At 43.5% G+C, this 71,312-nt stretch overlaps 3 protein-coding genes and 1 non-coding gene across 11 annotated transcripts in view; 1 reads left to right on the top strand and 3 right to left on the bottom strand.

The window, feature by feature from the left end:
• The window catches only part of C12H8orf89 (chromosome 12 C8orf89 homolog), a 25,764-nt gene extending 9,714 nt beyond the window's left edge, over positions 1–16,050 (bottom strand). For 4 of the 8 annotated variants that reach the window (XR_010658678.1, XR_010658681.1, XR_010658682.1 and 1 more), the window contains exons 1-4: positions 15,834–16,050; positions 6,523–6,689; positions 3,952–4,105; positions 1–1,758 (exon numbers count right to left, since the gene is read on the bottom strand). The exon at positions 1–1,758 is cut by the window's left edge. Coding sequence is in view for 1 of the 8 variants with exons in the window: in XM_065903320.1 (XP_065759392.1) it covers positions 3,952–4,105; positions 6,523–6,649 (281 nt within the window). In the remaining 7 variants the exon portion in view is untranslated. Of the gene's footprint in view, positions 1,759–3,951; positions 4,106–6,522; positions 6,690–14,419; positions 14,555–15,833 lie in introns of all 8 variants that reach the window. The other 4 variants (XR_010658679.1, XR_010658684.1, XR_010658680.1 and 1 more) reach the window with 4 other exon arrangements.
• On the bottom strand, positions 11,127–11,199 carry TRNAK-CUU (transfer RNA lysine (anticodon CUU)). The gene has a single exon. It is a non-coding gene; the product is annotated as a tRNA-Lys (tRNA).
• Positions 16,051–20,987: 4,937 nt separating the features above from the next.
• RPL7 (ribosomal protein L7) lies at positions 20,988–23,205 on the bottom strand. The gene is made up of 6 exons (XM_065903340.1): positions 23,060–23,205; positions 22,630–22,796; positions 22,034–22,171; positions 21,806–21,915; positions 21,321–21,530; positions 20,988–21,043 (listed from the first exon to the last, which is right to left on the bottom strand). Exons 1-5 carry the CDS (start codon positions 23,060–23,062, stop codon positions 21,322–21,324), a joined length of 627 nt encoding a protein of 208 aa, XP_065759412.1. The 5' UTR covers positions 23,063–23,205; the 3' UTR covers positions 20,988–21,043; position 21,321.
• Positions 23,206–25,501: 2,296 nt separating this feature from the next.
• Positions 25,502–55,540, top strand: RDH10 (retinol dehydrogenase 10). The gene is made up of 6 exons (XM_065902878.1): positions 25,502–25,798; positions 27,415–27,650; positions 49,434–49,532; positions 50,723–50,868; positions 52,973–53,104; positions 53,212–55,540. Exons 1-6 carry the CDS (start codon positions 25,510–25,512, stop codon positions 53,333–53,335), a joined length of 1,026 nt encoding a protein of 341 aa, XP_065758950.1. The 5' UTR covers positions 25,502–25,509; the 3' UTR covers positions 53,336–55,540.
• The last annotated feature ends 15,772 nt before the right edge of the window (positions 55,541–71,312 follow it).

Raw genomic sequence — 71,312 nt, 5'->3', positions numbered from 1 at the left:
CAATGAATATTCAGGACTGATTTCCTTTAGGATGGACTGGTTTGATCTCCTTGCAGTCCAAGGGACTCTCAAAAGTCTTCTCCAACACCATAGTTCAAAAGCATCAATTCTTCAGCACTCAGCTTACTTCATGGTCCAACTCTCACATCCATACATGACTACTGGAAAAACCATAGCTTTGACTAGACAGACCTTGGTCAGCAAAGTAATGTCTCTGCTTTTTAATATGCTGTCTAGGTTGGTCATAGCTTTTCTCCCAAGGAACAAGCGTCTTTTAATTATATGGCTGCAGTCACCATTTGCAGTGATTTTGGAGCCCAAGAAAATAAAGTTTCTCACTGTTTCCATTGTTTCTCCATCTATTTGCCATGAAGTGATGGGACTGGATGCCATGCTTTTTGAATGCTGAGTTTTAAGACAGCCTTTTCACTCTTTTTAAGCCAGATACCAACTATCAGTTATTTGTGCTCTTTTTACCTATTAATGACCACAATCGGAATTTTGTCATAATCAACTTCTGTTCCTACTGGAATAAACCTAAATAATGAGTAAGTTATTAGAGGAAATACATCATGATCAAATTGGCTCTAGGTAAGATAACCCATAAGCATTCTAAATTTCTTGTAAGTACACTAAACTTACAAATCAGCTATAACTTTTTTTTCCTTCTATCCAATCAAAAAATATATTCATTCTTAATCCAGGTAATACACTAAACAAAGTCAGCTTACATGACTGCTTGGAGGTATCCTAGCAACTTATTACCATGGCAACATCACCCCTCCTAGACATCAAATATGGGTACAGTTGAGATAAGAATACCTAGTATTTACACTGAGGTTGGCACTCAAGACCAGCCTTTCTGATTGTTATGTAATAAGCTTTTAGTGGTCCCTAGCAGCAGCAGCAAGAATACTCCTCAGATTCTCTTGCACCTACTGAGAGATAATTGAAATTCTATGATTAACCTTTTTAGTGTGAAGGGCTTTGTGCATGCGTGTGCTAATTCGCTTAAGTTGTGTCCAACTCTTTGCGACCCTAAGGACTATATAGCCCACCAGGCTTCTCTGTCCATGGGATTCTCCAGGCAAGAATACTGTAGGCATGGAGTGGGTTGCCATGCCCTTCTCCAGCGGATCTTCCTGACCTAGGGATCGAACCTGCATCTCCTACATTTCCTGCCTTGGCAGACGGGTTCTTTACCACTAGCGCCACATCCTCAGAAAACATGGAACATCCATTAAAAAAAAATAGTATCCAGTATCAGAACAAATATCTTGTGCTTGGCTGCAAGGAACTTTTAAAGATAACACTGGTGAGTTGAGAGGTCATATTGTGTCAGTTTCATAATATTAATTTAATGGAACTAAACTCACAAATCATTGCTTCAGGTCTGCTAGCATGACAGCTGGTGGCAGTTTATCATATCATACGCAGAAGAGTCAAGTGTAACTTTTAAATGCACTTCACCTCTAGGACTATTTTCAATTACATTACCAAAATACATCACCTTGCAATTCACTGCAAAATTTTATCATTAAAGAAACTTAAAAACATATTAAATTTTTATCAGAATATAAAATCAAATATCCATATATACAGAAATTTTTTTTTTTTAAGGGTAAGGGATTGTATACAAGACAGACAAAAATGAGTACTTTCCTGCTTTGCCAAGACTGTCCTTTCACAGGGCGTTGTGCAATATGTAGAGGAGAATAAAATACTTGTAGGCAACTTGACATGTTCTCAGGAGAATGGCTAAAATAAAGACACAGGAAAAAGAAATAATATTTACGTCCGCCAAGTACTTCGTAAACAGCATGGTTCTAAGCCACCACTCTTCTATTCTGTGTCTGAAGAACACTTGTCATAACATAAATATAATATATTCAGATTATTCTTGATTAAAGTAAGTAAATTCACACTCAAATCAATGTAAAATATTAAGAAATAATTTCACATATGGCCAAATTGTAAATGAAAAAAATAATGAACTGAAATCTGATGAAAAAAGTAGGAAGCCAAATGAAGACTTAAAATCTAAAGATCAAATGGGTTAATTCAGGGGATGCTTTCTAGATTTGCAGTTTCTTTAAGATGGTCATGTGATTGAAAGAAGGGTAGTAAGACTGGTCTGTACTGAGACAAAGCCATGGCCATAGGCAGCCCTACACACCTTTACTCAAAGACAAGAGTGAGCTGAGTGTTGGGGAAACAGGTATCTTGATAATAAAAGAAACTCACTGTCCTTAAGTAGCTTTCACATGCATGTTTTCAATGGTCTCTCTTCTTTCTACATCCCCGCCATGCATCCTCTTTAGCTGCTACCGTCTGCTTCACTAACAACTCACTGTCTCTCCTATACCATCTCTGATTCCGCACTTGTTCAGTTGCTAAGTCACATCCAACTCTTGGCGACCCCATGGACTACAGCATGCCAGGCTTCCCTGTCCTTCACTATCTGCCTTATTTCATTATAATCTCACTTCAGAAAGAATGATTTTGGTTTTTATATTTTATAGCTTGACAGTCTGTCCTCGGATGATATTAAAAATAATGGCAAAAGCTTTACGTGTGTTATTGTTCATTATGGTGTCATTTACAAAGTGAAAAAAGTCAAAGCAATGACAGGAAAATTAAATAAAATTAAATAAACTATGAATCTAACAACAAAATATTTTATAATGTGGCCAGTAAGGACTGTTTGAAGATTATGTAGTAACAGGGAAAACCTGTACACATGTAATATTAAGCAAAAAGTGGCAGAATGAAAAATGAAAATTATACTAAAATCACAACTCAAATAAAAATCCATGAAAATAGAGGATGATAGAAGAGAAGCTCTAAGAATAAAAATGGGTATGTTAGGATGGGTAAGCTATCAAATAATTGTTTTTATTTTTTTCTCCAGATTTTCTACAAAATTCAAATTATTTATTTTCATAATTTAGATATAAACTACCTACAACTTTTCATTTTTAGTATATTCATATTTAGTATATTAATAAATAATAAAAAATTTATTTCAAGAGTAATTAACAAGACCAATAACACTAGTTGAAAACTCAAGAGATACATATTCTAAAATTCCAATTATGTGTGTGCTATGTATAACTAGATGTCTTCAAAGCTCACTACAGCAGGAAAAAATATGAAAATCTACATCTTCCACTAAAGAGAGTAACTGGCAAGAAAGAATTAGATTCATTAGCCAGAAAAACCTCTACATTCAGCAGTGTTACTACAAATAAATATTCAACAAAAGAAAATCCTTCTTCTTTTTTAGGCTGGAAAGTGAATGAGTACTACACATTCAACACATACTTCATGAAAAAATAAATAAAAGCAGGAACCAAATGGGGTATGAGACTATCTTACTAATTTATAGGGCCCTTTGGAGAAAGAAGTTTTCTTTTAATGCTATCTGATTTGTAGAAGGAAAGGTATTCAAAATAATGTTTTTAAATGCCAGAATTCAAAATCAGTGGGACTTTTCTGATTGACAAACTCATTTCATCTGATAGCAATACAAGGTCTTCATTAGACTGAATTCTCACTCAGAATTTCCTCTCACATCACTTCAATCAAACTAGAAATGAAACAAGGTTCTCTATTCAGGGTACAGAAATCGGTTACTATTGTAGAGAGCTTGTTTATTTATATTGCTAAAACTTTCAATATTCTCATGAGCAATCTATGCTAGAGCAATAAAGTTTTTTTTTAGGTTAGTTCTTAAATTCTTTCTGGCAATATTACTTGAAAACAGAAAAAAGTACCTACTGGTCACTGAATAAAATTGCTGATTGAGATTTTAAAAAATTAAATCCTTATGCAAAAACAAAAAAAGTTGGCAAGAAAGAATTAGATTCACTAGCCAGAAAAATCTCTATATTCAGTAGTGTTACTTCAAATAAATATTCAACAAAAGAAAATCAAGTAGAAATGACCGACCTGACAGGAGGCATCTCAGTATCAGCACGCAGGAGTTTTCTATGAAACTCTAGTGGAGTGGAACTTATGCTTTTTTGGCAATTTTGCAATCCTGGTAAATACGGCATTTTGACACATCCTTTGAATTCTTCTAGACCAAATGCTGCGGTGTATTCTAATTTAAAATAGTATTATAACCATCTGTATTATTTCTTGATTAAATGTATATAACTTCTTTTACTATAAATGAAAGTACATAATACATATACTAAATCAGTCATTAAGAAAATAAAATTAAGCTACTGTAATTGAGCTAGCATCTTTCCCAAGAGAATATCTTTCAATTCTTAGGATAGGGACAGTAGAGAAGAGCTCATTATGGGGCTAAATACTAGAAGAAGGAAGGAGAGCTTCACAGATCTCCCAGAGTCATCACTGTCCCCTGCCTTCATTATTTTGGTCAATCAGAATTCCCAGAACATTAGATACCTTCAGATGGAAAAATAGCTTATTCTCCAAAGAAGACCTACAGATGGCCAACAAACACATGAGTAGATGCTCAACACCATTAATTATTAGAGAAATGCAAATCAGAACTACAACGAGGAATCACCTCACAGTGGTCAGAATGGCCATCAAAAAATCTACAAACAAAAAATGCTGGAGAAGTGTTGGTGAAAGTATAAACTGATACAGCCTCTATGGAAAACAGTATGGAGCTCCCTTAAAAAACTTAAAAAAGGACCCAGCAATCCCCCTACTGGGCACATAACCAGAGAAAACCATAATTCAAAAAGATACATGAACCCCAATATTCATAGCAGTATATAGTCGGGACATTAAAGCAACCTAAATGTCCATCAACAGCAGAATATTTAAAGATGTGGTATGTGTATACAATGGAATATTACTCAGCCATGAAAAGGAACAAAACAGTCATTTGTAGAGATGTGGATGGACCTAGAGACTCTATACAGAGTGAAGTCAGAAAGAGAAAAATATCATATATTAACATGTATATGTGGAATCTAGAAAAGGGACATAGAGGATCTTATTTGCAAAACAGAGACACAGACACAGAGAACAAATCTATGGATACCAAGGGGGAACGTGGGGGTGGGAGCAAGTGGGAGATTGGGATTGACACATATACACTGTTGATACTACGTATAGAATAAATAACAATGAAAACATACTGTGTGGCACAGGGAACTCTACTTAATGCACTGTGGTACCTGGAATGGGGAGGGGGTCCAAAAGGGAGAGATGTATGGATATGTACAGCTGATTCACTTTTCTGTACAGTAGAAGATAATACAAAATTATAAAGCAAATTAAGGTATTTAAATTTATGAAATTATTAACTTTATTTATTTAATAAAAGTTAATTTTTAAAAAGAGTTTAAAAGCACTTTCGAGAGTCTTACAGTATCTGCTACTTTAAATCTTTCCATCTTCCTACTTTTGTGTGATAATTAAGAGGTACAAATATAGGATTATCTGAGCTAGCAATGAGAGAGAAAAGAATTCCATTTCAGGCACTGAATTTAATTTTCTCTCTGCAAAATTCCACACCAATCTATAAAGGGCAACATCTGAAGTATCAAGATGGCTTCTTCTGCTGACCTCATGCATGGCTGGTAAAACAGGTTGTCAAAACGCTAACAACAACAAAAAAGTTCAAAATGATGATAGTGGAAAAAGCAGACTAAGAGATTAAAGGTTTGGATGATTTTTAAACATAGAGAATTATGTTTTAAGCTTTCTCTACTAAGTAAATCTAGCACAGAAATAGAAATAGTATTTAATGGGACTGGAGTTATATGCTCAAAATGCTATTTTGCAATCTTTGATTTTTTTCTTTTGGAAAAAAAATAGTTTCTCTTCATCAAAAATCATAGAGCCTTTTTTCAGCAATTAGATGTGGAGGTAGGAGAAAAGACAAACTGGTGTCTTCTGAGTACTTTTACTGGGACACTAGAGGAAACGTTGACAAATACAGCAACACACAAAAAATGTTTGAATTTTGCTATTTTCAAGAATTATATCTCCATTAATAAAGGGGAAGGCAGAATTCAGGGTAAATAGGAAATACAATTATATTTGAAATTAAGGGGGAAGCTTTACATTTGTATACAGGTTGAAAGTTCTCAGTTTAGTCTTTATTGAGCAACTGTAAGATATAAGATACTTTCCACATAACTCACTCAAAAAGTAAAATTTTGGTTAGAATTACTAATACAAAAAGCTTCTGCTAAAATTTTGGGTTTCTTAAAATATAAAAAACAACATGAGGTATTTAAAAATAAACACTGCTTATAAAAAGAAGTATGATCCAACAGAGATAGTAACTACACTGATAACCAAGCTTAGGTCTTCAGAATTTATTTCTATCATGATTTACAGAAATACCTTCAGTAAATTATCTCTAATCTGCTTCCATTTCTCTCTTCCATAGCCTAAGGTATTATCCTTCTTACATAAATGTTACAGAAATTATTTAACATCTCTTGACTGCTTAAAAAGGTATATGTAAATTCGAGGCATAACTTCTATATTTTACTAAGTAAAATAAGTAAACATGGAAGTTACCTTTCCGCATCTTTTGTGTTTCTAACACTGCTTTCCTCCAACTACTCTCAAAAAGAAAACAACCGTCAAGGGTATTTCTGGTGACTTTAGAAGGCTCAAATTTGATTTCAGGAGACAGCACTGGCATTATTTCTTCTTCTTTCAACAGTGCTGATGAAAGTGAGATACTGCATCAGATTCACAGCACAAAATACAAAAGAAAAAAAGGTATTTCAGAGATACACACTTTTCTAATTTGTTTTCCATCATACAAAGTAAATATTAATATAGATTTAAATGAAAAGTTTACTTATAACATGTAAATACAGACCCTTGGGATTTTAAAGCAAGAGGCCTTCAAGAATAAAGCTAAAATAAGTTGTAAGACTTTTTTTCTTCTAAAAATTTTAATGAATTCTTTCAAATTCAAGGTTACAGGTATTTGGCAACATAAAAAATTTAAAATCCAACAGTAAGTGTGTGTTGTCACTCAGTCACGTCCAACTCTTTGCAACCCCATGGACTGTAGCCCATCAGGCTCCTTTGTCCTAGAAATCTCCAGGCAAGAATACTGAAGTGGGTTGCCATTTCCTTCTCCATCAAGAGCAAGTAATTATCTACAAGACAATGTAATGCTTAGGATTCTCTCAAAAACATTACCATTATGCACCATGACCAAATGCAGTTTGTCTCTGAGATGCGAGGATGGTTTGATATACCAAAATTGACTCATATATCACATTACAAAATTAGAGATTTTTTAAAGATTACATGATCATCTCAATAGGTGCATGAAAACTTGATAAAATTCAACATCTTTTCATGATAAAAACTTTGAACAAACTAGAAACTGAGAGAAATTATCTCAACATTAAAAAAGGCTATACATGAAAAGTCCACAGTTAACATCGTAATCAAAGGTAAAAATTGAATGCTTTCCTCTAAGATCAGGAACAAGGTAGTGATGCCCAGTCTCACAACTTCCATTCAACATGGTACTGGCAGTCCTAACCTTAGCAATTAGAAAGAAAAGGCATGCAGATTTGAAAGAAGATAGTAAAACAGTAAAACTGTCCCTGTTTTCAGATGGCATGATCATATACAACTCTGAAGACTCTGCCACACTGGCTAAGGCAAAGTAACTATTTAAAAATGAGAATGTGTCATTACTTCCCTCCAAGTCTGGTAATATAATGAGGCTTCCCTGGTAGCTCAGATGGTAAAGAATCTGCTTGCACTGTGGGAGACAGGGGTTCGATCACTGGGTCGGGAAGATCCCCTGGAGAAGGAAATGGCTATCCACTCCAGTATTCTTCCCTGGAGAATCCCATGGACAGAGGAGCCTCATGGGCTTGCAAAGAGTTGGACACGATGGGGGAACACACACACAAGTCTGATAATATAACACAGAAACTATTCAGCAATGGTCCAGCAGAATATGAGCAGTATACTGCTTTAATTCTCAAACAAGAATCTCAGTACAGACTACAGGAAGGTATTATCACATGTAGAAACAGATGACAGCTGCTATTATCATAATCATCATGATTATTATTATTATTATTACAGGCCAAGAACCAATTAATACCTGGAGTCCAGGAGGCACTGCTTGACTCAGTGACTCTGCCTCTTTACCCTTCTGGCTAAGCGTGCAGTCTTAGACCTCTCCTGTTCTTATTCACACTGTCACATTCTTGCCTTACAGTTTTCATCCCTTCATCTCCTTAAATACTATAAAACTTTTTTCCAAGATGTGTATTATTTTCCGTTTTTCAGCACAGATCTCCCATTTGCTGCATCCACTGAGTCTCCTTCCTTGTGGTTCCACTTCCTTGTATGATTTATAACCTTTGACTGCAAGCTCATTTTTATTTTTTAAAAGTTTTGGGCTGCACTGGGCCTCCATTGTGGAGTGTAGGCGTCTCTAGTCGTGGCTTGCAGGCTTAGATGCATGTGGAATTCTGGTTCCCCTACCAGGGATTGAACCTGAGTTCCCTGCATTGGAAGGTGGGATTCTGGTTTTTCATTTTTTTGGCTGTGCTGGGTGGATTTTTCTCTAGTTGCAGTGAGCAAGGGTTACTCTCCAGTTGCAGTGCATGGGCTTTTCACTGTGGTGGCTTCTCTTGTTGTGGAGCATAGGCTTCAGAGCCGCCGGACTTCAGTAGTTGTGGCCTCTGGGCTCGAGAGCACAGGTTCAATGTGGCACAGCAGCTTAGCTGCTCCAACGTGTGTGGGATCTTCCCGGACCAGCGATTGAATACAAGTTTTCTGCACTGGCAGGTGACTACCACTGCGTCACCAGGGAAGTCCCTACAAGCTCATCTTTAGAGAGACTGCCGTCTACAGGGCACCAGTGCTCCTTGAGCTTGGAAACTGCTGTACATTTCTCTGTATGCTCTCAAATGGTCTCTGCCTGGCCATGGGTTTCAGAGGTATCAGATCAGTTAATACACCAACTTCTTCAACTGTGGTCCCTGAACCACGTGGTAATAGGACTGAAAAACAAAAACCATTTTCTGAGGAAGCTAAGTTACAGGGAGAGGCCACCACAGAAAGGTTCCATCTGATATCCACAGCTAAGGTCTCAGTCCACCGCCAGGATCAGCCGCCAGACGGAGGAGTGAGCCTGCCTGCAGGTGTTCCCAGACCCAAGCCTCCAGATCTTCCATCTGAGGCCCCAGACATGGTGAAGCAGAGGCAAGCTGTCGCTGCCATATCCAAATTCCGGCACGGTCCCACAGCATCCGTGAGCACAATAAAGGGCTGTTGTGTACCACTAAGTTTTGGAGAAGTTTGTGATGCAGTCATGGTAACTGGAACAGTACTCCTTTGTGACTCTCAGCTCCCAGCAGATGCTCAGCACTGCCTTCCTGTGTGAGCTTTCCTTCATTTCTGCCACCTGGGGATTTCCTCCTCTTGGTTCCTAGCTCAGCCACATGCCCATAAATTATCTTAATACACTTTACCCCACATTTGAAATATAGGGAAGCCAAGTGGAGTCTCTTCCATGTCAGCTTCCTCTGCCACACTGGCCAGAAATCCCCAGAAAAATGTTTCAAACAATGACATAAAGAACTGAAGAATTTAATTTCTTTTGTATGTAAAGATACTTAAAAGTCAATTATCAAGTGAAGCCCAAGACAGTGTGTTTATTAAAAAACAGATAACTTGCTACAGGAAAAAAGAAAAGAAAAACCCACACATGGCCAATAAAGGTTTGACCTCACTAATATTCAAATAAAAGCAAAATAACATAATGAGCTATGACTTCTGTCCTGAAAATAGTAAAGACTTTTTTCCTCTACTACTAGACAGTGTAAGATGGGGTTCAAGGAAGCAGGTACTCTCATAAGATTTCACTGGAAGTGTTAGTGTGATAATTCCAGAAAGCAACCTAGCAATACTTATATCTTTATAATTTTATATATTTTGGGCTTCCCAAGAGGCTCAGATGGTAAAGAATCTGCCTGCAATACAGGAGACCAGGTTCGATCCCTGGGTTGAAGATTCCCCTGGAATAGGAAATGCAACCCACTCCAGTATTCTTGCCTGGAGAATCCCATGGACAGAAGAGCCTGGCAGGCTACAGTTCATGGGGTCGAGTTTTTTAAAAAATATATACTTTGGACCCAGAAATGCCACTTCCAGTTTATCCTAAAGGAATGATCAATGATACAACCAAATATTTACCTTCAAGGATGTCAAATTCTACAATTTTTTTATAACAGAAAAGCAAAAAGACTGAAAACAGCCCAACATCAAAGAGCAGATGGTAATATTACCTTTATTTTTAGCTTTGATTAAACCAAAATAATCAAATGAACATAAAGAAAGGCAAGTTGTGGATTCATTGAGAAAGCTAGTTGTTTACGTATCCACAGTGCCAATCATTGTGTTAGGAGTTGAAATACAAAAATGAACATGATGCAAAAGCATACCCTCTACTCAGGGGAACAAAGTAAATGAACGATTACAGTTCCTTATGATACACACTGATGATAAATCTGTGTTTAGATTTTGTGGGACAACAGAGCTTTTGCTGACCTAACCAAATTAGGGCAGTAGCAGAGTTTTGCTTTGTTTCTCTTTTTAAATTATTTATTTGTTGTTGGCTGTGCTGGGTCTTCCTCGCTGTGCGGGCTTTCTCTAGTTACTGCTCACAGGCTTCCCTGTAGCGGCTTCTTGTTGCAGAGCACAGGCTCTGGGGCGTGTGGGCTTCCGCAGTTGTGGCACGTGGGCTCAGCGGTTTCCCTGCAGGGGCTTAGTTGTTCTGCAGCATGTGGGATCTTCTCAGACCAGGGATTGAACCCGTGTCTCCTAATTTGGCAAGCAGATTCTTTACCACTGAGCCACCAGGGAAGCCCAAGTTTGGTTTTGTTTTTGAGCAAGGTATCTGCAAGCAAAGCCCCACAGATCTTGATAAATAGAAATGAACTGTGGCAGAGAAGGCTGGATGCCCCAAGTTCTTTTTCCTCTGGAGAATAGAGTTGTTTCTAGAAAGTGGCCACCTCCCCTTGATTAGAATGCAGGTGAATGCAATGTATGACACTTTCTGCAAGAAGCTTACAGGAAGCAGGTCTGCTTTTTAATTTTTTTTTTAAGCCATTCAGCTTGTGGGATTTTAGTTCCCTGACCAGGGACTGAACCCGAGGCCTCTGCAGTAAGAGTGCAGCGCCCTAACCACTAGACCACCAGGGAATTCCCCTGGGTCTGCTTCCTCCATACTTCCTCCTTTCCCTCCCACAGGCTGCACTTAAACCAACAGTGAAGCCAATGAATGGAAAAGTCTTGATCCTAGTACCAATGGGAAGAAAGCTGCCTGCTGATCAGGAACATCTGCCTTGGAACTGTCCTGTAAGAAATGAATTTCTACGTTATATCAAAAATGTTTGGGACTATTTGTCATTATAGCTAGCAATACCCTAATACATAGGGCTTCTCTGGTGGCTCAGATGGTAAAGTATCTGCCTGCAATACAGGAGACATAAGAGACTTGGGTTAGATCCCTAGGTTGGGAAGATCCCCTGGAGGAAGGCTGCTGCTGCTGCTGCTGCTGCTAAGTCGCTTCAGTTGTGTCCAACTCTGTGCGACCCCATGGACTAAAGTCTACCAGGCTCCTCCGTCCATGGGATTTTCCAGACAAGAGTACTGGAGTGGGTTGCCATTGCCTTCTCCACTGGAGGAAGGCAATGGCAACCCAATCCAGTATCCTTGCCTGGAGAGTCTCACGGACAGAGGAACCTGGCAGGCTATATAGTCCATGTGGTCGAAAAGAGTCAGACATGACTTAAGTGTCTTAGCACTCACCCAAATGCATGCAATCTTTTATTCCCAAGGGTGAATATATTAGCTCTCTTACTCAAACATGTTCATTAAGCATATACTATCTACAAGTCTATGCATGACAAAAGTGCTATGTGCATGACAAATACAAAGGTGAACTAGAGATTCTGTCTTCACAGAATTTCCAGCCCAGAAGGAAAGACAGTAGCCACTCACACAACTATATTATAAGGCAAGGTGCCACATTCAGGTCTTAGGGAAGCAAGACAGATAGATATACAGTATCTCACAGTAGAAGAGTTCAAAGGAGGGAGATGTAATTGTCATGAGGGGGTTCACAAAAGACTTGAAATAAACTGGAAAATGACATTTAGATAGAATTTAGATCAGCTGAAATGCAGGTAGAGGCCCTGCTGGGGAAGATAAAAGATGTGAAAGGAGGGGGACTTCTCTGGTAGTTTGGTAGTTAAGACTTCACCTTCTAATGCAAGGGGTGAGGGTTCAATTCCCAGTCAGGGAGTTAAGATCTGACATGCCTCATGGACATAAAAATCAAAACATTAAGAAGAAGAAGAAGTAATATTGTAAGAAATTCAATAAATGCTTTAAAAATGGTCCACATTAAAAAAAAAAAAAGATGTGACTAGAGTCCTGGAGAGTGAAGACAGGGGTTCAGCACTAGGGCAAGTTCATAGACACACTTGAGTGCTACAAGACTGACAACCAATTGAATTTCAGAGGTTTAGCAAAGAAAAATAAAGAGAGTCTGGCTGAGCCTGTGAACTAGGGTGACCAAGAGAATTATGGAACCATGAATTCAATTCAGAGAAAGTACTAGTCTGCCTGGGGGCGGAGGGCAATGAGCAGCTCCGTTTTAGACAAAATGAGTATAGGACATTGGGGTGGAGATATGTAACGTGGATCTAAGCTACAGAAAATTGAGGGCTATAGGTTTGGCTTGGAGATGAAGTTCTGCTCTGTTTTTTAATATTCACTTGTCTGGTTGCACCGGGTCTTGGTTGCAGCACGTGGGGTCTTTGATCTTGGTTGTAGCCTGAGGGATCTCCCATGGTCATCTCACTATTTGAGATCTTTTACTTGTAGCATGCGGGATTTAGTTCCCTGACCAGGGAACAAACCCAGGCCCTCTGCATTGGGAGGGCAGACTCTAGCCACTGGACTACCAGGGAAGTCCTGGAGATGAGGTTTTTAAGATTTATCTATTTACTGGTGAGAACTGAGAACAAGATTGGATTAGATTTGCAATGGAGATTTTCGAGGGAGAAGAAAGCCAGACTCCCTTAAAATATATGCCGGTCAGGAAGATAAAGAGAATGCAGAAAAGTGACTAGAGAGGGAAATGATCCAGGGGAAACCAGAATCGTGGGAAAAACTGGATCATGTCCAATGCTACAGGAGTTAGTAGAGAAAGAAACTATATGTTAATAATACTGTAACACCAAACACATAATCTCATTGAATCCTCAAACCACCCAATGAAACACAGTTCCCTGTCAACTACTGACCAGGCATTCAGACCCAACAAAGAACACAAGCATTGCAGTTAAATGAACCTGGATTCTAATCTTGGCTCTGCTCTTCAAAAGCTGCATAATCATGGGGTCACGGAGAAATTAATAGTGCCTCTGACTCTCACAGAGTTAGTAAGGATTAAATTTTTAAACACATGCCAATTGCTCAGCACCGTGCTGGACATACAGTAAACACTCAATAAGTGGGAGCTATTGTTTTTTAAATACGAATAAACACAGGGTTTTTTTTGTTTGTTTGTTTGTTTTCTTACCACAGCCTGTTTATGGAAATGTAAATCAGTAAAGACATTTTGGAATGCAAGATTCCACCAACATCTTTTTAATTACATTTGACCCAGCAATTCTGCTTTAAGGAATTCACTTTATAAAACTGTTCCCATGTGTAAGACTGTTCACTATTGCATTGTTTGTGATAAGGAAAAATTGGAACCAAACTTAAGAATGTTTACATAAATTATGATATATCTATACCATATGGTCATACATCTATATGACACATCTATGAAATATTCAATGAAGATCTAAGTAAATTGATATGAGCAGCTTCCCAGGTGGTGCCAGTGGTAAAGAATCCACCTGACAATATAGAAGATGTAAGAGACGTAATGTGGGTTTGATCCCTGGGTCAGGAAGATCCCCTAGAGAAGGACATGGCAACCCACTCCAATATTCTTGCCTGGAGAATCCCCATGGATAGAGGAGCCTGGTGGGCTACAGTCCATGGGGATGCAAAGAGTTGGACATGATGGAAGCAACTTAGAATGCACGCAAATTGATATGAAAGGTATTCTCCATATCTTCTTAAAAAGGTAATTTCTCAAAAGAATCCATATGATTTCATTAATGATCAAAAACATAAATGTAAAAAGAATGAAAGAATAAATATGAAATTAACTCTATGAAGTGTTGGAAAGTAAAGGAGTAGAAACTAAGGGCTTTCACCTTTAAGTCCATATACTTTTGTGCTGTTTGAATGAGAGGTACAACTGTATTATAACACAATTTCAAAAATGTAAGAACTTGAAAAAAAAAGTCATAAGTATTTTAGAAGAAATGCCATATAATGTAAGATTTAAACTCACCATTAAAAATGCAGATGGGGTGAACTGTGGGACTAGGATTGAGATACACACACTATTAACACCATGTATGAAGTAGATAACGAATGAGAACCTACTGTGTATCTCAGGAAACTCTACTCAGTGCTCTGTAGCAACCTAAATGGGAAGGAAATCCAAAAAAAAAGAGGGAATATATGTGTACTTATAGCTGATTCACTTTGCTATACAGCTGAAACTAACACCACAAACACTGTCAAGCAACTATAGGCTCCTCTATCCATGCGATTCTCCAGGCAAAAATACTGGAGTGGGTAGCCATTCGCTTCTCCAGGGGATCTTCCTGACCCAGGAATCACACCTAGGTCTCCTGCATTGCAGGCAGATGCATTACTGTCTCACCCACCAGGGAAGCCCAAATGATTCAACAAAAATTAATTAAAAAAAACAATGTAGATAAAAAGTCAATAAAGATAACAAACAGGGATTCTTGCACTTCAGAAAGTATAATACCCTGAGTGAATGAAAGTTGCTCAGTCTTGTCTGGCTCTTTGCAACCCCATGGACTATACAGTCCATGGAATTCTCTAAGCCAGAATACTGGAATGGGTAGCCTTTTCCTTTCCCAGAGGATGTTCCCAAACCAGGGATCGAACCCAGGTCTCTCACACCGCAGGTGGATTCTTAACCAGCTGAGCCACAAGGGAAGCCCTGATAATGGTTGCAAATTTTCATTTACCTATGGAGAAGTTCCACGGTTTCCATGTCTATGACCCTAGGAAGGCTGTAGTATGAGAAGACCAGTACAATAGAACAGACTACCTGCATCGCACAAATCTTGTCTAGCATTTTAAATCCCTCGAGGGAAAAAAAGTAATAAATACACAAATTATATAGGTAAATCAGAAATGGGACGAGGAAAAAATGGCAATGAAAAGCGGGCCAGAGCTATGTGACTAATACTGTCAGCATCCCAAGTACTGTTGGGGAAGGAAGGGAGATGCCGAGGCAGTCAAAGAAGAAAACAGAAACACATTCCATCCCCTCTTCAGTTTAAGCCCTAGGAGGGTGGGAGGGTGAACCCGTAAGGGTGTGTCCACTGGAGGGGCCACTGAGTGTGCTGGCCCAGTGAGCGGGAGTGCGGGAAGGCCTCGATGCTGCAGGCAGGCCTCTTCGCCCGATCTTGCTCGCACGTCTCTGCACCGGTCCCGCCCGCAGCCTCCGTCAGGTCCTCAACCCCGGTTCTCCGCCAGCCCCTTTCCAAGAGCATCAGGAGATGCTTGGGGCGATCCACGTGTGTCAGGCTCCCTTGGATGGGAGGGGGCCGGACCAGCTGACCTCAGCGATCCACCTCTCTAGCAGGCCTAAATCTAGGCCACCCCCTACCCCCGGGACGTCCCTGGCGGAGGCTCCCGAGACCAAAACCGCTGGCACTCACTGTTCCCGCAGCTCGGCCGTGGACGGGAGGGGCTTCTTCGCCGGCCCGGCCCGCGGCGGCGGCGCCCAGGTCTGCGGTTCACGCAGCGGCTTCAGAGAACCGCGCTGGAGCCAGCGGCGGCCCGGCGCCGAGCCGAACCCCTGGCCGGGACGGGCCGAGCTGCGGGGCGGGCCGCGCGCGCGCTCGGGCGCCGCTATTGGGGCGAACGTGTTCGGCGGCCGGCAGCACGGCGACGCTCTTGAGGGCGGCGCGCCCGCCGCTCAGCCCCGCCCTGCTGGGCCGGGATGAGATGCGGCTGTCGCCCCACCCGCCCGCCCGCCGGCGAAGCGCGTCCGTTGCTAGGCGCCGGGAGCTTCCCAGGGGGCGGTCACCTGAGGGCGTGCCGCGGGGGTCAGGGTGCAGCGCCAGGATGGTGCTTGGGCGGCAGGAGGCCGCCAGGACTCACTGGACAACTACTCTAGGGTGCCGCCACCTGCGGGATCGCGGCTGCAGGGGGCGGGGTGGGAGGAGGCTGCGGAAACGAGGCTCAGACCGCAGGTCAGTGCGACATGAAAGTGGTGCCACGTACTATAGATGGGGTGGGTAGTGGGCACTTGGACTAGGTTGGTGAGGTGAGGTGAGGCGAGGCGAGGCGAGGCTCTCTGGGTTGCATTTTAAGAGTCAAACTAACCAGGCTCTCCAGAGTACTGACGAGTCTAGACCAGCAGTACCTGACTAGCCAATCTCTGTAAGTGACTCAGTCGTCGAGTTCCCGTTCCCCTCACCTGGCCCTCAAGAATTCTGCGTTCCACGCCTTTGTCGGTTCCTCGGCGAAGATTCGGCGGGGAGCCAGCGGCCTGACTCGCAGAGGGTCTCAGCCTGTGTGTGCTCTTGCAGAGTTCTACACCCTGTCACTTCTTGACCTCTCCACTAGCGTTGCAAGTTTAGCCCCGGTAAGAGGACTTCGGATTCCACAAAACTGAAACTGCTCTCAGGCACACCACTTTTCCGTTTTCATTAAGCTCGATACTAATCCTTCCTAGCTCCTCTGATTAAAACCAACTCACATTACACCTGGAACCTAAACCCTTCGTTGTGTGATCCCGGGGGTCAGGAAGGTTATTAGTCCGTTGACTAAAATATGGGGATAATGACAAACGTAGACAGCATATTAAAAAGCAGGGAAGTTACTTGGCCAACAAAGGTCTGTATAGTCAAAGCTATGGCTTTTCCAGTAGTCATATACAGACATGAGAGCCGGACAATAAAAAAGACTGCGCGCTGAAAAATTGATGCTTTCCAACTATAGTGCTGGAGAAGACTCTTCAGAGTCCCTTGGACAGCATGATCAAACCAGGCAATCCTAAAGGAAACCAACCCTGAATATTCATTAGAAGAACTGATGCTGAAGCGGAAGCTCCAATACTTTGGCCACCTGATGCTGGGAAAGAATGAAGGCAGAAGGGGACGATAAAGGATGAAATGATTGGAAGGCATCACTCAACGTGAATTTGAACAAACTCTGGGAGATGAAGGACAGGGAAGCCTAGCATGCTGCAGTCCAGAGATGCAGAGTTGGACACAACTGAGCCACTGAACAAAAAAGTGGTATACTTAAAAGGATGCACATTAAATGTACACTAATACTTAATATGTCAAATGCTTACTATTAAAAGGTGTTTTGAGTCTGCTATTGCCTACCTGCTACCCGCCCCGGCTATCATCAAATGGCAACTTAAAAGGCTTGAGTCAATCTAAAAACCAAAGGACTTGCAAGGCACCAGGCACTGTTCTAACTGCTAGAACAGAGACGGTTAAGACTCAAACCTGATTATACTCAAACATGGAAGTGGCTGGGTTAAGCAACAGGTAACAAGTAAATGGAAAATTTATTTCCGATGGTAACAGAAGCTATGAAATATAAAAAAGTTTATATATGAAGAGATGTGTCTGATATCTTTTTCCAAAATGAAAAAGCAGCCATGTATACAGATCTCATGGCTGAATGTTCCAGACATTAAGATTCCAAGTGCCAAGACTCTACATTAGAAGCTTGTCATTTGACCAACAAAAGAAAATATAGCCGAGTCATAAATTAAGGATCAAAGGAGTGTGTAAGTCACTCAGTCGTGTCTGATTCGTTGCGATTCCATGGACTCCCACCGGGCTCCTGTCCCTGGGATTCTCCAAGCAAGAATACTGGAGTGGATTGCCTTTCCCTTCTCCAGAGGATCTCCCCGACCCGGGAATTGTAACTAGGTCTCCCACATTGCAGGTAGACTGAGCTATCAGAGAAACCTAAGGATCAAGGAGAAATCGTCTCAAGTATCTCCCTGCCCTAATTTCTAGGACTTCTGAATAAGCTGCTTTATGTAGACTTTATAGATGTTATCTTCTACTGAGGGATTTGAGATGCGGAATTATCTCGCATATCCAGGTGGTTCAGCATTCGTCACAAGAGTCCACAGAAGAGGGAGGCAGGTTAGGGGCCAGAAATGACCGAAGCAGAGACTGTACTTTGAAGATGGAGGAAGAGGTCACAAGCCAAGAATTGTAAGCAGCTTCCAGAAATTGGAACAGATTCTCCCCTAGAGCCTTAAGGTAGGAAGGGGTGTTGACACCTTGATTTAGCCCAGTGAAACTGATTTTGAACTTCTGACAATTTGCGCTTTAAGTCACTTAAGTTTGTGGTAATTTTTTACAGTAACAGAAAACAAATACTTAGTGTCAACTATGTCAGGCACCGTGTAGGATTTAAAAAAACAAAAAAAGGCCCACCTTAAAAAGTTGACCGACTTAAAGGAGAGTAAGATTTTGGCTGGCTGGTAACATATCTGTCAAGGAAAACAGCAGGGGCACAGTTGTCCATCTTCCCCGGGAGGTCGTCTCCAAGGACACGAGAATCTGTCACATCTTGGGACATCCCTGTGGAGCACTTAGCTCGCCATCTTTACCCGTTAGACTAACACATGAAAGCAGAGCGATTTTCCTTTGTAGACCCCTCTCAATGCTGAAGTTACACAGCAAGTAGCATTTACTTAGCAGTTTGGGCCAGGCACTACCCCAAGCATTTTCCATGACCTGACTTACTTTAATCTTCACCAAAATTCTATTAGTTACCACTATTTCCCCTATTTTGCTAAGGAACAAGAGATGAAGTAATTTAACGACTCAAACTATTAAGTGGAAAAGTGAAAGTTGCTCAGTGGTGCCGTGTCTGACTCTGTGCAACCCTGTGGACTTTACAGTCCATGGAATTCTCCAGACCAGAATACTGGAATGGGTAGCCTTTCCCTCTTCCAGGGATCTTCCCAACCCAGGGATCGAACCCAGGTCTCCCACATTGCAGGCAGATTCTTTACCAGCTGAGCCACAAGGGAAGCCCAATTAAGTGGAAGCTGGATATGAATTCGAGCAGTTTGGCTCCAGAGCCAGCACTCTTAATCATTTACTACAAATGAACCCTCAAAGATAAGCCAAGGCCAGGGTAACACTGCTAAAAGCCAGTGAGTGCAACAGTTAAACTTTATGACTAGGGTAGCAAGGGGATGACCTAATAATAATAAAGCTGGAGCTTTGAAGGCTACAACTGGAATGTCCTTACATGAGATCAATCTTTGCATAAGTGGAACCTGGGTGCCCAGAGTTTCATCAATGAGGCTGGTTAGAGATTTTAAGTAAAATAAGACATTAAGTTGCATTTCAGCAGGTTCTAACAGTTCACAAAATATTCTCATGTTTTCAGTCCTTACACTCCTGTGAAGGCAGATGGTATCCTCCCCACTTACAAACTCTCATACATTTCCCTATCCTCTGGCCCCATTTGGAAACTATGTGGAGAGCTGAAATTCTAGGATTGATTGTCTGCAGAAGGAAAACCTGTACAGCCCAAACACTGTTTCTTTCCTCTCCATATATCTAGGATCTTCCTATCCTCACCAGCTTCAGAAACTTGGCTACTCTGGGAGATGTGTCAACATCCAAGGACTATAACACACGTGGCCGTCAGTGTTGAAAGAGGGGGAGACTGGGTATCGGGCACAGGAGGATACATGGGAACTTTGCTGTGAACCTCAAACTGCTCTTCAATAATTGTTTTATAAGAGGCATTGTTAAAAATACCATCCCACATATAGAATACCATTCCTATTACTGTTCCAAATCCTACATTGTTTCCCTCCACCCTCCCATGCCTAGGTAGTTAGCCAAACACCACTTGAACAACCGTCACAGTAACCAAACGTCTTCTGAGCCACTTCTACCTTTCAGGACACTGGGATGTGCAGACTGGGGACGATACTGTGTATTTACTTATCAAAGTACTAAAATCAAATAGGTAATTTCAAAGCTAAAGACTTTTAGGCTCCACCAAGAAATTAATCATTTTTAAACACAGATCCAACTGTTTACCAAGACATTAAATTTCTTGCAAAACACCTGATACTCAATTATGTAACACTGGTTACAAACAATCAATTTCCTCCAAGGATTCACTGAGCCTAAACTCACTAATCCAGATAAACAGCTTTCAAGACCCAAGACTGTATTTAAATATACTTAACAACTTTCAAATACTAAGAAGTTATGATTCTGGTACAGTATCATCAAAATTCTAGGGCCATCTATTTCATACTGCATCATACCCTTGGCTCAATCAGTAATGATAGTAAAACTTTTTACTTATATCTATTCCATGTTATGCAGAGTGTTACTTATAAATTACATTCACAGGCACAAATTTCCTTTCTTCTTGTTACACACAATACATAGTAGAAATACTAAAAACTCACTGAAGTATGGGTAGAAGATGCAAAGCAAAAATAAAGAATGAAATGCGAAAAGAAAATTGACATTAAGATTACTATTTTATAAGCAAGCCAAAGCCTGAGAAAATGAAATTTCTGCAACATTTTTAATCTGTAAACTGAACTTTTCATCATGCACAAAGGCCTGTGAAATAGGCTTTCTTAGATTAGACCCAGTTTGGCCAACTGAAAAATCAGGATTTTTTTTTGGTACAGGAAAATCTTCAATAAACCCAAGGAATGTTTTCACAAAACACAGGCTGGACCCTAAGTTTTGCATCCAAGAGGCTAGGCTGTTGATTTGACTTAATCTTGTCGCATCAAGATTTGCAAAGTAAAGATCAAAGTCAACCAAGACAATCCATTTCAATTTGTTTCAATTGTTTTATTAACTGACCAGATTACAAAAATAATCCTGGTAGATACCTGAAAGGAAGGAAAAAAATCCCATTAAACATAATAATTAAAAATTAACATATACCAGGAGTTATCAGTACCAACTGTTTCCACTTTTAAGTAGGGAAAAAAACAGGCCTTTTCTTCTCTCCATAATGTCCTCAATAGGGAAAACCAAATCAGCTGTGATCATATTACATGGTTGATTTTCCCCCACTAAATGCCAACTCAGTGAAACCCTTATCAGCATTTTTAGATCAATTTACTCTAGCATTAAGTAAACTTCTTTCTGAATGTAGTTGCTCACCTTAGTTCATCCTTCTAATAAGCCTGTTGATCTGGTCTTCCCTGTTGCCAGCATCTCCACCTTCTACAAAATGGGTGGTCTTTTTCTTCATTCCACCTCGTGGAGAAGACAATTTAAAGGGCCACAGGAAGTTGTTTGCTTCTTTGAAACGTTTTCCAACAGTATAGATCTCATGAATCAGATCCTCCATGCAGATGATTCCGTATTTCCCTGAACGTGTTCAAGATTATTTAAGGTTATTAAAATTATTTTGAGACTATTACATTTTAAGGCATTAAAGAGTACAGGCAAGTAAATAGTGAAATTAACAAGGAAACATGAGGCTTTACATACAAAGATACAGCTCAAGCCAGTAAAATCACACCTTCCATTTTTTCATAAATAGTATATGGAATAAGGGAAGGTTTCTCAAGACACCAAAAAACAGCTTGTCTGATACAATAAATTTTATAATAATTACCTTTCCCCAAAGAGGCAGAACCTACCAAGAGATCGAGCAATCAATGCGTTGTCTGTCAGGGCAATTCGCTTTTTGTTGATTTTGCCATAACCACGCTTGTAGATCAATTCATTTACAGACTTCAGATTTGGGTACCTAAATATGAGAAGAAAAACCGACACAAATGACCAAATAAGACTATGACTGTCAAAACCTCTATAATTCATCTCACTAATGCAGCCAACTTACCAAAAAAGAAGTCAAAGACACCTACCCCCATGCAATGTATGGCTCCACAATTCTCAACATGTTAATTGATGCCTTGTTGAGCTTCACAAAGGTGCCATTGAAGATCTGCCGGAGGCGAAGGAGCTGCAGCACCTTTCGAACCTTTGGGCTCACACCGTTGATACTGCAAGGAAAAAACACAGAAAATTCCTTTAGCTTTCATCACACTTTTTACAATAAAAAGACAGGGAACTAACATTTTTGGGCAACATGTCACACCCAAATAGGAATCTTCTCCTGTTACAAGACCACTCTTTCCTTTAGTTATAGCTGTATTCTATCACCTGTCAACTTGCCTCCCCAAAATATTCAAAAATTTCCCCAATGCTCTTATTACTTCCTCTTATATAGACCTGTTTTAAGTCATTCTCCAGGACATTGAACTCAAGTGTTCAATGAGAGAATGGACAGATGCTTTGGGCACAGGGCTTATCATCACTAAAATACTCCCCCACCCCATTCCACTTACCATTCAAGTTTCTGTTCCAGTGTATGAGAACCAAGGTCCCCACAAATGTGAAATTTTGCTGAGAGTGGACAGCTTTCCCTTTAAGACTAGAATGCAATAAACATTGAACTTACCCTCTGATCCTGATGACAAATGCCAATTTGGGTTCCGCGGGTACATAGAAGTTGCCAGCTTTTCGTGCCATCCTAGCCATTCGAATTTCAGTTCTGTACATCTGCCTGTATTCCTTGTGGTAATGCTTAGCTTTTTCATAAATAAGCTTCCTCCTTGCCTTTCGAAGCTGAAAAACCAACATTCTTATTCATCTGCTTTTTGGCTCCCAAACACAATTAGCAATACTAGTAAATAGAACACTCTTCTCTTGAAACTTTCTCACCACCATACACATTAACATTCCAAGAGGACACCAACTTAATTAGAAAAGATCATTCTAAAAGTTAACCACACTGACGGGTATAGGAACTGAAATAAGCCTTGTTAAAAATATCCGACTAATTTTCAATCACAGGACCTCTTTACTGGTGCGTCAAAAAGTTTACTTACCATCTTTTGGGCAAATTTCTTTCTCAGGCGTTTGATCTTAAGCTCTGCGAAATTCTTTCGCTTTTTCTTAAGGGTTTCTGGCACAGCAGGAACCTTCTTTTTCTTCTCTCTGACAACAGCAGACAGAAAAAGAGTTCAAAAGGCCCACAGCACATCACTCCCCATTCAGTACCGAGCACGCTCTCAACGTACCTTTAACTGTTCTAGTATGCTATACCTGTAATCTTTATGTCTAACACGGACCACTGTCTTTAAAAGAATGATAGGCAACAAATTCACATTTAACCTGCAATCAGTCCCGGGGTCCCAAAACAACAAAAATAGCGACAGCGAAACACAGAGTAAAAGACAGCTGCAAGACACTGACCCCTAGACTATTAGTGTAACTCGTAAACCACCTACCACCACCCCGGTTCAAACTTCAAGTTCCACATGTTTAAGCAAAGGCCTGATACCAGGGACGTGTGGGGCAAAAGTCAGCTAAGGAAGAACCCAATTCAGAGGTTCTGACCCTCCCTCCTAGGACGAGGGACTGGACAACCCCACATATATTTAGCTCTCACACCTTGTTCCCGGTACCTCCAAGACCTCCTCCCCAAGGCCGCTTGAATCCCATCTTAGCCTGAGACCACTGGTAATGTCACAGCGCGTCACAAACACACAGATATGTTGGCAAAGATACAGGCTACAGACGGAACGAGGGAGAGAGAGACTAGAGGGCTCTGGTTTCGGGGATGGAGGAGGATACTCGAGACGACGAGGAGAAACTTACTCTGCACCCTCCATGGTTCCAGCCGGGAAAGAGGAAGTTGACGCATGCGCGCTGTCCACTTAAAGACGGCGAGCGTGAAGCCCCAGACTCATAGGTGTCTCGGGATAAGCCAGAAAAGAACTCGGAACTAAAAACTCGACTCGCAGACGCAGAAGTAAGAACTGCCTGACTCAGCCTCTTTACAACCAAGTTTCTGGTAAAATGTGTATGGGAAAAATGAATGCATTGGCTAGACTCTTTAATCGGTACGATGAGAGCAAAGAGTACCGATTCCTTGACTACTCGGGGTCCTAATCTTCAGGCTGCGTCGACAGGATACGGCTCGAATTCTACCCAGTAATGTATGCAAACGATGCGTCGGCGGGGCGCGAACTACAAATCCCGGCATGCATCACGTTCACGGCCCGCCCGCCGAAAGGGCAACGCCGGTCCGGGTCGGTAGGGAAGCGCGGCCGTGGTGGTCCCAGTCGGGTAAATGGAGAGCCTCTTGGCCTTCGATCCAAAGGGCCAACTACGATTCTAGGCTGCTCCCGGCTTGTGGCCGCCTTCCCGGCCCTTCGCTAACCCCAGCAGCCGACTGGCACGCCCGTTGCCGCGCTGCCGAGGTCCTTGTCTTCGTTCCTCCAGCCTGTAGGGCTGTCTTCCGCAGCGCCTGATCGCCGGTGGAGTCGTCCAGAACCCCTGGGTTAACGAAAGTGACTAGACGGGGGACAAGCGAGGACCGGACGGCCGGAGGAGGACAGCCCGGGCGCTGCCGACTGTCCGGCCTGGCGGGTGGAGGTCGGGACGCCCCACGGCGGGGGTGGGGGTGGGGGCGTGAACCGCGATGGGAGGTGCGAGGAGGGCTGGAGGCTGCGGCCACGGCCATGTGAGAGGGGCTGCCCCGCCGCTGCTCGGCGGACGGCGGGCGGGCGGGGGGCTGGGCCGGGGGCGGGGTGCGCCCGGGGGGCGGGGAGGGCCGAGCTGGGGGAGGGCCGATGCCGCCGCCGGCTCTTCCCGGTCGAGGGTTATATATCGCGGAGCGTGGAGCCCGCTCAGCGGCGGCCGGCGGCGCACCGACTCGCCAGCGGCGCTGCGCTGCGAAACCCGGTGCCCGAGTGACAACCTCGGGGGGGCGCAGGGCCAGGGCCACGAGACCGCGAAGGCAGCCGCAAGACGAGGGGGAGCGCTCGCCGGCGCCGATCGAGTCCCCTCTTCCCGGCGCTCCCGCTGCCCCGCACCCCACTCTCCCACCCTCTCGCAACTTGGGTCAAGTTGACAACTCCCGCGGCTGCCGGCCGGACCGTGCCGTCTCCGCCGCGCGCCCCTCGCCGGGAGTGAGAGGGAGCCGCGGCGGCGCCTTGGCCATGAGAGCCGCGCGCGCCGCCTAACTCGCGGCTGTCACCGCCGCTGCAGCGGGACCGGCCGGCGGGGCGAGCTCTCCAGGACCGGCGGGCGGCAGCCGGCAGGAGGCGCCGAGCCGGGCACAGCCTGGGGCCACCGCGCCGAGCCCGGGCGGGAGTGGCCCCGCGCGAGCGGGTAGCGGCGCCGCGCACTCCAGCCCAGCGGGCACCTCGAGGGCGGGCGCGGGGCGCAGCCTTCGGGTCCCAGCAGCTCTGACCAGCGCCCCCGGGGCAGCTCGGGGAAGGGGGCGGACGCGGGCGCTGGGCTCGTGCGGGGGCTCCCCCGGGACGTCGCGATGAACATCGTGGTGGAGTTCTTCGTGGTCACTTTCAAAGTGCTCTGGGCGTTCGTGCTGGCCGCGGCGCGCTGGTTGGTGCGGCCCAAGGAGAAGAGCGTGGCCGGCCAGGTGTGCCTCATTACGGGCGCCGGCAGCGGCCTGGGCCGCCTCTTCGCGCTCGAGTTCGCCCGGCGCCGGGCGCTGCTGGTGCTCTGGGACATCAACACCCAGAGCAACGAGGAGACGGCGGGCATGGTGCGCCACATCTACCGCGACCTGGAGGCGGCCGACGCCGCGGCACTGCAAGGTAACTCGGACCGACGCCCGCGGCATTGTTGGGTCAAGCCTCTTCCCACCCCCACGCCCTCCCCCCGAGGGCGCCGGAACCCCACGGTCACGGCCGGTCCTGCTCTCGATGAAGAGCACCCTACCCCTGCAGCCCAGGCTTCCGCGAGTGGAATTTGCCCCCTCATCAGGAGCATGAGCCCTTCTGTATCAGAAGGGAGAAAGTGTGCCAAAGCCCGATCTGAACGGAGGTCCAGTCCCTTTGGGGAAGACAGTGGGCTTTCCTAAGCCCTCGGAGTCTACGCAGGGCGAGGGAACGTGGGACCCCCGGTTTGAATCCTAAAGAGATGTCTCAGGCTCGTTTGGGAAGGAGAAACTAGTGTCTTTGGGAAGTTGTTCTCAGACTTGCTCATTGATACATACGCGTATGTTACTGCGGTCTGAAGGGCTGAGACGAGGGCAGCATTGATGATTTCACTATAAGTTTAGCCACGGGAAAATAAACATTGTTGCACCGGAGATGTTAAGTCAGTGCTTTAGTTACATACTCAGCCCAATTGAAAGACACCCGGCCTCTTAAGGGAAAACGCTTGAAGGATTTAAGCCTTATTGTAAAATTCATTCCATGTTTTTTATAACCTTAGGAAATCTGCATTTCTGGGTATTTATTAACTAACCTGAGTCTGAGACTTAAAAAAAAAAAGCCAAAGTGGAAAACATAATCGACTATAAGTATCTGTCTGGATTTGATAATGGCTCTTGCTTTTTGACAATTTTTTCATTTCCAGAGAAAACACCGAATTTTGGGGGGAGGATTACCTTGGACACCACCCCTCCCCATATCGATCATTTGTCACTAAAATGATTGGCACCTGTGTTTTATCTGAGCTTTGGAAAACCAAAGGTCAAAAGTGGCACATTTTCTCCATTGATATGAAGGTAGCCAACATTTCTGTGCTCCCTGCCCAAACCTAAAAGAGGAAGGTAGTTGTTTTCCAGAGAAGAGATCAGGTTTTTAGATTGAGTTCTTATACAGGAAAATCACACATTTACCTGTCAACTCGGTTTATGTAAGGCTGCTTCTCCAGGTCCTACTCCAGGTAGGACGAACCAGTGTGATCCCCACTTTGTCGTGAGAAATTCAGTTCATTTCTGGGCTTTGGCTGAATTCAGATTATTAATTACAGTTTTGATTTGTGAGCCTTGGGGCACACAGACTAAAGAGTAAGAGCTGCTTCTGACCACTGTTCCCCCCAAAAAGGAGTGTGTGTGTGTGTGTGTTTGGGAGGAGGAGGTGTTACTCTCTGGGCTGAGATCCGTTCATTCCAGGTGTCTTTAGCTCCAGAAAGCCAATCCCATGAGATCTGACTTGTATTGGGCTGGTCACAATTACATGATTTTCCCCTAAGCAAAGTTATCCAGTAAATTGCTGTAATTCCCAAAGACTAGGGGGAGGAAGGCAGCTGTAAGTGCAGTCATTGGCAAGCCTTATGGTGTTAGAAACTTGAAGCTCACTGTAGTATTTTTGTTTTGTGTGATCTTTGTCCTACTGATGGCCACGTGACTCATGTTTTGCACCCCCCTCCTGTCCCTTCTCTGTTTCATTTTTTTTCCCTTCATCTGGACTTCTGAGGACAGCTGGGAATGGTGAGGAAGAAATTCTGCCCCACTGTAACTTGCAGGTTTTTACCTACACCTGTGATGTGGGAAAGAGGGAGAATGTCTACCTGACGGCAGAAAGGGTCCGAAAGGAAGTGGGCGAGGTCTCCGTCCTGGTCAATAACGCCGGCGTGGTGTCTGGGCATCACCTTCTGGAATGTCCCGATGAGCTCATTGAGAGAACCATGATGGTCAATTGCCACGCACACTTCTGGGTAAATATAAACATCCTTGTTGTTATTATCGGACCCTACTCAGCAAGAAGGTTGGGAAAGAGCGAGACTTCAGTACCAGCCTGAAAGCCACCTGTACTCTTTCACCCACAAAGCTTCCTTCCAACTCTCTCTTCCCCTCTGGTGAATTACAGCGTATGCCGGTTACTATTAAATGGTTGTTTTCCTCCCCACCGCCCCCCCCCCCCCAACCCCAATTCAGAACTTCTGGAGAGGGTAGAGGACTGAACATTTTGAACTAGTTTGAAAGATTGCCATAAAAATAACAAGAGGGAGTATAAAACCCTGGGTTTGTTTATTTTACTTTCTGTTGAGTTTGTAAAACATCAGTTGTTCTTATGAATTCCTAAAGTCAGAGTTTAGGCTTCCAAATTACTGCTGAGCCACATTTCAGAAAGTGCCAAAGATTCTGAGATCAGCATCTGTGGTCCGGTGGGAGTGGTCAGGCCACCCTGGCAGCCGCTTACCATCCATTGACTATCCCCAGGGTCTGTGGCATATTGGGGCATATCTCAGAACTTTGTCAGCTGAGAAGACATATCTCTAAGAAGTCACTCTGAAAGGACCACAGAGTCCCTTTGTGTAAGGGGCAGAGGGGTTGAGACCTGGCAACACAGGGGCTTGAACCATTTCAGCTTCCAGTCATCACAGAACTGTTACCTCATCTAAATAGATGAGAGAGAGGGCCTTCTGCTCTGGGGGCAACACTAATCCCGGTTTGCCAGCTGACCTTTTCAGTAATGGTAGGCGTAAAGCTCTCCCCTTTAACTGTACACTCTTGACCCACTTTATGCTCTTCTAACCCCCCTTTACTTTTGTAGGCAGGTGGGATCCAATAAAGAAGGGATAAGGAAATAGGATTTTTGTTTATTTGTTGTCTCATAGGCGGATTAGTCTTCTAACAGAACACAACAAAGAACTGTTTCTCCTAAATAGGTCACATTAAACCTCATTAATTTTTTAGCAACTGCTTAAAAACTTAATCTGGCTTTAGAAGTACTCATTCAAACATTGCTCCTTGAACAGTAAACCATTTCTGTGACCCCTGCCAAAGCTCATTTTAATGTTGTTTGTTCAAGCATGAGCTTTAGTTCATTTCCAAAGCTCTAAAAATGAACATATAAATGACGGACGCTAACTCATACCTGTGTTTTAAGCGCGTAAGCTACCAAATACAGTTTGGAGAGCTTTAGGTATATTTTGTGTGTGCATGTGTGCACGCGTAGATGGGTGTGTGTTGTGCGCAGTGGGAGTGAGGAACTGAATAAAAATCCTTGTTGCTATGGGGGCCGCAGAAACAGGTGGCAGGCAATCAGGTGGGTAAAAGCCAGCGCAAGAGAATAAACTTAGCAATGCAGCTCATCAGGAATCTTGTGTGTTTATAATTTGGAGTAAATCAAACAGCCACCACTTAAAATAAAAGATGTACATAAATTGCAGGTAGACTGTAGTTTTCATACTTAAAGCCTGGTGAGGATGGGGCTGCCTTAGCAACTGCATCTGATTTCAGTCCGTTTGTCATTCTTAAACAGAGCTCTAGCCATCAATTGGCTAGTTATGAACCATGGACACCCAGATTGTTTTTTTTTCCCAGTCACCTCTGAGACGATGCATGGTTTCCAAACTGTAAACCTTTATGTCCACAAAGTACTCTGAAGTTTAACCACCTTGCCCAGTTGCCCTGCTTGATTATTTTGCTGAATTGTAGAATGTCACACATAACCAGATTTTTAGAAAAACCCTGTACAATCTGAAGTTAGATACTTGTAAGAGGAAGACTTCTTTTTGTCAGACATCCTATAAAAAGAGAGCCAAATCAAGTGTCTTAGGCATAAAAAAATCCATAGCCTCAGATTTGAAAATGCACATCAGTTGATAGACTTTCTAACCTAAGGAGGAAATTAAATTTCGAACATAAAAATTTTTGTGGCACCAGATCTCTCTCTCTACCAATGAGGAAAGTACCACCTTCCCTGAGTCCGTCCTTTGCTTGGAAATGTTGTTTAACTGCACAATTTAGGGAGTTCTTGGATGCTTTGACTGGAATGACGTCACTTCATATTAAACTATGGGAGGCTCCTGAATTCTCCAGCTGTTTTTCCCTTAAGCATCTAAACCTCAGAATTTATTTTCAAAATTGAGTCAGAAAATTCATTTTAAGAGTTGGAGTTTCTGACTTCTTGCCAAGACTCACAAACCATTTAGGAAGAAATCTCACAAGTCAACATTTAAAAGACGACTTACTATAATTTTACAGTGATTTCTTTGGGGGGAGGGCATCGAGTAGTCTAAGAACCACCTGAATTCAGCTTCCCTTCCAGTAGTCCCTGTAGGTGAAAATGTTCATGGTAGCTATTCCAAGATGTACTGTCATGCTGCTTTCCATCCAAAAAGTACTAGCCCGATGTCTTTTTACTGCATCGGGGTGGGGAAAAGGAGTTACCCCATACATCTTAAAGAGTGGATCATCTGAGCCAAGGCTCGTACAGTGATTGGAACAGGTCATCTTGAGCCAGACTTTTAAGTCGCAGATGATGTCTGTGTTCATAACATAATCAGCAGTGTGTTGATCCTGACCCAGCACTACAGTCATAGGCAGTGAACTGGAAGCCCTGTGGATGTTCGCTGTGCATGCTCCGATTTCAAACCACCCTTTGTACCAGTCCTCCGGCCTGGACAGCCCTCTGCTCTGCTCCATATATCTTTGCAGAGCTAGCTCAGGTTCTTCCTATGACCTGCATCCTCACTCTGGCCCTTTTCTCATGTTTTGATGTGTCGGAGCCACAAGGATCCTTAAAGACCATCTTATCCAACCCTTTGTTTTCTGATGGAGCTGCAGCTGAATGACTGATCTCTTTCTGTTGATCTCTCGCGGTGAGTGTTGTCATCCTCGTCCTTGGTGCCTGCTGTGTGCTCTCTGGCGTACCTCCTGACCCATTCTGCCCCCGGAGCCCCAGGTAGATGGCAAGTTGTCTGAAGGCAACTTGTTACGGACCTCTGTTTGTCTTCCTCTGCCAGGAACAGAACTCTACTCCTGGTCACTTAGTAAATGTTTGATAGTAGAGGCTAGGCTTCTGCTTAAATATTTAGAAGATCACCTAATCAGAGAACGCTTCCATGAGTCTGGCTTCTGAAGTTTCAAATGGTAAGCATTATGTTGGACTAATTCAAGCTGCGGGAGATTGACAGGATCTCAAAGTGAGGGATCTTATGTTTGTTACCATGTGTCTCTCCTTTTGTTTTCGTCCACAACTTTTCCATTCTCCGTGCCCACCTGTAAGCTTGCTTTTTCCTGTAGTATATTGACTCTGCTCATTGGTGCAAGGTTGGTGGTTGATAAGTTCAGGTCAGCTCAGTTTGACTATATGGCAGTCATTCCTGTTTCTAACTGAGCCTCCCGGAGAGGATTCTGGCCATGGTTCATTTCTTTTTTTATTTTTTTTAAACTTTTATATTGGAGTCTAGCCGATTAACAAGGTTGTGATAGTTTCACCTGAACTGAAGGGACTCAGCCATACATATACATGTATCCATTCTCCCCCAAACCCCGCTCCCATCCAGGCTGCCACATTACATTGAGCAGAGTTCCCTCTGCTCTACAGTAGGTCCTTGTTGGTTATTCATTTTAAATACAGCAGTGTGTACATGTCCGTCCCAAACTCCCTAACTATCCCTTCCCCCCATGCTTTCTCCCTTCCCCGGCACGCATAAGTTCATTCTCTAAGTCTGTAATGCAATTCCTTTCTTGCTTCTCAGCCTTGGACCTATTTCCATACCCATTAGAAGTGTTTGCAGTACTTAGCTTTATTTTGCACAGCCCTTCAGTCTGCTCTGGGCTTTCCTGGTGGCTTAAACAGTGAAAGATCTGCCTTCAATGCAGGAAACCCAGATTTGATCTCTGGGTCAGGAAGATCCCCTGGAGAAGGGAACGGCAATCCACTCCACTGTTCTTGCCTGAAGAATCCCATGGACAGAGGAGCCTGGCGGGCTACAGTCCATGGGGTCGCAAAGCTGTGATACTCAGGGTTCTTCTAGCCCAGCAGCTCTCCTGGGAACCTTGTCTTGGTCACCAGTCAAGAAGTGGTAGATTTAGGGAGTAGGTTTTAATCAGCATGATCTGTTGTGCAACGTTCAGTTAGGACAAGAATGTGGGAATGTGTGCAATACAGTGCTCTTGACTTTTGGCACAAATCAGAGAAACCATCTATTCAAACTCACTCTGTATCTGGGTAAGAGGCAAAAACTTGAAAATACCTCTCTAGTATCCTTTGAAATGTGGAGAACTGGCCTCCACATAGGAGCTGCAAACCCATGTTTTCCCCAAAACATTAGTATTTTGCTTCACTTGTTATTTTTAAAGGGAATCTTTAAAAGAAAAAAAAAATTGTAACTTGTTATTTCTAAAAGACAGTTTATCTGTAGGTCCTTTTTGACCAAAGAGCTGCGTTTGGTGTTTATACATGAGCAGCAAATTGATCCCCGATTAACCAAAAGGGGGAAGCAAAAGCATTTAACTCCAGGCCTTTGTATGTTCTAAAGAAATTTTGCGTGGTAAAGGACTAAATCTGTCAAATTGCTAGTCGGTAATTTACTTCTATTGATATGATAGTCAGACAAGATAATTGGTAGTTAATTAATAGACCACTTAACTTAAAAGGTTTCACAGTTTTAAAATACTAATTACTGAATTGGGCATTTATCTATATCCAAGTGTCTAAAGTCTATTTAGTTAAAATCCATCCAGGAAAAGTAAAAGCCCACCAACTAGATCTGAGTAATGTAGCACTTAAAGACATTAGTGCTGTGGTTGTACCTAATATCTCATGAATGCTCCCTAATCATTAATGTTTAAGTTCTTACGCGATTTATTGGTTTTTAATCTCAAATACTATATTCCTCTGTCCTCTGGTTAGAGAAATCTAGTTTTGTTCGTAGCTTCTTGGATTTAGAATTTTTTTAAAAAATCATTTCTAAAGTATTCTTATAAAACTATGTAGATGATATTTCCTCCTCCAAAATGTAATATTAAGAATTCTTAGGGTAAATATTTTATAGAGTATGGTTTTCCTGTCTTAGGACAGCGACTAAAAATGTGAAAGTTGTGATGTATTTTCAAGTCTGTACTAAAGCTGGCTTTTGTTATTAAATAAATTCATATGCATAAAAATCAAATGTTTTGAGCTTCTGCAATAAACTTTTTGTGTCTTGAAGCGATTTGTAAACTGACATAGGGTCAGCATGGTTTATCTTGTTAATTCTTATGGTCACAGTCAAAAACTGTGTAAAATGTCTCTAGATAGCAACTGCTTGGTACCTGGAATTCTATACATTCCTATCAGGGTCATTTCATAGCCTTCTTTCCTAACATAAAATAAGATCACGTGCTTATTGAGCTTCAAGTGTCTATATTTGATATATTACATGCTGGACCCAAATCTAGTGCTACTAGAAATAAACATCTATGACATGATAAACTGTCACCTTACATAAACGGTGTGAGCAGGGAACCATCCTACAAAAATCTTCCCAGCACCTTTGATATATGTTGTAATCTGGTTATCTCAGTTGTTTAGAAAATATTGCTAAGTAACCAGTGTCATATGAGAAAATGGCAGGAGCTTATTTAATGGCCATATCCAGTGTGTGGCGTGACCTTTCTAGAGAAAGTGAGCGTGTCAAGCATCTCTTTGAGATGCTGGCATCAAGCTGCCATGATAAGCCCACTTTCTCCTGCTTCTCCTCTGTCTTCCCAGTTCTCTCTTCTCCCTGCCTCCAAGATCTGAGGGCCGTCTAGCATGGCATGCTCAGACTGCTTCTCACTGTGCTTCTCAAGCTGAGTAGTCTCTTTATTTCAGTGGCTTCGACTGTGATTTCTGAGAGTTCCCAAGTTCATACAACTGTCTTGGCTCTTCCACACATTCCCTAAAACCAGCAAATCTCAAAACAGAAAGCAATTCCTCTTTGCCCCCTCTTGAATCCCCTGGTGTGTGGCAGATGCCAGGCCTGGAAACATCAGCAATGTCTTTAATCATCCATCCTGCACACATTCATGGGTCACCAAAGCCTGACTCTTCTGTTGCTACCGTGTACTTTGATCCCCTCCTTTCTATTCCCACATCCTCCTCTGTGCTTCCATCACCTCTTGCCTGGTCTCTGCAAAGAATCTGTGAACTTCTCTCCCTGTTTCCAGCCTTTGTTCTCCAACCTCAGGTTACCTAAGCAGACTTGTATGCCTACTTAAAGATTATGCTGACTAGAACCTTACCCCTAGCCCTTGCGTGACCATATTGTTCACAGCGTGAAGTCCAGGCTCGTTAGCGTGGCAGCTCCAGCCTTCCAAAGCCGATTTCCACCTGCCTGCCAAGCCCATCACCTCACTGGGCCTGAAGGGGCCGGCACACTCACCTCTCCTACCATTTGGGTCCCGTCTTCCTGGGAGACAAAAGTTGAATAGCTCAGACAAAATGTATCACTACTCCTGAGAAAGAGAAACGAACACATTTGAAATCTTTTCTTCAAGTTGACTTCATAGTGTCTTGATAGACTAAAGGGGCAGTCCTTGTAGAACGGAATAGTTGCATGTTCCTTGTTCAGGGAATGGCACTCTCTTGGTTGATTATGTGCTGTTTATCTTGATTTTTGGAAGCAAAATTGATGTTCTTTTCTCCTTCATTGTTTCTATATCCAGGGCTTTATCCAGTATCTGCCCAAGTAGACATAACCTACAGGGCACGTCAAAGTGCCAGCATTCGTTAACCTGCACTAATGCTGACGCTCCAGACTAGCTTTTTCAGAAAGACTGAGTGAGGAGCACCTGGCAGAGTCCTCAGCCATTCGACTGGCTGCAGGATCAGGTCACCGTGGCCCAGAGGATGGCTACAGACCCTGTGCTTAAATGCTTAACTGCTCACATTCTCAATGTATTCTCTTCTACACTTGTCTTTTGTTGTTGTTCAGTCACTGAGTTGTCTTCGACTCTTTGGGACCCCATGGACTGCAGCACTCCAGGCTTCCCTGTCCTTCATTATCTCCTGGAGCTTGCTCAGACTCATGTTCATTGAGTCAGTGAAGCCATCCAACCATCTCATCCTCTGTCACCCCGTTCTCCTCCTGCCTTCAATCTTTCCCAGCATCAGGGTCTTTTCCAGTGAGTCAGCTCTTCGTATCAGGTGGCCAAAGTACTGGAGCCTCAGCTTCAGCATCAGTCCTTTCAGTGAATATTCAGGGTTGATTCCCTTTAGAATTGACTGGTTTGATCTCCTTGCAGCCCGAGGAACTTTCAAGAGTCTTCTCCAGCACCACAGTTTGAAAGCAATGTTTATCTTTACCTTAACCATTTTTCAGATTTTCAGGATCTTTGGCAAATTCTAGTGAATTGATTTGAACATACGTAAAATGTGACAATCAGAAAACTTCTTTCATGCAGTTTAATACCCTCAATAGGGAGGGGGAATAATTTTAAGTAGGAAACCCTTCTTTAAATATTTTTCCCCCCTTGAGTTAAGGAATATTAATAGCAGATTCATCTAAAATTCTTGTTCTATCTAGTTCTTTCAGAAACTGTAATGATGATAAGTAGGCAACTTGTCTCTGCCTAATCCGGCTATCTGCCTATGTGACTGGATGGAGAGATGACGTGGGTGGTTCGTGCGCTTGAGTGGGAGTGCTCAGTGAGGAAGAAGGCTCCTGGCCTTGGATGATGCAGCTACAGCCTCTGGACCTGGAAAAGTGCTCCAGAGGCTGTGTTAAGTCCAAAACACCGGGGATGGTTTTGGACCCCCAAGTTGTACTCTGCTGAAATTCCACTAGGGGGTGTCCTGACAGGGTGAATTTGTGTCTTCCTTCCCCTGCCGGAGCCACTAGTTGTTCCAAGATAAAGGGCCTTTTGTCGTTCATCTCTGGAGTGTGACAAACTCTTGAGAGACCTTAAGAAATAGGGACCTGTTCCCTGCCTCAGCTGAAGGGGTTAAATCCAGTGTTTCGAGCCTGTAACTCCAGGGATCGGATTAAAATGTGTTAATCTCTCTTGGTTTAATTAGTGATTTCTTATCTCATAAGTTACTGTTGTAGTTGGCTATTCAAAGAACTAACCCCTTAAAAGTCCTGTCAACTGACCTGGGCAGAGACCCCTTGAAGCATAACCAGAAAGTTACTCAGAGGATGGAATCTTTTAATTCTTTCTTTGAAAATATACAGTAGACAGGTAAAGCATGCAGCGGGGCCGCATGATAGGGCTGTCTTAGAGGACCTCCCAGATTGTGGTCTAACCCTGATCAGACACCACTGTTTAGGGTGATTGTTGTCAGAGCATGGCCTTAGGACCTAATCTCGTTCACCCCGCCACACCTGGCCAGCCAGTTCCCATCACCTGGACCTCCGGGGTTACACAGGCTTACGCCATCACAGCCCCGCGGGCATGCCTTCTGACAAAAGGATGCCAGTGTCTTTTACTTGCTCTTATCCAGCATGGCCTGCTCCCGAGGTGTTTCTTTTTCTTTTTCACTTTATTTGTCAAGTCCCTCAAAACTCAAGTTCATACCTGTCAGGGACCATTTTCCTAAACGCTTCAGAGCTAAAATTAAGTGAACCACAGGGAGGAAAAAAAAAAATGAATATCCTCTCATAATGATGATAAGACTTCCAACACGGCAGCAAATGCTGCTAGAATATTGAACAAGGAAGGGCAATTACTGCCGCAAACTTGAGTGCTGTCAAATGAGCCCAACTGACAAGCCACTTACAGTGAATTCACATTTGGAAACACAACATGACTTGGTCGGTGAAACTTCCAAAGATCCCACAAAGATGTGTGAAAGGTGGCAGCGGTGTTAAAATTGGAAACATTGGCGTTGGGGGGGGGGTGCTTATGGAAACCAAAGCGTTTCTCTCTTCATTTGCCGCTTGCATAAAAATGTGAATTTCTTGCCTTGCCTTCAAATGGCTTAGTACTGGAATTGCTGAATATTAACACGGTTCAGCTTCTCAGTGTTACTCTAAACAATGAGGCTCAAAATAACACTTCCCAAATCAGTGTAACTGGGAAAATATTTGTGGTGTAACTTATGTAAGCACATGGGTAGCTTGAGGACAAGTGAAAACTTCAAATTCAAAGCCTGAATTTTTTCCCACCTGCAAATTAACATACTGCCCCCTACTGATTTCTCTAGGATCTTTTTAATGGGGATAGTTCTGTAATCTCTCGGGAAAGAGAAACCTCAAGTCTGATAAATTATTGTTAAATAGTTCCGGACTGACTTTTAGTATTTTTATATTTGCTGGACTCTCCTTCATCAAGCAGTGTCATTTGTATTTTGAAACGGTGGTTCTCTGACCCCTAGAGAACAGAACTGAAGAAAAGGATTAGAGAAGAGGTGTTACTGGAAAGTGTGTGTGGTTCCTGAGCGTCTCCCAGGATTCTGGAGGAAGAGAAGAGGTGTTACTGGAAAGTGTGTGGTTCCTGAGCGTCTCCCAGGATTCTGGAGGAAGAGAAGTGTTACTGGAAAGTGTCTGTTGTTTCTGAGCATCTCCCAGGATTCTGGAGGAAGAGGGCAGGCAGCTGTCAGCCCCTGGGTGTGTGAGACCGCTTCTGGTGGTCCGGTCCTGGGTTTTTGCCGGAAGTGTGGTCTGACTGCGCGGAGGGCAGGGGCCTGGGAACCATCCATGGTAAGAACCTGGAACTGGCAGGAACTTGGAGAAACAGCGTAACCAAAAATAGAGAGCACTTCTAACCCAAGTAACCTATAAATATATGCTTAATTAGCCTTGGGTGCATTTACTGTACTTTTATATAGCACTTAAATTTTACAAAGCCCTTTCATGAATACTCTTCTCTCATTTGCTCCTCACAGCAACTCTCAATTAAATAGAGCCATTATCCCCATTTTTATGGATGAGGAGACAAACTGAGAGGCTATGGGACTTGCCTAAGGGCCCCACTGGGGAAGGAAGAATCTAGGACCTAGACCATCAGCCTCGGACCTTATTTGTGTGTGAGCACTTAGTCATGTTGGGCTCTTTGTGACCCCACGGACTGTAGCTCATCAGACTTCTCTGTCCCTAGAATTCTCCAGGCAAGAATACTGGAGTGTAGCCATTCCCTTCTCCAGGGGATCCTTCCTGACCCAGGGATCGAACCAAGGCCTTCCCACATTGCAAGCAGATTCTTTACCATCTAAGCCACTAGGGAAGCCCAGGACCTTAGCGCAGAAGCTCTGCAGGTACTTCTCCAGGCCACATGTTCAAAGGTAGATTCTCCTGTGAGTCGCTTAGCTTGTGCCCTGTGCTATAATGTATGAATACACCTTCAAATGTTCCTTTTTTTTTTTTAATTAGCATGGTCAGTTTAGCAATGACTAATTAACCCTAACTTAATATCCCCAAAGTCTGCTCCATAAATTAGATAAGCATGTAAAATTATAAAGAACCAGTACCACACTACAATTTTATTACCAAAGCCCAATTCATGTGTTTTTTCTATAATTTTCTGTGGTCTGTAGCTGAGGTGGTTACTTCATTGAGGAGGCTGTGGTATATCCTTAGCCACCCAGCTTCTTTCTCTTCCTCGTTTGCAGGTCAGCACTGACAGACACATAAAGTAATGAAAAAAAGGGCTCTTCTAGACGGACCGGCTGAACAAAGTTCTGTAAATACTTGGTACTGAAATGTCAATAACAGTGTGGTTTGAGTTTTGGTTTTTGTTGGTTTGTTCTAGGCCTATCTCCTGGAAAATGTAAAACCTTTATTCTGTTACATAATAATCTTATGAGATCATAATTCCAGATAACTCCACAAGCTTTGCTTAGAAAATGTAATCATGGATTCTCAAAATTGTGCAGCTTTGGTCAGCTAATAGTGTCCAAATTTGTGGACTAAGCATCTGATTTTTAAAGGAATAGTTCTTTTCCTATTAGGGTTTTCTCATAGGCTAATCAAAGCATGAAAACCTCAAACGGTAAATGTGGAAAATTTTAAAAGGTGAATACTGAGGCTAAAAAGGTCTAAATTCCTTGCCTTGAAAACCAAGCCATCAAAGCCTCTAAGGGGAAAGGATTTTGAAATCTTCTGGGTCTCTTTTTGAGAGCTTGTTCTAATGCGGATGGGGGTGTCTTAGTCCATTTGGGCAGCTTGAGCAGAGTACCATGGATTGAGGGGCATATAAACAACAGGAATTTTTTGCGTACAGTTCTGGAGGCTGGACAAGGTCAAGGTCAAGGTTCTGGGAGATGGGTTGTCTGGTGAGGACCCATTCCCTGGTTTGTAGACAGCTATCTTTGCTGTATCTTCACATGGTAGAAGGGGGAAGGATCTCTCTGAGGTCTCTTTTACAAGGGCACATGTCCCATTCATGAGGGCTCTACTCTCATGATCCAGCAACATCACATTGGGCATTAGGTTTCAGCATGAATTTTGGAGGGGCACAAACATTCAGACCACGGCAGAGGGGCTTGCTGGTGCTGAAAATGGAACCAAGGCAAACATATAAACAGTCAGCCTATAAACTCCCATCGTTGTCCATACAAATCTCCCAGGGCTCTTGACATCAATTTGAAGTGGTGTTTGTCTGACAAAACATTATTGGGGAAAGGATGTGTGGAGTGGAGAATGGGACCTCTCAACCCCAGATACCCTGATTCAGAGAACACAGGTAGGAGAGAGGGCAGAGAAACTAGTCTGCCTTTTTTGTTGAATTTCTAGGAGAAATCGATTTGAAGCCACTTGACGTTTGGAGTAGACATTAGCTGGCTCACACTGCAACCTTCTGCTCAGCCTGTGGTCCAGAGCATTAGTGTAACCCGCCAGGCTGCACATTAGGAAACTCGGGCCTCTCCCAGACCTCCTGGGTCAGGGTCTGCACTTGATTTAGATGCCAAGTGGTTCTTGGGCATATCACAGTCAGGGGAGGAACTGCTCTGGAGCATATATTTCCATTCCCACGTTCTCAGTATTCTCTGCATGTCTTTTCCCCAGAGCTAATTAGTCCTTTAGGAATTTTGTAGACTAGAAAAATGCCAGGCCAGGGACTCTGGGGTCCATCCTTGTCTAGGATTTTGTTTGTTTTGTTTTTGTGGTTCCAGGCCATTGTTAAAAGGTGCTCTCCTGCCCACTCCTCCCCTTGGCTGCTGTGCCCAGGATGGAGTTTCACACAGTGCACTGAAGAGCTATGTTCTTCCTGCCTAGGACCCAAACAGCTGTCTGAAAACAAGGTGCAGGAAGGCAGAGGCCTTGCCTCTTGTGCATCCCCCTCCTCCGCTCCTGGTCCCTGCAAATTGTCAGCATTATTTACCTTCAACAGTATTTCTGAAGTGAGTGCTGGAGTGGTGGTTTGAAGGTTTTGACATGTAAACTAAAAAGAATGGGCTTTTGAGCCTAACCCAATCAACAAGTGATTGAATATAAGTCATGAATTTAAGTTGTGATTTTTTTTTTTTAAGTCTAGAATGTCTTCCAAAGCTAGAAAATGTGATGACAATATGAGAATTAGAGCTCAGAAAAAAAATCATCAGTGGACTACATGGAACCTGATTTACTAATGTGCCTGTTCCTTCTAAAGAGTGGTTCTCATGGGGACTCTTCCTCCCCAGGGGCGTTTGGCCACATCTAAAGACATTTTCCTGGGTCAGAACTGGTGGGGTTATTTCTGGCATCTAGTGGGTAGAGGCCGGAGATACTGCTTAACATCCTACAATGCACAGGACAGGCCTCCCACAGCATAAAATTATCCAGCCGAAAATGTCGGTGGTGCTGAGGGCAAGATGACTCTGTTCTCAGGCACTCAAACGCAGCTGCACAGCGAGTCCCCTGGGGAACGTTGGCTCCAGAGGCTGGACTCCCTCCGGGATATAACTGGTCCAGGGTCTTCCCCTGGCATCACAAGAAACTTCCCCAGATGATTCCAATGTATAGCATAGTTTGGGAACCAATTTCTAGAAAATGTGGCTTTTACAATCCTTAAGTTTCTTTCACAAGGGCTTCCCAGGTGGCTCAGTGGTAAAGAATCTGCCTGGCAGTGCAGAAGATGTGTGGGTTTGATCCCTGGGTTAGCAAGATCCTCTGGAGGAGGAGATGGCAACCCACTCCAGGATTCTTGCCTAGTAAATCCCGTGGGCAGAAGAGTCTGGCAGGCTACAGTCCATGCGATTGCAAAGATGTTTTTAAACAATGCCTAGCACAATACAGGTGCCTCATGGACCCTCATACACAGTGAGTGAGTTCTGAATTGTTACAGTGCATGCCTTAGAATAAAGGAAGTTTTTAGTAGTAAGCTCTTGATGAGATGTACCTTGAGTTTAGGTAAAGATTTTATTTTCTATAAAGACTCCTACAATAAGCACCCTAGAAGGCAGAGAAGAATTTGAACTCTTTGCACATATGAAGTACAAGAGATGACAGAAAGTGGTCATGGGGGCCTTGCTGGGCTGTGGTTTGGGGGTGGGGGTCTCCTTCCACCCAGGCAGTGGCTGAGCCCTTGTGCCTGTGGGTGTGCCTCCTGGAAGTGGTTACCAGTCTCTGGAGCAGAACTGAAGCCCCTGCCCTTGGGAAGATCTGTCTTTACTACACTTTCGGTGATGTGAAAGCAAAGCAAAGGGATTAATGACAACCTGTTGTTAGCAGACTATTCGACTGCAATTTTTCGAGGGATTTTCACTGTTCTATAAAGAGTTATTAAATCGGGGAAGGGGCCCGAGCTGGAGCTCATGGCACACTCCTTTGATCATCTAGGACTCAGCTGGAGGAGGGTCAGAGAATGTGGCATTTCAGAACCAGTGGGCAGCATTCATTGTCTTGCTCTTTTTTTTTTTTCATTGTTTCTTTTAACACACTGAGCTTCCATGGACTCAAGTAAAAGACAGAAAAATGATTGTAATTTTTTTTTTAACTAGGTAAGAGGCATGGATTCAAATTATCTTACTGTAAAAGGCACAGTCATGACAACATATAAATGTTTAACGAATAGATATTTTTACTGCTCACCAGATGCTGGCAACTGCACTAATGAAGTTGATACCTTACTGAGTCATTTATGAGAGTCTTAGGCAAGTAATATCTCAGTGTTAAGACTTGTGTATTGAACACTTGGTGGGAATCGAAGAACGAATGATTGGATATAAGCTGTCGTCACACTTTTTTTTTTTTTTTGCTTTTCTTCTCATTTTATTTTATTTTTTTTTCACGTTCTTTTTTTGTTGTTGTTGTTAGTTGGAGGCGTCGTCACACTTTTGAGCTAAGAAATCTTGGCTATCTCCTTTTTGTCTCCCAAAGGAGTTAAGCCAAGAGAGGTCAATTAACAAGGAAGGTTAAGTGATTGACAGTCAGAACTATGTGGTCTCTGGACAGTAAAGGCCAGTGTACTTTCCAGACACATTGAGTTTTTAAGTCCCCTCCTTTCTGCCATTTCTGCACAGTGAACTCTGAAGTGTCAGGGAATGTTGATATCTGAGTCTCTGCCTCAAGCTAGATCCATCCTATGTTTTAACAGTGGGAAGGCAAGTTAATGAAGCATTTATTTTTGCTGAATAACTAATGGTGTCATCATCTAGGTGTTCCTTTGAAAAGCCCAGCTCTTTTATTAGCTTCTCGGTTGCAGGGCAACTGCAGGAGTAGACTCATGCATGTGTGTTAAGTATTAACTGCTAATGCCTCTAAATGTTAACCCAATCCCTGTGGGCTCAGAATAATCAGAAAAAGGACAGTAGATGTAACACTGATAGGAGTTTGATGATTATGACATATTCTCTACAGCTAAAGAGAGAAAATTTTGTATCAAGCACATAGAGACTTTGATGAACATCTTGTTAAGTCTGAGACTCAGTCCTGCCTTCAGTATCTTGGAGACTCTTGCACAATTTGTCAGGAGATCTTTCTTGTCTCTACAAACATACCCGAACAGGAAAGAGAAAAAAGGGCCGTCCTCACATTACATGAATTTCTGAATTTGTGTTGATTCCTAAGTGGCACAGTGGTATAGAACCCGCCTGCCAGTGCAGGAGACACTAGAGACACAGGTTCGATCCCTGAGTCAGGAAGACTTCCTGGAGAAGGAAAGGGCAACCCACTCCATTATTCTTGCCTGGAAAATTTCAAGGACAGAGGAGCCTGGTGGGCTACAGTCCATGGGATCGCAGAGATTCGAACACAACTGAACTTGATCACGCACGCTGTCAACTGCAAATGAAGTACTGAAAGCCAGTGTATTGCTCGCAAATACAGATTTGAGTTTGACTTCCTAATTAAGGATAATTTTGTAATAAAAATTTTCAAGTTACACTTTCTGTGGCCAAAATGAAGTTTCCAACATTGATGGTCAGTACATGGATTAAACAGACACCTGTAAATCGATAGGATTGAGACTTATTTATTTAGGCATGTGTTCCTTTCCCAAATTAGCTTGGGAGCATTTCACCCTTTTTTAATCTTTGAACGCACTAGTGATTTATCCTATATTTTTAAACCCAGTTCCCTATACTTTCAGCACCCTCAGTAGTTTGTAGTGTTGAATAATAGTTTTCCAGGAGCAGTGACTGAGTTTTCAGAGGAATGTGCCACCAGATGTCATTTTAGCCTTGTAAATAAACAGTACGTCTCTTTGTCATTCTGATAAAGTACAAGTGACTCTCATAGCGACACAGGCAGAAATAGCAAAACACCAATGAGGGTCGTTGAACCGTCTGGAGGGATACTGCAAGGCTGTCAGTTAAATGTTCTTTGTTTAATAGAGTCTCAATTGCATTTTTTCCAAATCATATATATTGCTCTTATTTGGAGATTCTGAAAACCCTTAAACATACATCAGAAAACTGTCCAATACGTGTGCTGATGGCAAGCCTTTTCCCATCATAATATGGTTTTTAGTCCCCTTTGGAAATGAAGGAGACCTGAGCTTCCCTGGTGGCTCAGACGGTGAAGTGTCTGCCTACAATGCAGGAGACCTGGGTTTGATCCCTGGGTCGGGAAAATGCTCTGGAGAAGGAAATGGCAGCCCACTCCAGTACTCTTGCCTGGGAAATCCCATGGATGAGGAACCTGGTGGGCTACAGTCCATGGACTCAAAAAGAGTCGGACACGACTGAGCGACTAACCTTAGAAATGAAAGTTTTCTGTGTTATTTTTAGACATTCAGGTGAGAGAGAAATACTTCAAAATGATTTTTTTTTTAAGTTGCCTTTTCTTGAATTAACCGCAGGACAGTCAGGTAAATGCACAAAAATAGAGGATGCAGCCTTTTCCTACTGTGAGAAATTAGCTTTGCTCCTCCCTTAGTGTCCATTAATCTTGAAAAACTCGAAAATATGGAAAACATATTCTGAGTATTTTACCTATACCTTTAAAATGTCATCAATCTTGAAATGTCTCGAGTCAGACTTTGCTGGATACCGCATTTCTTCACATTCTCTTTTGTTTAACTTTAGGTTAATTTGTCCTGACAGTGCAGCTGCAGGCTCTGCATTGCAGTCTGTCATTAAGAGCACCAAAAGTGGTCTGGAGGGTTGGAACTGTTGGGAGTTAATTTGGCGTAAACCTAACACTCAAAAGATTTCTCAAGATATGACATGTCATGTCTATGTCCAGTCACACTTCTGTTTAAGAAGTTCTTGTTTATATTATAAATATGACCTTTACAGTTATCTTTCAAAGGTCCCAATGCTTTGAAGAGGAACCCTGAGGAGCTATGGAGATATTAAACTTGCGAAGCATGTTTTCATAGCAATGTCAGTGTCCATTTGAATATCCTTCTTCTTTCTTTTCTTTTTAATCACATAGCAACCCTGTCAGCCAGCGGCAGGTTATGATATTGGAGTCTTGTGATAAAATTCATCACAGGTAATCCAAGGTCTCTTATCACACTTTTTAGCCAGAGTCCATTACTAAAAGTTTTCTCTTTTGCAGATAAACTAATCCCTCTGGGTCCCTTCCAACTCTAAATTGTCTCCCTGAACATACAAACTGGTGTATACTAGTTGCTGACTCTGAGCCCCCCAACCCTGCCCTGATCAAGAATCAACCACGTTTTCCTGATGACAAACTAGATGTCCTCCTCTGTGTCTCAGACATGTGAATAAGAGAACAGATCTTGGAGTGCAGGCTTCCCTGGTGGCCCAGTCAGTAAAGAATCTGTCTACAGTGCAGGAGACCCAGGTTCGATCCCTGGATGGGGAAGAGAAATGGCAACCCACTCCAGTATTCTTGCCTGGGAAATCCCTTGGACAGAGGAGCCTGGTCGGCTACAGTCCATAGGATCGCAAAAGAGACTCAGCGATTATACCACCACCACCGAATAGGACCTGAAGTCCCCATCAGCACAGTCAGACTTAGGCCAAGCATCAAGCTAACCTTGCCAGCTACCATTGGGACCTGCTGACTCTGGTGACTGACGAAATGTACTTTGTTTAGAGAGCCCTTGACTAGCTGGTAACTCCTGATAATTCGTCCTTCAGCAGTGTTCAGCAGGCTCTCTGAGTCGCCCCTCTCAGATTCACTGTCAGCAGCCCGTGTGTGAATTTACACTCAAACCTTTTGGGTGTGAGCCGCAGATTTGCTCTTTATATTCTTCTAACGAGTCTGAGACAAAGTTGAAGATCACGAACCTGAGCTTGACCTGACTGGTGTCATGGCAACTAGCACTTCCCCTCTTGCTGGTCCCCCTCTCACGCGTGCTACATTATTTGTGCACATTAGTGATTCATTACCAAGTGCCAGGTTTCTTTGTGCTGTCAAACCGTGTCAAGGACGGAATATGATGTGCTATCTCAGATGTCACCCACCAGACTGTCGAGGGCAAGAGTAATTAGAAAGGAAAACTTGTCGGGTTACTCTGGAAAGTTCCTGAGAACACGATGCTTTCTCGCCACCCATTTACAGCCTTTTTTTTTTCATTCCTAACATAAGGACCAGGCTTCGTGTTGATCAAAGCGTATGTGGTAATGTGCCCCAGACACAAGGCTGGGGTTTGGTTGTGGAAAGAACGCCTGGGCAGTAATTGCTCGCCTCCATTCAGGCAGCAAAGGAAATGATTAACAGCCTCAGTGCTCAGTCACGTGGATCAGGCTCCAGCCTGAGCTGTGCAAACTTGGGTTTAAAAAGAAACCTGAGCAGCCCGGTATGAAAGCTTTTCCCCCAGGCTTGCCTCCGCCCGGCACCCAGGAGGAGCTGAGTGGTGGCCACCAGCTTTGGAAGACAATCAGTCGGGGTCCCAAGGCCACCCGGCCCTTGAATGGGGTCACTTCCCCTCCCAGTTTCCTCAGGACGTGGTGTGTTGTCCCTGGTCTGGCCAAGAGTTGTAGTATCTGTAGTGTTAGATCTGTAAGTAGTGAACCTTTCTAGATGAACATAGGCCTTTGGCTTGGAAGGTAGAAAGCACAATGACACTCTGGGTTTTGTTGCTACAGAAGGCCAGATTTGTCCCTGATGGGGAAAAGAAGTCACAGATTTTACAAGAATCTTTGACTTGCCACACCCCTTAAAAAAAAAAAAATCAACCCTTCCCTCTAAAGAAAGCTTCATACTAAAACAAACAAACCTGTGTCACACTTTACTAGCTACTTAAAATGAAGCCTGTTTCCCTAAAAAATATGTTTACAACACATAGTTGGAAAAGACTTTAGTCACATAGCTATATTTGGATCCTTTTGTTTCTCTTGTTCTTTTTTCTTATTTCCTTTAAGCACAAATTCAGCAGCTTAAATGTCCCTCCAAACTACTTTGTGGGGTGGGAGGGGAAGCAGGTTCAAATCAGACTTTTTAGAATATGCAGCTGCAGCACGCTGCTTTTGTGAAGGATAAACCAGAACTGTTTTCTATTTGTTGTACTGATGTAACGCAGTTTGATGCTGGTGAGTATGCCAAGTTGCTTCAGTCATGTCCGACTTGTTGCAACCCCATGGACTGAAACCCGTCAGGCTCCTCTGTCCATGGGATTCCCCAGGCAAGAAGAGTGGAGTGAGTTGCCATGCCCTTCTCCAGGGGATCTTTCCAACCCAGGGATCGAACCCACATCTCCTCTGTCTCCTGCATTGGCAGGCGGATTCTTTGACACGGTGCCACCTGAGTATAAAAGTCTCTGCTTAGAGACAGGAATGAGACCTGCTCACGTGTTCCCCATCATTGCTTGGCCGATCGTAATCTGGTCCTGCAAGTAGTGGGTGTTCAAGAAATACCAGTTGAAGGAAGTTACTTCCAGCAGGGCTAGAGGGGACATGAATCCATTTTAGAACCCTGCAAGAAGTTAAACTTAAAAACAGTGAGGAACTTAAGACAGTTACCTGCCTTCATACGGGCTGGGATATGGATTAGTCCTTTAACACCTGCAGGCACCAATGTGGAGCATGAACATGGAGAAGTCATTAGAGCCAGCCCACTGGGCGTCTGGGTTTCTGGGGAGGGCTGGCCACCTGGTAGAGTTAGCATGGAAGCAGCCTGGGGATGACCATGGTCAGCAACTCAAATCTGTCGTCACCACGTAGCAAATTCCTGCTAGTATTCTGTACTGTATGTAATTGCTTAGGATTTACTCTCAAGTCCTTCTAATTTCTTAACTTAAAAATAGGACCTTCATGGTAAATCGAGCCTTCTCTTCCAAGACTAGGGAAACGATTAATACTTAGAAGTGATCTCTGGATAATGTCAAGACTAAATTTTATACTTTTGAGCTAATCTAGAAACAATTGATTATAATCAGATATTTAAAAGAAGACTCATAGGCATGAGTACTGAAGGATGTGTTTTTAGTTTAGATTGACGTAGATAAGCTTCCCTGTGATGTTACTTTATTGTAATTCTGTGATATAGTGCTCATATACAAGTTATAAAGCCTAGAGTTTGCTGGTGCTGTAAACTGAAACAACCAAAAAAGCCCAAATTACCACAGAACATATATGTCACAGTGAATGATACTGGTTATATGGACCAAGTCAGGGTGAATGGAATAACATTAAAGACTTAACACTCTTAACTACCTGTGTTAGAAAATTTTTAAGGGGCTTCAGTGACATAATTAACATAAAGCACTTTGAAAAGCGTGAGAGGCTGTGTAAATATGTGATTGATATTACACTTTGAGTTATATTAGAGTACTTTGGGGGCAGATTGTCAGAAGAGTTGCGCTCATGGGGAAAACTGTACAGATGAGAATAAGCAGGACCCAGGCTTCCCTAGTAGCTCAGTTGATAAAGAATCTGCCTGCAATGCAGGAGACCCCGCTTTGATTCCTGAGTTGGGAAGATCCACTGGAGAAGGAATAGGCTACCCACTCCAGTATTCTTGGCCTTCCCTTGTGGCTCAGCTGGTAAAGAAACTGCCTGCAATGCAAGAGACCTGGGTTCGATCCCTGGGTTGGGAAGATCCCCTGGAGAAGGGAAAAGCTACCCACTCCAGTATTCTGACCTGGAGAATTCTATGGACTGTATAGTCCACGGGGTCACAAAGAATGGACACGACTGAGCAACTTTCAGGGAACAATGATGCACAGCCCACAGGGGATGTAAGTGGGGACTGGGGTTATATGATGATCAGGAGTCAGACTGGGGAAGACCTTGGGCTACTTCACAAAATTTCACCTGACAACTGAATGCATCATGGATTGGAGCATGGAAAAAACTTCAAAGTTAGTGGAATGACTGATCTTGTCCACGCAAAAGTTATCAGAGCAAATCAAATATGTGTGCAGTGATGTCTTAACCAGGAAATCCTCTGAGAAGGGAATGCAACTCTTCTTTAAGTCCACTGGGCAGTGTTTGGGCTTTTTTTTTTCTTAACTTCATAAATCATGGGAAGCTGTGTTGGCAGTGGGATATAACTCAGCAGTAGATGGATTGCTCTTTGCTGCTTTCTTTTAGGAAGCAGGTTATAAAACTGTTGGGAGCCTAGTGGAGTAGTTAATAGATTATCTGAAACAATTTGAAGTAATTTAAAAAAAGAAAAATTACAGCCTTGTGTCTTGAAGGCATGAAAGCTAGAGGGAAAAGAGAGGTTTAGTGAAATGAGAAATGGATGCCACTTCTGGGTCCCCTGCCCTGGAGCTTCTGCCACATGCTCTGTCCCCCTAGGGCTGGTCACCTGCCTTCACAGGAAAGACACTCCAGGAAACCCCACAGCGGAGCCTGGTCAGTCAGATGCCTTAAGCTGTTGTCATGTAAAATTAGCGTTAGGACAGAGTTTTCATTAAAACTATTCTGTACTTTTACCCTCGTTCTTTACACCTAAAATACTTGACCTCCTGTGAGCAGACTCTGATAATACAGCTTGGATGTTTGAAGATGCTGCTGAAATATCTTAGCCTTCATGGGTCTTCACGTAGTCATGAGGCAAACATTACAGGAGCCTCCTGTTTGTAGGCAGCAGGAGGTCCCTCCCAGACCATGAGATGCTGCACTCAACTGTCACAAGCATGAAAAGAGCTCTGACCCAGGAGTAGTTTAGATTAGCAGATAACTCACTTGAAAGGTGATAAAGCGCCTTCTCCTAATGGCTTTCTTTTCATCTCTGGACATGGTCCCCGAAAGCGCTTGTGTTACAGTCTTGTGGGTCACGGCTTGTAATAGGCCTGCCATGCCGATGACACGGTGCTGAGTGAACCAGGACGCTTCGGGGATCTTCTCTTTTTGATAAATGTGAAATATTTTAAAACAAATTGGGAAATATAGCATTATATGAATAAAACTTTGTTTCATGATCTTGACTTGGTGGGGTTTTGGTTTGGTTTTGTTGTTGTTTTTGTTTTTTAGGTGAAATCCAAAGGTCAGTTCTGAAGCTTAACGTCTCCTTTTCTTTCAGACCACTAAGGCTTTTCTTCCTACCATGTTGGAGATTAATCATGGTCATATTGTGACAGTTGCAAGTTCCTTGGGATTGTTCAGCACTGCTGGAGTTGAGGTTTGTCTTTATAAAGCATTTCCTTCTTTCAGTGAGTTCACCTCCTCACAAATACAGTACAGTCCTAGAAGCGTGCCTGCTGCCCTCATATTCCTGCAAGCTCTAGGAAGGTACCTGTGTGCTGTCGTGGAGTGCACGCCAGCACCCACCAACTCTACATCTTCTGCCATAAACTTAACACTAGTTTGACAGACCAACAGCAGCAGCAGAAGTAGGTGGGCCAGTCCTGAGTATGGCCCCATTCTCATAGCAGTTTTACTTGACGACAGTGGGAAGACACAGGGTCAAGATGAAACTGGAGGGCGCTGGCAGTGCCCCAGAGAACAGATAAATGAGGCTAAAGGTTGACACTGTTTTGGTCAACTTGTCAAAAGTGAGCTATCTTGTGTTAGCTCCTCAGATGAGATGGTTGGGGTGGGTGTGAGGTGTCTGCATGGTAAGTCTGTGGAACTGGGCCTAATCAGACCCTGTTCTTCACCAACTTCAAGTTGCAAAGCATGCATGTGTTTGTTCTGTGTTGTTTGTCCCATGGGTGCCTGCAGCAGAAAATAGAAAACATCACCCCATGCAAATATGCAAAAGGATACACAAGAGACGGCTTCTACATTGTACATTTCCATTCCTAAATTTAAAGTTGGGTAATGGAAAAGAACTCCCTTTCTATACTGTGAGTCCTTAGGTTGAGTTCTAGTTGAAGTTTACAAGGTGAAGTTATCATTTCCATTTTCACTTGGCCCTTAAAAAGAAAATTGGATCATAACAGCTCATAACTCCAGCTCTAGTTGCCTTTGTTCTCCTAGCATTAATTTAAACAAACTGGTTTTTCAGTCTCCTTTACTGAACAAGAGGCCATTTGTAAATTTTCCAGACACTTCAAAGTGAGCCTCTCTCCATTTTTAGCCCCAGCTTGTTAGCTTTCATAGACTCCTTTGTGGTAACTTCCCCCAAAGTAATCTGATACTTCGTTGATGTGGCAAAAAGTGTTCATCTGTTTCTGCTGTTGCTTTGAAAATATTATTTCTGCACCAAATCACATCAGATACCCGTCTTTTAGAATGCTCTCCTTTTCTTTGCTTAGTCACCTGTAACCTTTTGTATCAGACATGTAACCTGAGTAACGGGGCGACTTGGGGCTTGGTCTGGAATGCGCACTATACTGAGTACCTCTGCCCTCTCTGCTGTGCCCCTAGGACTACTGCGCCAGTAAATTTGGAGTCGTGGGTTTTCATGAATCCCTGAGCCATGAGCTAAAGGCCGCAGAGAAGGATGGAATTAAAACGACGCTGGTCTGCCCTTACCTGGTGGACACTGGCATGTTCAGGGGCTGCCGAATCAGGTCAGTAAAGGAGCTGCCTCGGTGCTGACGATTAGCAGTTCTAACAAATCATCTTTCCGTCTTGGGAGACTATGTGAAATCTGGCAGCCTGGCACTTCAATAGCTGACATTTTAGCTCACGTGTAGTTTTTATTGGTCAAGGTTTGTAAAGTTGACGCATGTGTGATTGACAAGCAAGGGCTGGTATTAACTTGCAGAAGGCAAGGATCATCAGTAGGAAATGACCTCTCTACCTTCAGGGAGCAAATACCTAGGATTTTGCTTAGAAGCGACTTCTTTGGAAGTGATTTTCTTTCTTTAACACAGCACAGTCCCTCAGTCATGTCTGACTCTTTGTGACCCTGTGGACTGTAGCCTGCCAGGCTCCTGTGTCCATGGGATCCTCCAGGCAAGGACACTGGAGCAGGTTACTGTGCTCTCCAGGGGGTCTCCCAACCCAGGGATCGAACCCGCGTCTCTTGCATCTCCTGCATTGGCAGGCGGGTTCTGTATCACTGCATCACCTGGGAATCCCCTTAACATCCATGTTTGCACATAAATGTGACTTTGGTTTGAATACAGAACAGTGTCACTGCCGCTGAGGAGGGTGGCCTTTCTTCCGGAAAGACCCTTCCCACTTTTGGGAACTTCCTTTTTGCAGAGTGTCTGTAGCTAGAGTCACTCTGACAGAATGAGAAGAAACACAGATTTTCTACAAATGAAATAAAACACCCCCACAGTTTGAAAGGGGGCACGTGGGAATAGCCATGTCAAGTCATATCCGACTCGAGCTACGCAGAATAAACAAAGCCGTGACTCACGAAGAGGACGCTTGCAGAGACATGTTGGCGGCGAGGTCTTTGCTTAGACAATTGGAAAGACACAGCGAGGCCAGCGAGCCAGGTCCCGGTGGTCAGGGCCATCTCGACTCATCCTGAGCCCGGTGCCAGTCTCAGACTGGGGATGGGCTGGACCCCACCTCTTCCCGTGTGTGTGTGTGTGTGTGTGTGTGTGTGTGTGTGAATGGGCTGGACCCCACCTCTTCCCGTGTGTGTGTGTGTGTGTGTGTGTGTGTGTGTGTGTGTGTGTGTGTGTGTGAATGGGCTGGACCCCACCTCTTCCCGTGTGTGTGTGTGTGTGTGTGTGTGTGTGTGTGTGTGTGTGTGTGAATGGGCTGGACCCCACCTCTTCCCATGTGTGTGTGTGTGTGTGAATGGGCTGGACCCCACCTCTTCCCGTGTGTGTGTGTGTCTGTGTGTGTCTGTGTGTGTGTGTGTGTGTGTGTGTGTGTGTGTGTGTGTGTGTGTGTGTGAATGGGCTGGACCCCACCTCTTCCCGTGTGTGTGTGTGTGTGTGTGAATGGGCTGGACCCCACCTCTTCCCGTGTGTGTGTGTGTCTGTGTGTGTGTGTGTGTTTGGCTTTTGCCTCTTACAAACTTAAGAACCAGTTGCAGAGGGTCTGAGGAGCTCTGTCTCCTAGTTAGCATCACAGCGGGTGTCCAGAGCTCTGGGGGGACAATGAAAAGTGAGGGGAGTAAATTCTGTTAAGTTACTTCTGCGGGTAACTGGGTGAATTCAGCTGAAGGTAGGCTCTCTCCTGTGGCGCACTCCCATTTCAGAGACACCACCCCCCAAAAAAGCCCCAGGCTTTTCCTCTCTGGGTATCGGGGGAGGCACACAGCTGAATTTTATTTCACTCAGGAAACTTTATGTTGGTGTGTACACACCATCATTTGAACTACGCTTAATGCTAAGTTTGGCATCCTGTTTGGGGTTACTGTTTGTTATGTCAGACACCCTTTCTTTTTTCAAAAGAAAAAATAATAATAATTTGAAATACATTCCAAGGCATTTTGAAAACATAACTTTCTCACTTTACAGAAAAGTAGACCAATTCTGATTTTCTTTTTAAAATAAAAAAAAACTTGTTTTCCAAACAATGCAAATAAAATATGTTCACAGTAGGAAAATTTGGAAAATACAGTGAAAGCACAACGAAGTGAACAAAACAGATTGCAAATCCTGTTGCTCAGATAACATCACCCTTCGTGTTTTGATGTGTATTTCCAGCCTTCCATATTTTGTGTGAATTCTTAATTTCATCCTTTGAATGTGTAACTCCCAGGAAAGAAATCGAGCCTTTCCTGCCCCCTCTGAAGCCCGATTACTGCGTGAAGCAGGCCATGAAGGCCATCCTCACCGACCAGCCCATGATCTGCACCCCCCGCCTCATGTACATCGTGACCTTCATGAAGAGGTGAGTGTGAGGGGCCTCCCCCCTTGGCAGGCCTTCCCACACCCACCCCGTAACTTAACAAACACACCACATCTCACATTTGCTAACTGTGACTCTTCCTTTTCCAGCATCCTCCCTTTTGAAGCAGTTGTGTGCATGTATCGGTTCCTAGGAGCAGACAAGTGTATGTACCCATTTATCGCTCAGAGGAAACAAGCCACAAACAACAACGAAGCAAAAAACGGAATCTGAGGATCTTTTTTGTACCGAATGTCATTTCTACCAGAAGACGATCAGGATATCTTAGTCCGACCCACATCAGCTTGACTGATACTCTCTGGATTCTACATCCGTTTTTTTTTTTTTTTTCAAATCAGCTTTTTACAAAAATAAATAAAGTGTAAATTAACTGACTAGAGTACTTGGAAAACGTGATCAGCAAAAGTGAGCTTAAGTTGTTGCCAACGGGGTCCTTTGCAGGTAGAACCCTAAGACCAGTCCAGTCTTTTAGACAACCGCTGCGTGACGTCACCAGGCCACCATTATTATTATTTTTGGAATGAACAGGAAGTCTCAAGATGATAATGACTGTGTGTTTCACGTGTTTGTTTTCCTTCATTCCCATAGAGTTTATTAATTCTTGTAATTAATCTCTAGCAAGTTGACACCCTTGCAACTTCAAGGACTTACAGTGCTGTATTTTCTCATGTTTTCTAAGTTTCAGCTTTGCAAAGCCTGTGTGGCTCTTTCATGGTGTGTATATATACAGCTCTTTTAAAAAGGCATTTTGAAATCTCCTTCAATTGGAAGTAGAGGATGTTTGATTGTTTTAGTAAAGTCATGTGATCAGGTCTCTTTGTAAAGTCACAATGACCAAATTGTTGGTCGAATTTTAAAATGTATCTCTGAGATCTTTCCTTAAGGATCTATTCCTCTGGAGACCTATTTATCCAAAAAAAAAAAAAAATCATAGATTTTCTACCTGTGAATTTTGCTGCATACAGAAAGTGCCCTTTCCTAAGAAAGTTGCTGTGTTTCATTTCTTTGGTTGAACTTTGATCTAGAATACATAGCAGCTCTGCAAAGAAACAATTTCTAAAAGTGGGGACTTGTGCAAAAACGTCCCAGTTTTTGTGCCAACTATGATTAGCAAGGGGGAAAAAAATCTTACACTATGGAATACATATGGAAAGGTGTAAAGATTCTTTTGAAAGTTTTATTCACATTGTAGAACAGCAAATGACATTTTTACAGTATTTTTTTGTAAAGCAAACTATTTTGTGCCTTGAATTTGGTAAATGTGTATTAGTGAAACGTTGTAAAAGTGAACTGCTACCTCTGTATCTAAATGTATACCATCCACTTGTAAATGACTATAAACTATTATGTGATTGCTCTTTTTTTTAGAATGTCTTGTTTAAATAGCGGCCAATGTTTTAGGCTATTCAAATAAGCCATCTTTTACTAATTAATTGGGAGATTTTATAAAGGAGTGATTAAATTTAAAGACAACTTACATACAAATGACTGTGTGATCATTAGTTATCAGCAGTATTGTCGGGACAGGCACTGTGTCCTTATTTTCTATGCCATATCACTCATTAATGAAAAACATTTGAACGGCCTTGTGTTCAGGGACACTGGTAGGTTAGGGTGCCCTACACTCACATTTCCCATGTTACCATCTTCTCAGATTAGATACTTTATCAAGGGCTTGTTGATACTAAAGGTGGGGAGATAGAATTCCATTACCTGTGTGTTGTCCGGCTGCAGCACAGATGAGCTCTGCCATGTATCCACATATAGGGAAGTACTGCCTCACCGCTAGGGTCCCCAACACTGGTCTTAAGAAATAGCTTTATTCAGTGTTTAAATTTCTTTTTCTAAATGATAACTAAACTTGAAGCCATTGAGGCACTAGCTATCTCTTATTTTCCATTTTGGATTTTAAGTACAGTTGACCCTCAAACATCACAGGGGTTAGAGGATCAATCCTCCATGTAGTCAAAAATCCATGTATAATTTATAATCAGCACCCTGTATCCATGGTTCCTCCATTCCCCAATCCCCATCTACTGGTTCCACCAACCACAGATTGTGTAGTACTATAGAATTTACTACTGAAAAAAAAATTTGTGTATAAGTAGATTGGCACAGTTCAAACATATGTTGTTCAAGAGTCAACTGTGCTTTGAAGTAAACCTCATATAACAACATGGGTGGAGACATATTTTCAGTGGTTCTCCCGGTGTGCCCGTCAGTTAACCCCGAGCACCCTCCAACAGGATATCTGTTCCAATACTCTAAAACCCACTTACCGATCTTAAGGCTAAAGCAAGTCTCCCCTACATTTAATTTTATTCTCATATGTTGTCATTTAAACCTTTTCCTATTATTGTTTGTTGTTGCCCTGACAAAGTTGTCCGTCTCTAAATTCAATAAACAAAATTCATTTAACTTTTTGGTATAAGTCTTCAATTCCCATGTCTCAGCCTTAGTTGAATTACCTCTGTGACTCTTCCTTGAATGCCATCCAAATTCTCTTTCCCATCTTTAGCTGTGGAGCTGGGAAGGGGACTGAGTCAATGCAAGCTCAGGGCTGCAGGACTCCCACCTGTCGCATTGCTTTTCTCCACACTCCTGTACTTACCCTAAAGGTACATTAATGATGCTCTTCTCCCCAAAAGTGACTCTCTTCGAGTCAACCCTGCCCACTTCTGTTGATCATTTAAGTAACTGCCAAGGCTGCTTTTCTGGCTGATTATTCATTGACACCCTTAATTCCACTTTGAGATTAATGCTGACTTGGAATATGTTACCTTTTTCTGTTGTCTGGCCCTTGCAGGCACTGTTTAGGGCAACTGGGCTCAAGGCTGACCCCCTAGGGAGGCCACTTCTGTCCCCTAGCTTGAACTGGTTCTCTCTAACCTCTCAAGCAGCTTAATTGTAATCATATTGAGTGGAACCCAGGAATCAAAAGTTTCGAAGGCAGCAAAGATAAATTCCAACTATTGTTTCCCCCCTTGATCTATCAGGTTCGTTGGTCTGTCACAAAAGATTAGATGAGCTTGACAGGATTGAACTACATAAAGCCAGACTGGTGGGTGGGTTTTTGTTATGTTCTTTTTTTTTTAAGTATCCTGTTTCCTTGAAAGGCTACAGCTTTCAAATTTTTCCCCAAGTTGACGGGGAAAAAAAAGTCAAATGTCTTTTTCAAAGTTTTCTTTTCCAACTGGCAGAAAGAATTTGAAATTGGTGTTGACCTGAATCTTGGAAATTTGCTTTTGCCTCCAACAAAATATAAAATCAGTGAGGGCTGGTCGGGGGGTGAGGGGGTAGTTCTTTCCAGGTCAATTTTATTGCCTGTGTCTGATTAAAAAGAGTAGAGAAAGCAAGGCTGTAATGGGCCAGAAGTGGCTGGGACGGGGCGGGGAGCATCAAGCCAGCATTTGTCCACACTCAGTTTAACAGATAAACCAGGCATCTACTAGGCCCACGGACTCAAGAAGGATACAATTTGCGTGCAAGTTCAAATACATGTACATTTCTATGCATATGCCACAGATTAACCTCAGGTGTGATAAGGTCTTAGTGAGGCAGGGAGGCACTTAAGATAAACCCTTCAGGTTGGTGATGCAACAGATGGAGATGAGGGTAATAGTGTGGACACTGCAAGGGATAAATTAAATGATCAGGAAAGGCCCAGCAGTTGAAAAACAAATATAATACTCATCATGTCTGAAACAGAACATATGAAAGGAGTGCCACGCAACCCCGACAAAAGGCCCATTTTGAAAAGAAGCCTTCATTCTGGGAGGAGGAAGGGGTGCTTCATTTGATGGAGAAGAGGGAAGCCCAGGGAGGTTTTTTTGGCAGGGAAATGACAAGAGCAGAGTTGGGGAGTTAAGAGCATCAGTCAAGTTGTAAGAATTTTGAGCTGCTGGGAGCCAGGAGAGCGGTCAGGAGGGAAGCTGTGATGCTGAGCAGTGACGGGCCTGTAAGCCAGCCTGGCAGTGAGACTGGAAAATAACACAGTGAGAGTTTAGGAGGTAGGAGAACTCTATAAGGTTGAACAGCTGATTGCCCACAAGATCTGACTTAGGCTCCAGTGACTGGAGCCTCTCGAGTCAAAAGCCAGGTTGTTTTTAGTTTTGTTTCCATTTTTTACTTTTTTTTTTAATCTTTGGGCCATACTGTGTGGCATGTGGGATCTATTAATAATTCCTTGACCAGAGATCAAATCTGTGCCCTGTGCATTGGGAGTACAGAGTCTTAACCACTGGATCTCCAGGGAAGTCCCTGTTTTAATTTTTTAACTTACAAAATGTTTTAAATTGAAGTCTAGTTGATTTACAATGTTGCATTAATTGCTGGTGTACAGCAGTGATTCAGTTATACACACCTATATACCTTCTTTTTCATATGCTTTTCCTTAACTGGCTGTGTGGCACAATGGATGGCACATTGGACTTCTAGCCGGCCTAGATGTAGTTATTCATATGATTTTCCATTATATACTGCTGTGCTCAGTTACGTTCGACTCCTTGAGACACCATGGACCACAGCCCACCAGGCCCCTCTGTTTATGGGATTTTCCCGACAAGAATACTGGAGTGGGTCACCGTTTCCTATTCCACGGGATCTCCCCAACCCAGGGATCAAACCCGCGTCTTTAGCATCTCTGCACTGGCAGGTGGATTCTTTACCACTGTACCACCTGGGAAGCTCAGAAGATATTGAATATCAGACCTAGAGATTTATCATACTAAGTGAAGTAAGTCAGACAGAGCCAGGTCGTTTCTAAATGGGAACAACAGAACCAGCAGGGAATCTAGGAAAAACTGCATTCGAGCTGATAATCCATCCCCAACAGAAAGGGGGACATTAGACCTGACCCTCAGGAGAGAAGTGGGAGCTGGGACTCTGGATGGAAACCGGGAGTGGGGAAGCACAGAATGAGAAGGTCCAGGGCTCAAAACCTGGGGAACGTGAGGGAGCAACTGAGGGGAGAGTCATAAAGGGTGACGTCTGAGCAAAGTTCCGACGGGAACTTCCTCCTCCCGAGGAGAAACCAGACTAGAAACAATTATCTCCTCTGCCTGGGTCTAATCTCCAGTCTGAGTCACACTTCAGAAACCTCTGTCTGGCTCAGGAAAAAGAGTCTGTGTGGCCAGCCCTGGGGCAGAGGCCCAGAAGGTGAAGGGCAGTGTTAACAGATAGCATATGGCGGCTATCTACCCGAGTACTTGGACTCCTAGTAACTGAGTTATTGTTGAAATGACCAGAGGACAATTTCTTTCTACGTGAAGGCTGGAGACTGCGGTCTGACCATTTTGTTGGCTTGGCCTCAGAAGCATGACTTGCTTAAATGCACGAGGCCATGTTTCATGAGAACCTGGGGGAAAACCAAAGTGCTTTCCAAGTATCGCCAAATGGATACTTGTTAGTTCAAGTGAACTCCTTGTGACTTGCCAAAAAAGATGGGACAGAACCAACTTCTATCAGTCTGCTCAAGGAGACAGTCTCCTATCTGGTTCCCTCAAGTACTAAACTCTTACACAAGATCTACTCCAGGCAGGTCCCCAAGGTCAAGATGAACATCCGGGGACTCCCCAGTTCTCCCAGGAACCAAGGCCAGAGCTGTCTGGGACCACAGTCCTAGGTACTCTCTCGTGACTCTTCCTGGGCCTTGCAGTTTTTACCATACGACAGTGCTTAACACATTTCCCTGTCTCTTGGACAAGTATTGAGGATACCCAGTCATGAATTCTACTCACTAGGTCTCTAGTTCTCATTTAACTTGCTGCATTTCTGCAGAGCATTCCCAGGATGTCTTCCAGGAGCTTCCAACAAGCTTTTGAGCTGTCAAATGTTGAAATCTTTCTAACCACTCACCGAAAGCAAGAGAACTGATTAGCAAGAAAAACAAAGCATCTTCAGCTCAGATTCTACGTTTGAGGTTTTTCTGTCAAGGTGATTTAAACCATACTGCAGGGAGAGATGTGTGTTCACAACAGCCATGAAAAACGCCCCCTTGGCTTGCCCACACGTCCTGGGTGGTCCACCTGGATTCCTCGGCAGCCTCCCCTCCCCCACAGAGGAGGAGCCTGGCTCCTCCTTTCCCGCTCTCCGCCTGTACCCATGCTGTCACCCCAGCTAGCCTGGTTCTGTAAAGGGCACGTGTGATCCAGGAGGCCAACGGGCAGGTTGGAATCCTGGCAGCAACACAGGCATGCAGCATCTTGAAGCCATAGATTCCCCACTGAAGCTCAACATTGTGTGGATCAAAATCTGTCTCCCCATCCCCCCCAAAAAAATAATATCCTGAACTCCTAACCCCCTGCTGCTGCTCTGCTAAGTCGCTTCAGTCGTGTCCGACTCTGTGTGACCCCATAGACGGCAAGCCCACCAGGCTCCCCTGTCCACGGGATTCTCTAGGCAAGAACACTGGAGTGGGTTGCCATTTCCTTCTCCAATGCATGCATGCATGCTAAATCGCTTCAGTCATGTCGATCCAACTCTGTGCGACCCCATGGACAGCAGCCCACCAGGCTCCTCTGTCCACAGGATTCTCTAGGCAAGAATACTGGAGTGGGTTGCCATTTCCTTCTCCCCTAACCCCCTAGTTCCTGTAAATGTGACCATATTTGGAAATAGGGGCTTTGCAAATGTAATCATGATGAGTTCATATTACAAGGAGGGACGCCCTCAGTCCAATCACTTGGAGTCCTTCTGAGAAAGATGGAAACCTATGGGGAGAAGACCGCGTGATGACAAAGGCGAAGGTGGAAGGGACACGGCTACAAGCCAGGGAATGCCAAGGATTGCCAGCAAGAACAGTGAGGAAGAAAGAAGGAGCAGATTTCCCCTCCAGAGCCTAACAAAAAGGAATCAAGCCTGTCAATACCCTGATTTCAGATTTCTAGCCTCTGAAACTGCGAGAGAATACATTTAACAAAAACCATCTATAACTTCTTTTATCTTATGATTTAATATAGAATATAAACCTCTTGGTCAAAAATGCATAAAAGGGGGACTTCCCTGGTGGTCCAGTGGCTAAGACTCCACACTCCCAGTGCAAGGGGTCTGAGGGCGATCCCTGGTCAGGGAACATGGTCCCACATGCCACTAAGAGTTCACATGCCACAACTAAGACCTGGAGCAGCCAAATAAATAAATAAATATTTTTTTAAAAATAAAAGGAACTTCCCTGATGGTGCAGTGGTTAAGATTCCATGCTTCCCCTGCAGAGGGCATGGGTTTGATCCCTGGTTGGGGAACTAAGATCCCACATGCCGTACGTTTATTTATAAATGATGTGTTTTATTTAGTACACAAAAATTGCCTAGTATATGTATTTAAATTTCACTTCATTGTATATTTTTTCTTTTTTTTAATATTTATTTGTATTTATTTATTTGTCTGGGTCAGGTCTTAGTTCCAGCATGCAGGATCTTTATTACATCATGTGGGATCTTTCCTGGCTGCTCCCAGGCTTAACTGCCCTGTGGCAAGTAGGATCTTAGTTCCCAGACCAGGGATCAAACATTCGATTCCCTGCATTTCAGAGTGGATTCTTAACCACTGTATTACCAGGGAAGTCCCTGTGTGTTTTTTCATTTTGTACACAAAGAAATGTACTCATCGTAGATTTACTCTTTTTAACATGTGAACTATTATTAAAGTTTACTCTCATTCCTAATATTAAAAAAAAAAAAGTATCCAGTCTCTGCTAAGGCAGTCTCTGCTAAGGCAGCCCAAGGAAAGGACCATATCAGAATCTGCTGACATATGGCCTGTGCTCAAAACCAGGTCTGCCCCTCACTGGCCATTTATCCTTGGCCTTTTCCTTAACTTCTGGAAGTCTCAGTCTCCTCAAGTATAAACTGGGAATTACAGTAGTACCGATCTCAAGAATATTGTGAGGAATATTCAAGGGGACTCAAATAAAGCACTCAGTATTGTGCCTACTACCAACTAAAAATGCTGAAGAAAAGGCATTAGGTTGAATTATACCAAAATGCTGTGACAATTATTTTTGACTTACAAAAAAGGCAGTTTCAGAGGGTTCAGCCTAGCAGTAATGATAGTCATAGTGGTAAGAACAGAGACTTTGTTTGTAATACCATTTGGTTTTTCCAGTAGCAATTCTCAGCTCTGACCTCAGCTGGGGGTCCTACAGTTCAGTTTCAATTCTGACACCACTCAAGGCAAGCACAGACCCACAGGTTAAAGGCTAAGTCCCACAAGACTGCCCCCACTTCAGATGTCAACTGCAAATGGGAGCCCTAGGTTACCCACACAACTGTCCAGCTGACTCCAAAGTCAGCAGTTCCCACAACACCCCCTTGGATTGCTACTTTGCTGGAACAACTCATAGCTCAGGTAAACACTGTACTTAAGATAACAGCTTATTATAAAGGATACAAATCAATAGCCAGATGAAAAGGTTGCACAGAACAAGGATGCGGAGGGGAAAGGTGATACCCTCTCCAGACACACCACCCTCCCAGCATTCAAGGTGTACGGTCACCTGAAGCTTTCCAAATCTCATAGTTCCAGAATTTTCACCCTTGGCTGTTCTGAAACCACCACAACATTGTTAATCAGCTAGCCTGCTCAGACGCTCAGTCCTGTCCAACTCTTTGCAACCCCATGGATTGTAGCCCACCAGGCTCCTCTGTCCATGGGATTTCGCAGGCAAGAACACGGGAGTGGGTTGCCGTTTCCTTCTCCAGAGGATCTTCCCAATCCAGGGACTGAACCCATGTCTTCTGCATTAGCAGTCAGGTTCTTCACTACTAGTGCCACCTGGGAAGTCATACAAAATAAAAAGTTAAAAAAAAAAAAAGAATTTTTGTTCCTTGTCAGTACAATGGTTAGGACTCGGTATTTCTACTACAGAGGGGTCCGATCCCTGCTCAGGGAACTAAGATTCCCCCAAGCCACATGGTATGACCAAAAAGAAAAAGAACTTTTATGGTAGTTTTATTATGTAGGCAAGATTGACTAAATCACTGGCCACTGATGAACTCAATTTCCATCGCCTCTTCCTATCCAAGAGGTTGCTGGTGGGAGGGGATGAATAGCAGTTAAAACTTCCAACCCTCTAGGCAAGGCCAACCCCCTCCTTGAAACCATCTAACAGCCAACTTTGAGTCACCTCATTAGCATAAACTCAGGCTTGGTTGAAAGGGGCTTGTTATAAATAACAAAAGACACTTCACTCCTGAAATTCCAAAGGTTTTAAGAGCTCTATGCCAGGAACTGGGGCAAAGAACAAATAGATATGTCTTTTTATTATAACACAAAAATCTGTTTTGTTTTGTTTTTTATTTGTTTGTTTTAGTCACTAAGTTGTGTCTGACTCTTTGCAACCCCATGGAATTTATTATGTTGCAATTATTTGTACATCTGAGGTCAACAGTCCTGTTTATTCATCACAACCATCCTAGTCTTAGCATATCAAACAGAGCCAAGCAGACAGTTAGATGCTCAATTAATGTTGACTGAATGACCTTTGTGTTTTTCACATATTACCTGGTGGCCATCTCATCCATGCAATAAAAAGGAACTTTCCCAAATCTTGTGTGCATTAAAGGAGTTGTTTTCCTGCTCTATCGCTTCTAAAGGAATTATGCGGACAAAGGAATTTTGTATTCATGTGCCTTGGTAGACTTTACTCCAATCAACCTCACCAGTACATAAGGTTCTAAAGACCAGAAAAGTTTGTGAGGCACCTATAGATTCTGTTCCACCGATGCTGGCCCTTCCAACTCCTCTGAGTATCTCACCAGGCTTGGAAACTCAAGAAAGAAAAACAAATTAGTCACATTTTGTAAAAGATGAGCATTGAGGCAGACACAGAGAAGTTGAATCAGACCCCTAACACATCATTTCCTTCTGTCTTGAAGTGACAATGGAAATCTTATCTTTTTCAGGAGAAGAAAAAGAGAAAGAACTAGATGCTTCTATTGTCCAGCATCTGACTTTTCATTTTCTATGGCTTTGCTATGACTTTGGCAACAGCATTGTCAGACTTTTCAGGTCTCTACAGCAAGATGGATGCTAGAGGATCTTTGCCACATTCCCGGGAAGGGACGGAAGATGCTTTTCTCATGACAGCCTTTGGAGTCCAACTTGCTGCCCTCAGCATTCCTGAAGCAGCGGAGGGAGATTCCCCCCCGCCCCGCCCTGCCCTGCCCCCTCGAGCCATCCCCCCTCTCCCCTCCCCCCGCCCACCCCGGACTGTGAGCTGGGGAAACAGAGAACCTGGCCAGGGAGTGAAGAAATGAATCCGGCTGTCACGGAAGGAACTAGACGGAGCAAAAGCTGTGGCCCCAGGGGAGATTCCCTAACCAGAGTTCCTCCAGCTGCTCCGACTTCCTGCTCCACCACCGCCTGGAGTCTGTCCCCGAGGACCTTCCCGAGGCCAGCTGAAAGCCAGAAACCATCCCTCCTTACCTGCTCCAGATGCAACGCAGCGCATTCTGGAGAGAGGGGCCAGCAGGATCCCCTCTCTGGGATGGAGGTTTCGGGAACAAGTTTCATTCACAATTCTAGGTTTTAGCTCCGAGAGCCACAGGATAAAAAGTGTGCGCAATCTGGGTTCTCAATGAAGAACTGTCCATTTGAAATTATTTCTCTTAGAAGGGAAGAAGTAGCTTTAAAGTTACTTGAAAAAAATCAAGTAACTTCACAGATCAGTTCATTGTCAGCTTAAGAGGAAGGGAGGAGGTGATGGTGGACTACAGAAAAATACACACAGTTGTAGGATTCCCCAGGCCAGTCTACTTGGCCCTCCCAGGCAGTGGAGTGTTTTAGCCTGAAGCAGATTCCTTAATCAGCCTTGGGATTTCTAGTATTTTCTCATTGTATCAGACCTCCGAAAACCAGATTTATTTGCAACCACAACAGCTACAATCTGGGAGGTGGGAAGATGAAAAAGGAAAAGAAAGAAAATGTTTCTGTATTTCTAAGTTCAAATAAGTTATTTAAAGAGCACACCTCAGTCTTAGAAGAACAGTTATTTCAAAGACTGAAACACCTGCGTGCTGTTGTAAACAGCTGCATGCTAGAACATAAAATGCTGCAGCCACTACGGAAAAAGTATGATAGTCCCTCAAAAAATTAAAAATAGAATTTTCATATGATCCAGTAATTCTACTTCTCCATAAATATCCAGAAGAATTAAAATCAGAGTCTCGAGGACTTCTCTGGTGGTCCAGTGGTAAAGAATCCGCCTGCCAATGCAGGGGACGCAGGTTCAATCCCTGGTCTGGGAAGATCCCACATGCCTTGGGACAAGTAAGCCCCTGTGCCACAATTACTGAGCCCATGCTTTGAAGCCCACCAGCAGCAACAAGAGAAGTCACCACAATGAGAAGTTCAAGCACCGCAGTGAAGACCCAACACAGCCAAATATAAAAAAATAAATAAAAATTTAAAAATAAAGCAGCACCTCAAAGAGGTATTTCTAACCTATGTTCATAGCACTATTCACAAGAAAAGTCACGACCAACCTAGACAGCATATTAAAAAGCAGAGACATTACTTTGCCAACTAAGGTCCGTCTAGTCAAAGTTATGGTTTTCCCAGTAGTCATGTATGAATGTGAGAGTTGGACTATAAAGAAAGCTGAGTGCCGAAAAATTGATGCTTTTGAACTGTGGTGTTGGAGAAGACTCTTGAGAGTCCCTTCAAGAGGAGATAAAACCAGTCCATCCTAAAGGAAATCAGTCCTGAATATTCATTGGAAGGACTGATGCTAAAGCTGAAACTCCAATACTTTGGCCACCTAATGTGAAGAACCGACTCAATGAAAAAGACCCTGATGCTGGAAAAGATTGAAGGCAGGAAGAGAAGGGGATGACAGAGGATGAGATGGTTGGATGGCATCACCAACTTGATGGACATGAGTTTGAGTAAATTCCGGGAGTTGGTGATGGACAGGGAGGCCTGGCATGCTGCAGTGCATGAGGTCACAAAGAGTCGGACACAACTGAGCGACTGAACTGACTGACTGACTGACTGAAAAAGTGAAAGAAACCCACATGTCCATTGACAGATGAGTGGATAAACAAAATTTGGTATAGACATACAATGGAATATTATTCCGCATTACAAAGACAAGAAATTCTGAGACATACTATGACAGGGATGAACCTTGAGAACATGATGCTCAATGAAATAGACAAGTCACAAAAGGACAAATACTGTCTGAGTCCACTCATACGAGATACCTAGAATAATCAAATTCACAGCAATAGAAAGTAGAATGTTGGTTGTTAGGGGCAGGTTGGAGGGCAGGATGGGGGGAAAGGAAATGAGAATTTATCTAATAAGTACAAAGTTTCAGTTCTGCAAGACAAAAAAGTTCTAGAGACTGATTGCACAATGATGTGAATATGTGGAATGCTATTAAACTGTAAACTTGGGAATTCCCTGGTGGTCCAGTGGTTAGGACTCCATGCTCCCATTGCCAGGGCCCAGTTTCAATCCAAGGTGGAGGTAAGGAAACTAAAATCCCACAAAGCCATATAGTGCAGTCAGAAAAAAAATCTTTTTTGAACTGGAAACTTAAAAGTGGTCAAGATGGTAAATTGTACCATAGTTGTGTATCCTAAAAGATGATGCTGTGAAAGCGCTGCACTCAATATGCCAGCAAATTTTGAAAACTCAGCAGCAGCCACAGGACTGAAAAATGTTAGTTTTCATTCCAATCCCAAAGAAAGGCAATGTCAAAGAATACTCAAACTACCACACAATTGCACTCATCTCACACGCTAGCAAAGTAAATCTCAAAGTTCTCCTCGCCAGGCTTCAACAGAATGTGAACTACAAACTTACAGATGTTCAAGCTGGATTTAGGAAAGGCAGAGGAACCAGAGATCAAATTGCCAACATCTGCTGGATCATCAAAAAAGCAAGAGAGTTCCAGAAAAACATCTACTTCTGCTTTATTGACTATGCCAAAGCCTTTGACTGTGTAGATCACAACAAACTGTGGAAAATTCTTCAAGAGATGGGAATACCAGACCACCTTACCTGCCTCCTGAGAAATCTGTATGCAGGTCAACAAGCAACAATTAGAACCAGACATGGAACAACAGACTGGTTCTAAATTGGGAAAGGAGTATGTCAAGGCTGTATATTGTCACTCTGCTTATTTAACTTCTATGCAGAGTACATCATGAGAAATGCAGGGCTGGATGAAGCACAAGCTGGAATCAAGATTGCTGGGAGAAATATCAATAACCTCAGATATGCAGCTGACACCGCCCTTATGGCAGAAAGTGAAGAGGAACTAAAGAATTCTTTTTTTTTTTTTTCACTTATTTTTATTAGTTGGAGGCTAATTACTTACAATATTGTATTGGTTTTGGCCATACATTGACATGAATCAGCCATGGATTTACATGTGTTCCCTATCCTGATCCCCCCTCCCACCTCCCGGAACTAAAGAATTCTTGATGAAAGTGAAAGAGGGTAGTGAAAAAGTTGGCTTAGAACTCAACATTCAAAAAACTAAGATCATGGCATCCAGTCCCATCACTTCATGGCAAATAGATGGGGAAACAATGGAAACAGTGACAGACTTTATTTTGGGGGGCTCCAAAATCACTGCAGATGGTGACTGCAGCCATGAAATTAAAAGCTGCTTGCTCCTTGGAAGAAAACTTATGACAAACCTAGACAGCATATTAAAAAGCAGAGACAGTACTTGGCCAACAAAGGTCCATCTAGTCAAGGTTATGGTTTTTGCCAGTAGTCATGTATGAATGTGAGAGTTGGACTGTAAAGAAAACTGAGTGTTGAAGAATAGATGCTTTTGAACTGTGGTGTTGGAGAAGACTCTTGCAAGTCTTGGACTGCAAGGAGATCCAACCAGTCCATTCTAAAGGAAATCAGTCCTGAATATTCATTGGAAGGACTGATGCTAAAGCTGAAACTCCAATACTTTGGCCACCTGATGAGAACTGACTCATTTGAAAAGACCCTGATGCTGGGAAAGATTAAAGGCGAGAGGAGAAGGTGATGACAGAGGATGAGATGGTTGGATGGCATCACCGACTCAATGGACATGAGTTTGCATGGCTCCAGGAGTTGGTGTGCTGCAGTCCATGGGGTAGCAAAGAGTCGGACACAACTGAGTGACTTAACTGATCTGAACTGTGTATCTTGTGTGTGTGTGTGCATGCCACATGCACACACTCAGCCATGTCTGAGTTTTTGTGATCCTGAGGACTGTATCCCTCCAGGATCCCCTGTCCATGAGGAGTCTCCAGGCAAGAATACTGGAGTCGGTTGCCATGCCCTCCTCCAGGGGATATTCCCAAACCAGAGATCGAACCCAAGTCTCCGGCATTGCAGGCGAATTCTTTACCACCGAGCCACTGGGGAAGCCCATTGTGTATCTTACTACCATTTAAACAAAAAACACTTGAATGGCCCGGCCTTTGGGGTCACTATGAAGAAGGTGACATTTCACCCATAAGTGACCATAGCAGATTTTCCTTATGGGATGCTATCGTTGCCTGTGACAAGAGAGGAAGAAATCACAGGGCAATCACTGCAAGCTGATGCCCCATGCTGGGCAGTGAGGATGCAAAGGTGACCAGGACACACATCCTCAGGGGATGGCCGACCGGACACTCAGAGGAAACGATTGCCATATGAGCACTGCTAAGGCTGCCGCCAGGTGTACTTTCTAAGCCACCGAAACTGCCGGCTCCAGTTTCCAGTGACTTCTCCTGCTCCCAGACTGCACCCCACTCACAACATCAAGCATGCTCACATGAAATACAGCACCTTTTCCCCACTAGTCTCCAGAGATGCTCCTAGGAAAGTGCTCATGGCCAGAGACCATTCCCAGTGCATCAGGAACACCCCGCAGTCCTGAGGGGTAGCCTGTTCTGAGCAACCTTGGGAATTCAGCTGCTGTTTACACCTCTGTGTGGTTGACCAGGGCTCTCTGCAAACCAGGGTGAGTCTTGGTTTCCTCCCAGGGCTGGGCACCGAGAAGGCCTTCAGGGCACATGAGCCATTGCTTTGCATGATTGTTTTCCTTCTCAAACTGAGGTGAGAGTTTACCTAGTTGGGAGCCAGTTCTCTCATTGGTCTGGGGTGGGAGGTAATGAGGCCACTGTGGTTTTTCTCAGGAGTCCTGGTCTTTCCTCTGTGTTGGAAGTGACCATTAAGCTGAGGCCCTGCCGGGACCGATAGCTCACAGAGCGGGCCGTGGGCTCAGACAGAGTGGGGACCCAGAGGCGGGGGCAGACCACCAGTCATCCTGGCTCGGCAGAGTGGTCCAGGTGCTAACACAGAAGTCCCCTAGTAGGAAACAGGACTTCTCTGGGCTCCAAGGTCTTCAGGCAGTCTTTTCTCAGCCACACTCACACACCTGAGTCATAGCAGCCCCACCACAAACTGGTACAACTGCTGTTGCCGCATCCAGGGGACAGTTCCTGGTAGGTTGGTACTCAGTTTCCGAGCACTTAAAATCCTCAGACGAAACTTCCATTCATGTTGTTGTTGTTATTTTGTGTTCTGTAGCTTCATCTGATCAATTTTTTTCTTTTTTTAGTTCTACCTGTTTATTGCTACCAATCCATCTCCCTCCACGCCCCCTTCATGCGTGCGTGCTCAGTCATGTGACCCCATGGACTATAGCCTGTCAGGTTCCTCTGTCCGTGGAATTTTCCAGGAAAGAATACTGGAGTGTGTTGTTATTTCCTTCTCTTCATCTTGTCAATTTTTAATTGTGTATAATCTCATTCATGTATCCCTCCTCCTCTGCATGCTTCCCCCCACCTCTGTCCCCAACATTCTCCTGGATTTACTATCTCCCTGGGGGTCTTTGGGCTTCCCAGGTTATTCAATGGTAAAGAATCCATCTTCCAGTGCAGGAGTTGCAGGTTCGATCCCTGGGCCTAGAAGATCCCCTGGAGGAGGAAATGGCATCTTACTCCAGTATTCCTGCCTGGAGAACCCCAAGGACAGAGGAGCATGGGAGGCTATGGTCCATAGCGTGGCAGAGTCGAACATGACTGAACGTGCGGGACACCTGGGGATCTTTGACCTTTGGCCAGGCCATTTCTACCGTTTTCCCACTTTCCATGTGGAGTCCCAGGCTCACTCCCTCCACGGGGCCCCAAAATTACTCCACCAGAAGTGCAGTCTCCTTCCCTCCACTGAACTCTCCGAGTGCCAGGTCAGTGCTGGGGGCACTCACTGTTCACATCTCTGCTGCAAGCAATTAGAAGGTAGGGATCTTACTTTATCCATCTTTGTGTTTCTCCTCCCGTGTCATTCCCCCATGCCTCACACAAAATTTGTGTTCAGAAAATGTTTACGGAAAGAATACATGCAACTCAACTGTATAAAACTGAATCGCCCAATTAAAACATGAGCAAAGAACTTCAATAGACATTTCTCCAAAGATCTGCAATGAGCAGATCTGCAAACAGCCAACGAGCACATGAGATGTTCAATTTCATGAGTCATTAGAGAAACGTCAATCAAGATCATAATGATAACACTTCACATCCACTAGAGTGGCTATCATAATAAAAATAATAATAAAAGCAGAAAACAAATGTTGGCAAGAATGTGGGAGAATTGGGTACACTTGCACATTGCTGGTGGGGATGTATAATGGTTCAGCTGCTGTGGAAAACAATCTGGTAGTTCCTTAAAAAGTTAAACCAAGAATTCCCATGTGCATGTGTGTGCTAAGTCACTTCAGTCATGTCTGACTCTTTGCGACCCTATGGACTGTAGCTTGCCAGGCTCCTCTGTCCATTGGATTCTCCAGGCAAGAATACTGGAGTGGATTGCCATTCCCTCCTCCAGGGATCTTCCCAAACCAGAGATCGAACCCAAGTCTCCTATGTCTTCTGCATTGTCGTCGGGTTTTTTACCACTAGCGCCACCTGGGAAGCCCAAGAACTACCACATTACCCAGCAATTCCACATCTAGGCATATACCCCAAAGACTTAGAAATAAGTATTTAAATGAAAACTTGTACATGAATGTTCATTGTAGTACTATTCACAATAGTCAAAAGGCGGAAACAATATGTGTTTCCATCAACAAATGAATGTGCTCTACAGGCTTCAACTTGAATGAGTCTTGAAAACATTCCTCTAAGGAGCCAAGTGCAAAAGATGACACATTGCCATGTCATTCCTTTGTATGAAATGTCCAGAACAGGCAAAGCTGTAGGTACAGAAATTAAATCAATAGTTGTTTACAACAAGGAATAGAGATGGAGGTTGGGGTGTGATGGCCAAAGTGTATGGGGTTTTTCTTTGGGGTGATAAAAATACTCTCAAATGGACTTTGATGTTGGTTGCACAACTCTGTGTATGGACTAAAAATCACTGAATTGTACACTTTATTTATTTATTAATTTTGGCCACACTGTGTAGCTTGTGGGATCTTAGGTCCCCAAACCAGGGACTGAACCCAGCCCTTGGCAGTGAAAGCACCAAGTTCTAACCACTAGACTACCAGGGAATTTCCTGAATTACATACTTTAAATGAGTGATTTGTATGGTACATAAATTTTATTTCAATGAAGTTCGTTTTTAAAAAAAGAATAAATGAATGTGCTTAATAAACTTTTACCATTCAAGTTTTCACATTCGTGTTTTGGAATATTCATGAAACATACTGAAGAAGACATGCCATCATTTAAAATTTGCTGGGGCCCAATCTGAATTCCACAAGTCAAGAAACTGGCATACTTAAGGGAGTTCTTGGGCCAAATGGGAAGACCAGATGCCAGCTAGATTCCTTTATACTCACAAGGCATTAATGGCTTTTGTACATTAAGATAGAAGAGAAGTGATAGAAATTTTAATACCACTTTGTTTCTCTGTGAAAAAGAAATGGCCCCAGTCAGTGGGAAAGGGAGCCATAAAATCAATAGGTATAGCCCACATGCAGGGCAGCAAAGGACTGACTTTGGACATAAAGTCAGCATAAAGTCATAAAAGTCAGCATAAAGAACTGACTTTTGGACAGAGTGGGAGAAGGAGAGCGTGGGATGATTTGAGAGAATAGCATTGGAACATACACATTACCATATGTAAAATAGCCAGTGGGAGTTTGATGTATGAAGCAGGGAACCCAAAGCCAGCACTCTGTGACAACCTAGAGGGGTGGGGTGGGGAGCGCAGTGGAGGGGCTGGTTCAGGAGGGAGGGGACACATACGTATGCCT

The sequence above is a fragment of the Muntiacus reevesi genome, chromosome 12 (genome assembly GCF_963930625.1).
Source record: "Muntiacus reevesi chromosome 12, mMunRee1.1, whole genome shotgun sequence".
In the NCBI taxonomy this organism is placed as follows: domain Eukaryota; kingdom Metazoa; phylum Chordata; class Mammalia; order Artiodactyla; family Cervidae; genus Muntiacus; species Muntiacus reevesi.
This window is presented reverse-complemented; position numbering and strand designations above follow the sequence as displayed.

Coding starts and splice junctions, on each gene's coding strand:
- RPL7 (XM_065903340.1), bottom strand. Junction 22,172..22,629: donor TTTGTCATCAGGATCAGAGG/GTAAGTTCAATG, acceptor TTTTCCTTGCAG/TATCAACGGTGTGAGCCCAA. Junction 21,531..21,805: donor ATTGATTGCTCGATCTCTTG/GTAGGTTCTGCC, acceptor GAACACGTTCAG/GGAAATACGGAATCATCTGC.
- RDH10 (XM_065902878.1), top strand. CDS start 25,510: ATGAACATCGTGGTGGAGTTCTTCGTGGTCACTTTCAAAGTGCTCTGG. Junction 25,799..27,414: donor CGACGCCGCGGCACTGCAAG/GTAACTCGGACC, acceptor TTCTGAGGACAG/CTGGGAATGGTGAGGAAGAA. Junction 50,869..52,972: donor TTCAGGGGCTGCCGAATCAG/GTCAGTAAAGGA, acceptor TGTAACTCCCAG/GAAAGAAATCGAGCCTTTCC.